Source organism: Oryza sativa, chromosome 3 (assembly GCF_034140825.1).
Source record: "Oryza sativa Japonica Group chromosome 3, ASM3414082v1".
NCBI classification, from domain to species: domain Eukaryota; kingdom Viridiplantae; phylum Streptophyta; class Magnoliopsida; order Poales; family Poaceae; genus Oryza; species Oryza sativa.
Genome location: NC_089037.1, coordinates 25965244 through 26035017, shown reverse-complemented (window position 1 = coordinate 26035017; position 69774 = coordinate 25965244). Strand labels below are relative to the sequence as shown.

General features: G+C 41.9%; 10 protein-coding genes across 10 annotated transcripts; 6 read left to right on the top strand and 4 right to left on the bottom strand.

Moving 5' to 3' along the window:
• Positions 1-18971: 18971 nt before the first annotated feature.
• Positions 18972-22964, top strand: LOC4333583 (uncharacterized). Its single transcript, XM_015776305.3, has 4 exons — positions 18972-19852; positions 20597-20749; positions 20838-21518; positions 21633-22964. The coding sequence occupies exons 1-4, from the start codon at positions 19409-19411 to the stop codon at positions 22707-22709; spliced, it is 2355 nt and encodes a 784-aa protein (XP_015631791.1). The 5' UTR covers positions 18972-19408; the 3' UTR covers positions 22710-22964.
• A 1421-nt stretch (positions 22965-24385) lies between these two features.
• On the bottom strand, positions 24386-28053 carry LOC4333582 (uncharacterized). Its single transcript, XM_015776306.3, has 9 exons — positions 27775-28053; positions 27633-27693; positions 27380-27512; positions 26848-26971; positions 26337-26393; positions 26167-26263; positions 25653-25860; positions 24782-24842; positions 24386-24686 (listed from the first exon to the last, which is right to left on the bottom strand). The coding sequence occupies exons 1-9, from the start codon at positions 28042-28044 to the stop codon at positions 24633-24635; spliced, it is 1065 nt and encodes a 354-aa protein (XP_015631792.1). The 5' UTR covers positions 28045-28053; the 3' UTR covers positions 24386-24632.
• Positions 28054-29874: 1821 nt separating this feature from the next.
• On the top strand, positions 29875-31120 carry LOC9266822 (uncharacterized). The gene has a single exon (XM_015774663.3). The coding sequence runs from the start codon at positions 29972-29974 to the stop codon at positions 30944-30946; it is 975 nt and encodes a 324-aa protein (XP_015630149.1). The 5' UTR covers positions 29875-29971; the 3' UTR covers positions 30947-31120.
• A 1494-nt stretch (positions 31121-32614) lies between these two features.
• On the bottom strand, positions 32615-33527 carry LOC136355740 (E3 ubiquitin-protein ligase EL5-like). Its single transcript, XM_066308630.1, has one exon. It carries the CDS (start codon positions 33430-33432, stop codon positions 32938-32940), a length of 495 nt encoding a protein of 164 aa, XP_066164727.1. The 5' UTR covers positions 33433-33527; the 3' UTR covers positions 32615-32937.
• A 782-nt stretch (positions 33528-34309) lies between these two features.
• On the bottom strand, positions 34310-35169 carry LOC107277624 (RING-H2 finger protein ATL46). Its single transcript, XM_015774550.3, is given in 2 exon segments — positions 34310-34591; positions 34594-35169. Coding segments are annotated over 2 exon segments (516 nt in total). The 5' UTR covers positions 35048-35169; the 3' UTR covers positions 34310-34529.
• Positions 35170-38648: 3479 nt separating this feature from the next.
• Positions 38649-39533, top strand: LOC4333581 (umecyanin). The gene is made up of 2 exons (XM_015775441.3): positions 38649-39065; positions 39183-39533. Exons 1-2 carry the CDS (start codon positions 38849-38851, stop codon positions 39392-39394), a joined length of 429 nt encoding a protein of 142 aa, XP_015630927.1. The 5' UTR covers positions 38649-38848; the 3' UTR covers positions 39395-39533.
• A 48-nt stretch (positions 39534-39581) lies between these two features.
• On the bottom strand, positions 39582-43303 carry LOC4333580 (dnaJ protein homolog). The gene is made up of 6 exons (XM_015775440.2): positions 42993-43303; positions 41279-41441; positions 41031-41172; positions 40674-40950; positions 40393-40591; positions 39582-40309 (listed from the first exon to the last, which is right to left on the bottom strand). Exons 1-6 carry the CDS (start codon positions 43140-43142, stop codon positions 39987-39989), a joined length of 1254 nt encoding a protein of 417 aa, XP_015630926.1. The 5' UTR covers positions 43143-43303; the 3' UTR covers positions 39582-39986.
• A 2993-nt stretch (positions 43304-46296) lies between these two features.
• On the top strand, positions 46297-54400 carry LOC4333579 (protein IQ-DOMAIN 5). The gene is made up of 7 exons (XM_015772921.3): positions 46297-46462; positions 47647-47788; positions 48828-49073; positions 49523-49750; positions 51862-51975; positions 52957-53449; positions 53931-54400. Exons 2-7 carry the CDS (start codon positions 47678-47680, stop codon positions 54059-54061), a joined length of 1323 nt encoding a protein of 440 aa, XP_015628407.1. The 5' UTR covers positions 46297-46462; positions 47647-47677; the 3' UTR covers positions 54062-54400.
• A 4448-nt stretch (positions 54401-58848) lies between these two features.
• On the top strand, positions 58849-59658 carry LOC136355882 (uncharacterized). Its single transcript, XM_066309073.1, has 2 exons — positions 58849-59134; positions 59227-59658. Exons 1-2 carry the CDS (start codon positions 58907-58909, stop codon positions 59554-59556), a joined length of 558 nt encoding a protein of 185 aa, XP_066165170.1. The 5' UTR covers positions 58849-58906; the 3' UTR covers positions 59557-59658.
• A 6290-nt stretch (positions 59659-65948) lies between these two features.
• LOC4333577 (glycosyltransferase BC10-like) lies at positions 65949-68785 on the top strand. Its single transcript, XM_015776575.3, has 2 exons — positions 65949-67875; positions 68430-68785. Exon 1 carries the CDS (start codon positions 66731-66733, stop codon positions 67817-67819), a length of 1089 nt encoding a protein of 362 aa, XP_015632061.1. The 5' UTR covers positions 65949-66730; the 3' UTR covers positions 67820-67875; positions 68430-68785.
• The last annotated feature ends 989 nt before the right edge of the window (positions 68786-69774 follow it).

Here is a 69774-nt window from a genome sequence, read left to right as displayed (position 1 = left end):
AACACTTATCTTGATGTCGAGTTTAAATCATATCCTTGAATCCACAAAACTAGATATAACACGTCTCTCAACTTGCAATACCGAAGTATGTGAGATCTTAGGGTACTCTGATATTGAAAGTTGAGGAACGCGATATATGAATCACGGTTCATTTAGGTTCAATGACACGATTCAAACTCGACGTCCGGATGAGTGACCTAAAACGAACTTATTCAGATTATCAACACGGTGCAAGTAATGGAAGGCCCAGATCGATCGGCTACCTTTGGCAGCGGTTCGATTTCGGCGGGGTTCTCACGAGCCCAACTTGGGAATTCCGCCTCCGCGTCGAGAGATTAATGGGCCTCAGTAAAAGCCCATTTTGTGGTAGGCCCTTTTTTCCTGGCTCATAGTTGTAGCCCATATTGGACAGCTACCAGTTGTAGCGGCCCAACTTGTGTCGATTTCCCTGGGCCAACAATTCCAGAACGCCCCGAGCAAGGAAAATTCACAGGCGCAGCCGCAGGTTCCCGGCGTGGTCTCCGTCGTGCACGAAAGCGCTGTCGCGGTTTGCCCGGAGAAGACGAGCTCACATTGCCCGGTCTGTGGCCGGGGCGATGTGGTGCAGCGCTGACTGCCCGACAAGCCGGGGTTCCGGTGCAGCCAAGTCCACACGCTGACGGTGGGTTGGCTGGAGGTGGATGGCAGGCGAAAGCTAAGCATTGCCCGGTCATCGGGCCAACAACGGCGACGTCTCTGGACGCCGTGTTCTCTCTTGCTCCCCCGTCCCATAAAAAACCAATCTAGTATTGGATATGACACATCCTAATACAATGTATATGGACATAACATCCGATTTGCTTTTTTTTTTTTTTAACGGAGAGAGTAGGTGTGTTGTCAAGAAGCTTTCTTCCCTCCCTGATGGGATCCCTAGGTTAAAATCTTAATCTAGATCCCCTGGAGATCTAGATGGACAACAACGATGCTCCCTACGTCGTGTTTCTCTCTGATGAAGGCGTTGTCTAGAAGGCCTCTTTGCCGTTTAATTTGCTTCCAAATAGTTTGGTGAAAAGCCCTTGAATGACGGCGGGTCGAAAGGTCCGTGCAAGGTAGAGGGATTTTTCTTCTCTCTCACCTTTCATCCTAGTAAAGTCTAAGAGGCTAGCTAGGTGCTCCATTGTTAGAGAATGGTGTTAGACGTTATGATTGTTACTCCTTTATTGATTTAGCGGCTATCAGTTATATGCTAGATCTTTTCTTGATTGTGTGTTGGTGATATTAGTGTATGGTGATGGTATTTTGTTTTTCGTTTTTTCTGACTATTGCCTTTCAGACAATAGTCTTATATTTTTTTTCTATATATGCTCAATTCAATGAAACACTGCACGCTGTTCGTTTAAAAAAAAATGCTCGACTTAATGATCGACAATCATGGTTTGCAGTTGATTCTTTTTTGGGGTTACTCGTATTCGTTCTGAATTTGTTGGTTGCTCCTTGTATTTTCAAAGAGGAATGCTGTTTGCAAAATTGAGCTATTGGGCCAAACGATAAGCCCAACGAACAAAATGGGCCTCATCTCAAAAGATAAAAAAAACCCCACACACACAAATACTACTTCATCCGTTTCATATTATAAGACTTTCTAGTATTACTCACATTCGTATAAATGTTAATGAATCTAGACACAACATTTATATGAATGTGGGCAATGCTAGAAAGTTTTATAATATGAAACGGAGCGAGTAGAATACACAACCTCTGCAGGTTCTCTCTCTCTGCTTTTGCCAATATATGTGCTGTTCACTGAGATTTTGCCTAGGCAACAATTCTTCCTGATTTAATTTGTGCCAATTACAACCATGGAAATTTCTCGGTCACATTTTAAGTGTTTTTTATTTGATTCACCTCTAATTAATAATCTAAATGATCATTTTTCTGCGTGGAATATTTATATATGATTATTTTATTAAAAATTTAAAACAGTGTTTGAGGTTTTTCTTTAAGAAAACGCTAATTTTCTTTTGGCATAAGCAGTACCAAAGCTAGAATACTTTTCAGCTCCGGTGGAAAAATAATAGAATCGTACACGAAAACAACAGGTTATTCTAGGTTCCCTTAGGCACGTTAAAAATCCTGTGGAACAAGGTGCCTTTCCCAACTTTTTTCGTTTGTGGTTCCCGCTTATTGTGCTTGTCCTAATCTAGGAAAAAATGGACACGCTGTAGAAAAGACCTAAACAAGTTGACTATCAGGCTCTTTTCCTGGCCTCACAAGCTGCTAATTATAGGTAGCTTGATAATGCTGCTCAGCTTTATTATTTTTTTTATTAATCTTTTTTGTTCTCGCAAGAACTAGTTTTGTAAATTTTATCCTATCCTCGCGAGGTATATACCTCCTCGTCACCTGAGTGATACTTCCCATGAAAGAAGATTGTGAGAGGTATTAGAAATTCACTTTTTTTTTATCTCTTTTTCAATTTTCTTCAGTCTTTATGTGATATAGGTATTTATTGTTGGTTGAGATATATATATTTTTTTATTTATATAGGCATATACCTTCTTATTAATATATACTATGATGTATATCGATTTATATCAGTTGTGATGCCAAGTAGAATGTTATGGGTCACTCGTAGTTTTATGGGTGGGGATTCTCTATCATAAGTCACTAACCACTGCTACACAAACAATTTTCCTATACAGGGAGCCTTTTAGATTGCGTGCGGATGGTAACTTGGTCCGCACGGGAAAATCGGCTCATTTTCCCGTGCGGTCCATTTAAGAGGACCGCACGGAAAAATCGATTTTTCCGTACGGTCCTCTTAAATGGACCGCACGGAAAAATGAGCCGATTTTTCCGTGCGGACCTATTAAAAGAGCCGTGCGCAAAAATACTCATCCAGTTTTTTCCTCCTACCACTTCAAAATTTTCCAAAGTGCCGCGCACCTCGGTCCCCTCTCCCTCTTTTATTTGGCGCTGCGCGGGACAGCGGGAAAAGAAAAAAAAATCTATCCCCTCCTCACACGCCTCTCGATCCCATCCCCTCCTCCTCCTCCTCCTCCTCTCTCTCTCTCACTCCTCTCTCCTCTCCTCGGTGGCACGGTGGAGGCGAGGCTGCGCGGCGATGTGGTGCATGCGGAGGTGAGGTAGCACATCGAGGCGGCGCGTGCGGCGGCCGTCCCCGCATGGCGAGGCGGCGCGGACCCGGCAGGCAGCGCGGCCGCTGCCGATGACGACGGCGGGTGGTGCAGTGGAGGCGCGGACTCGGCGGGCGGGAGGCAGGCCAGAGTCGGTGGGTGGCACGCAGCAACGACGGCGGCGACGGCTGCTGCCGGCGGGCGGCGCGCGGGATCCGGCGGACGTCTCCCCTCCACTCCCCTTCGTTCTCTCCCCAGATCCAGCGGATGGGAGGGGCGTCGGCGGCGGTGCGGCCGCGGATCCGGCGGCGGGCGGCGCGGAGGACGGCAGGAGGCAGGCCGGCGGTCGGTGGGCGGCGCGGAGGCGCGGAGGCGGGCAGGAGGCAGGCCTGTGGGCGACGTGGAGGCGCGGAGGCCAACGTCGTCGACTCGTGGGTTGCCAACAACCGTCGCCTCCATCTCCGGTATCATCGACACCTACGGCGTCGACGTCGACTACGAGCACTTTGGTGATGACGCCGACGCCGACGAGGAGGCGGCGGTGGCTGGCCGGTGGATTCTAGGGTTTCGGTTTTTTTTTATTTTTTTTGGGATTATTGTTTTCCCGTGCGGGTGCGTTACCCTCACACGGAAATCGTGATTTTCCAAGACCCTTGCCTCCGTGTGGGCCTCCCACCCGCACGCAAAAATAGTTCTAGCCGCACAGAAAAATGTTGGTTGTAGTAGTGAAGATTATAAGTTACAATCATTGGTACGTGGACCTCACCTTCGTATTGTCTCACATATATGTTTGCGATGTGCATGCATTGTGAAAAGACGGACTAATTTATTGTGCGTTCACACTTTGTTATACATAATTTTAATGGTCTATGACTACTATAAGGGGGTAGGGGGTCTTGAGGGTGTGGGGCGACACGGATCGTAGCTGGGTCGGTCGACCCACCCTAAGTAATGGGTAGATCCGCCTTAGTGGTACTTTTGTTATAGTCAGTGTTCATCTGGCCATTTTTTACCTACTAGTATATAGCGGTTGGGAGGTATGTACAATTGTACATCATCAAGGATAAGGGGAAAACCTCATATGTTATAGTCAAGCGACTCTCGTAATTTAACTATTTAAGGTAGTAGACTTAATACATCAATTTAACCCCCTTTTTTTATGTTCCATTTTAATCGATTCCTTCAGAGAGTTTGTCCGATCAATTAAGCACAAAGCAAAGGCAGTTTTAATCTTTACCATGTTGAACTAAATTCTAATCTCAAACCGAAACGATTCGTTTAAAACCTCATAACTACGTACTTTGATTAGGATCATGAGTTCATGATAACACAAATACACATGTGGCATTCTCAAGTCACAAGCACTCTCATCATCAACAGAATGGACGGCGTTATCTTAAAGCATGGTCTTAATTTTAGCCATATATATGATTATATATTTCAACCACTCTGATCTAACCCTTAATTACTACTTACTTTTGCCAACCACTGGCTAATCTTAGCTGCCGTTCATGAAAGCTTTACCATATGTACCCACTTGTGACCTGTGAGCTCTCCATATTGAGGAAGCAAGCACGCTCTCGTACACATGCAAAGTGGGTTGAATTATGACGAGATTGAATGGGATTTGACGAGGAGATCTCATCGCATCATTCTTTGTGGCGTCTTAATTCTTTCTTGGGTGCTTTGCTGCTTCTTTCACTCAACAAAAGCTTCAGGATCTTGTTCTCTCTATGGGGCCCAGCTGAGGTTGAATGACAACGAGTTGGGGTATAAGTTGCTGCTGCTGTCAGGAAGGCGCAAAATTTGGGATCATTTGGATATTCGTGCACGGGCAAAACAAATGCCTTCCGGATTCGCTGACATATGGGACCGGACATGATCATATATATGCAAACAAGAATTGATAATGACATCATACAACCCTCTTTTTTTTCTTTTCCGAAAATCTTGCTAGAGGAAATCATCGCTTCACGGTTTTGGTTTTAGTTATAAGACAAAGTACGGAGTGACTGCGCTCTGTAAACGTGAAAATTAACTCATGGACACCGTGCCCATTAGAATATTCACCGCTAGTTAAATAAGAGAGAAACCATGTGAAAATACTAAAATAGCCCAGGACCTACATATCAGGTCCACCATCTCTCTATCTCTCTCTACATGAATATTAACATGGGGAGGAGTGGCACGGTGGTGTCGTCCTCGTTGCTGGGCTTGCACAACCACTTGGAGGCAGCCTTGTCGGCGGTCTTCATAGCATACGCCTTCATCTTGCAGCAGCAAGACCGGGTGTTTTCTGTCGCAGCAGCCATGGCGGCAGTGGCGGCGAGGGGTTGGAGTCGCCGAAGCCCTCGATGGCTTGGGCATGGGCTACGTGGACAAGAATGTGGTCGAGGGTGACGTGGAGCCCCACCGCAATGGTCACGTTGCTCCGTGTGAACCTACACCACGCCTGGCTCTCGGCCATCACTTGTCGGAGCCGCTCCGCTAGCTTGGCCGCGCGACGCCGAGCGACTTCCAACTTCTCCTCCTCCTCCCGCCGCGTCCACTAACGTCGGGCATACTAGCGCCTGGCACTGTTGTTTTCGCGCCTGCTCTAGCTTGACGCATCTGCTCATACTACATCATCACCAATACTTCGATCTCCGCACTTTGCTCCTGCTCGATGTCGTCCATTGCGGCCGCCCGACACTGCCATGCTCCAGTGCATCCTCGTGCCCCTCGCTCCTCCTTGCTAGGACTTCAAGAGAGAAATAGAGATAGGGCAACCTGACATGTGATGTGGACCTAGGGGTGTTTTAGAACATTCACGCGGTTTCTCTCTTCTATTCAACCAAAATTGAATATTCTAATGGGCACATGTCCATGAGCTGATTTTCACGTTTACGTGTGGTTTCCCAAAAAGTCACTTCATGTAATATCCTACCACTAAAATCACGAAATCACAATGTCCTCTAGCAAAATTTGCCCAATTTTTAAGGGTCAAGTGCACCTCAACTACTATAATAGTTTGATTTATAATATTAAATTACAACACCAGACATTTGACACCCTCACGCCCTTAAACTGGAGCAAATTACACCCTCAACCCCCAAGCTAGGCGGTTTCGGTCTAACCTAGCACACTTATGTCAACAAAGATGGATAATTCGATGTTAGGATTCACATGTTGTTGACTTCCTCTCCCTCTTCTCTTGTCTCTCACCCCCCCCCCTCCTGTCTCTCCTAAGTTAATGTGTGCTACCAAGACCTACCTACCATCCATCACATTTCCCCTCAGCACCGACATCTCTTTCCTTTTCCAGGCAAGCTTAGTGGCTGCGAAAGAAGGATAAAAGGGTGGCGCGTGAGTTTGCGAAGGATGAAGGTGGCTCTGCTGACTTGTCTACCATGGATATATGGAGGACACATTGTAACCGGGCCATCTCTAGGGCCCTCCACGACCAAGATTTGTAGGTGGTGAATGAAGTCGTGAGGAGGGTTATGACGAGGAGGTTGGAGTGTCAAAATCTCTTCATTGTGAGCTAGCCTATCCCTGTTGCTGTCATGAGTGCCATCGATAATTGTCCCCCGCGAGCTTTCTGGCTGATGTCCTTATAGAAGAGGGGGAAGATGGGGGAGGAAAGGTCGAGTCACCGAACTCTCGCAGCGATGGGCTTGCCTCACTAGAGCCCGTGTAAAAGGCTATGATATACAATACATTTTAGAATGGAGGGATTAACAATGTTTAATTGCACTGTCATAAGTTTTTTTTTAAAAAAAATACTTTTAAAAAGAACTATAGTATATATAACTATAATATATAGTTGTATGCAATTTAATTATATTATAACTATAGCAAGTTTTCAAAAAAAATGGCCAATTGGGAAACAATAGACTTATTTTAACAAATTATTTGGTAATTAACCACTAGATATGCGTACTAGTCCAGTTGTTATCCCCTTACTTAAGTCTTCTTGCTAATGGAAATCATATCACACACATGACATAGTGCACCTGAACCTTTTTCATGCCCACGTCCATTCCACATATATATAAATAATGAAACTGCTAAACCTTTAAATAATTCAAAAGTCTTGCATGCGCATGCAAAAGGTCAAGTTGAACCAAACAGGTATAAATATCACTCGCTAGATAGTTAATTAGGCTACCTCTCGATACACAACATTGCCATTCAGAAAAGACCAAACAATATTTAGGTAAAATGACTTAAAAACAGAGAGATAATAAAAGTCAGTACTAATCTTACGTAGTACATGCGCCACATGAGAAAGTAATTAACTTGATGTTACAATAAAATAGTAATTGACCACGCCGACCTTGCATCACCCTGTAAAGGATAATTAATGGTAAGGGGCACAGCATATATATATATAGCACTATTGGTCGGCATATTTATATGCCACCCACCATTTAATTTTTTTTCAACCAAGTAAATTTACATTTTCTTTTACCACCACGAATAAATAACATGAGAAATCAGCACCAGTTAATTTACCAAATTAACATCCCTACAAACAGGGCTATAATAGCAATATCCTCTTTGTGACTTTTTCAAGGGTTTGGCTAGTACATAACATGTTATAAGATGTTTTGACTTTGGTCAAAGTCAAACTATTTTAAATTTAACTAAGTTTATAGACAAATATATTAATATTTATAATACTAAATTAATTTTATTAAATTAATAATTGAATATATATTCATAATAAATTTGTCTTGGGTTGAAAATGTTACTACTTTTTTCTACAAACTTAAAGTCAAGACTTTGACCAAAGTCAAAACGTCTTGTAATCTGAAACGGAGGGAGTAGTAGCAATAGTACGTAGGATGTAGCAAAGTCCTCTTTGTGATTCATTAAAAAAACATCTTTGTGACTTTTTAATTAGTAGACAACACCTCATCCTGACTTTATGCCATGAAGTATTTGTAAAGCAAATCATAACGTTTAATTTAATCTTATTACATGCTTTATTAATTCTTGATCCTCTAAATATTCATGGTTTTTTTGTTTTCATTGGTGTGCTACCTTGATCACTGCGTTTTTGTTTTGTTCTTTTAGAAACTTTTTTTAGCTTAGGGTGGGGCGCACATACGTACGGTGGCGCACTTTTGGTCTTTGCGGCAACAGGGCCGCTGTCCATCTAGTGGAGGCGGATTTCATTGGGTGAAGGCGTAAAGCCATCTCCTTCAGTAGTCATGCATCCCTCTTCCATCATCGTGGACCACGCTGCAGGTCCATCTTTTGACTTCCTTTCCTTCATCAAAGGCCTCGATCAATGGTGGAGCATGGAAGGTAGTACTCCAGTATGAAACATGATCGACAGGTCAGCATCAAGTAGGTTCTTTGCGATCCACAATATAATCTGGTACTTTTGTTAATTCGGCCATACTTGGAATGCAGGAATTTCACGTTTTTTAGAACGATTCTATCGTGCTAATTAGGCTTATGCTTAACTTTTATTTTAAAGAAAAATAGCAATAAAGGGAGAGAGAGAAAAAAGAAGAGGAGAATGACAGTGCAGGCGGTGGGCCGTTGTTAGGAAAAACAAGGTGACGTTCCTTGTCTCCGCTGATCTTCTCAAGGGATGTAAGCTACTTCCTCCGTCCCAAAATATAATAACTTTAGCCTTTAGAATTTGTCCCAAAATATAACAACTTCTCCATCAACATTTCCTTTTCAACCAATTACAACCCCCACCATTCAATTTTCCCGCCTACATCTATTTCTTAACCAATCACAATCTTTCACCATTTAATTCTAATTAATTTCTTAATAACTGTGTCTAACTCTAAAACTCCTTATATTCTGGGACGGAGGTAGTATTTATTTTCACTCTAGCAATCCAACGACTTAACTCACACCAATTATTGCCCTTCCTTTTTCTAAATTTGTGAGCAGCAAGATCATGGATATATGAAGTATATATCCTATCAAAATATTCTAATAAAAATGATTCACGCAAAAGCTTTTGGATAATTGTTTGATCACACACACTCTTTTATCCTCCTAGGTAATATCCCTTCTCCCTTTTCTACTCGCAAGATATTGAACATTACCCATCAAGATATTGAACAATATTAATTGCCCATCTACTAGCTTAGCTGCCTAGCAAAAACGGCATCAGCAGCTAGGTGACTTTTTTTTTGGTGCGTGTGTGCTTGCGTTCTTGGACATCAATAGATAGATGCTGGATATGCATGGTTGCTGATGACACACACACAAAGAGAGACCAAGAAAAATTGGTGTTCAATTCATCTAGAAGGGCTTCCTTCACAGAACCTAACAACCTATATAGCAGTGTAGGAACCAACAAGAGCTACACGCATGCACGATCAATTGTGCCTTTAGATTTGTCAAAGAATGTGTTGTACCAGTGGACAAACACATCTTAGTGGACACTAGCTTATATACTTATGCGTACCAGTGCTATAGCCCACAGATCATATCTCACTGACAAGGGAGGTCAAGATATATAGAGATGGCTATGCTGTTTTTTTTTTGTGAGAAAGGAGTTTAGTTAAAAGAGGTATGCATATTGCGTAGGGAAGCACTGAGTGCTCAAAGTAAAGCTGGAAATGGACATTACATGTATAGAGACTTAGGTGGTGTTCTTTTGTCATGAAGATGAAGATTAAGTTTTTTACGCAAAACGATGTGGTATTAACGTATGATTGATTGAGTTTTAACTATTACAAACTTGAAAAATAGATTAATATGGTATTTTAGAGCAACTTATATATAGAAAGTTTTCGCACGAAACGCACCATTTAGCAGCTTGAAAAGCGTGCCACGAAAATCTTAATCTTCATCGAACTCTTGTTAGAGAGATACTCCCATCTTCTAATTGGTTAGTTTAGTCATTGGTGTCCTTATCTCAGTTGACTAGAAGCAAAATTTCAAAAGAGAAAAGAGATTGTTTCGTTTGACATTTTACCGCGGCCCGTTACTATCGGAGTTGAATCAAGCTAATGAATTTTTGCGGTGATCAAATGTCAAGCAAATGTAATAAATAAAAAAGTATAGCTCAGCGTTTTCTTTTTCTTTTTGCCCCCTATACAGCATAAGTCTTGGTCCAACTAGCTAGTGGGTTATATAAGTTGAGCTCATCTTCTCTGTGTCATTTGATGATGGTCCTATGGCAGCAAATACTGTAAAGATATACTCCTATCAAATCTCATCTACAAGCTGAAGTAAATCATGCAAATAAAAGCAATAGACAGATCAACATCTACATGTACACTAAGATATTGATAAGCACCTTACTCGGCATCGCAATAGGGAACTTTAGTTTCTTTGGCATTTACTAATTTTATAACTAATAATTAATATATAATTTCAGAATTATAGCATGTTGCTAAATCGGAGCCATGTCATCCAAAACCATTTAAATTTGGTTAATGGGTGAAAAGTAAACATTGTGAAAATTTTGTGGATGAATAATATATATCTGGTTTTGAAGTTCAGAGATGGAATTAGACTTTTCATAAAAGTTTAGGGATGTAAAATAGATTTTTTTTCTAACATATATACTGAATTGCCACATATATTTGTTGAGGATCCAAAAATTTGGGGATTGAGCAGGGTTAAATCCATTACCCCAAAAATAATTGGTGTGCACACTCAGTGTTATGCTCGATCAATTCGTCAAATGCTACACAGAAATGGGTGAAGATAGTGAGCTAAAATTAATTGACATAGATAATCAAGCAAATATGGCAATAGATAGATAGATAGATAGATAGATAGATAGATAGAGTATATAATAGCTTAGAACATGCACTCTGCTTGTAATGATATATGTAGCATATTCGCGTGTTGAGATCCAAAATTTAGACGATCGAGCAGGTCAAATTAGACGCGTGTGCATATGTATCACGTGTGAATGAAATTGTTGGGGAGTTGGGCTTCACACTATCATAGAGAGATTGATTGGGGCTGGAGGCATGCTCTGATATAGTGTTAAGTAGCTATATCTGTTGCTAGTGCTGCATGCGACCTATGGAGTTGACTCTTGAAATGCACTAACAATTAATTGATAAATTAATTAATAAAGCATCTACAGTCCTTGTTGACATATCCACCACATAAGGAGGCCATGATGGACACACATAATGTATGGTTTATAAGTGTTTAATTTATATACGCATGATATATATTGTGGTTGACTTGATGGTAACCATTGGTGGATGTCAATGTACATGCATCATGTCATTTCATCTGCACATGGAACGCATATGCGCCGATCCATGTAGTATAGCCGGCCTAATTAAGCGTGTGAGTGGAATTGCATGTGGATTGGATGCTGGATTTGTGGTCGATCGAGCACATGATTCGCCAATATTATTGGTTTCTAGGATGCAGAAAACCCGTGTGGCTTATGTATGCAGAAAACCCAATTTGTTCCATGGAATATGTCTCATGCGTGCTGGGCTTTATGGAGAATATAACCATGCGTGTGTAAGCTGCGTATCAGAGAAGGGATAACTTGAGCCTCCTTTGTGTTTAGTTGTATGCGCATTTGAGTTGAGAGGGAGCGTCTTTTCTGGTTGCTCGTATATTCTGTGTGGTCAACAATGACTTGAGCCCATGCTATATTAGGAGGAAAACTAATATGCCTGCAAACTCAATTGAAGTCAGGGTAAAGTTCCGATCTTTCCGAGCAAACTTAACCTAAATTAAATAGGTAGTCCCATGCAATCAATTTATACTTAAAGCAAGGGAATACCTAAAAAAATTATTGCAAGTTTTTCGAGTAGAAAACTTTATATAATTCTACCATAACTATACTACACATTAGGAAAATATTAATTAGCCCATCAGGGCTAGTTGAGTTTATGGTAATATATTACTAACCAACGTCGAGCTAAACCTAACATGTGTTTCCAATGATCATATATATAACTGGGGGATTTGCAATTATGACACTGCAAACATTAACATTTGCTATAATGACACTGGACCCACATTTCATAGACACAGATGGGCTCATTTGTCATCCATTCGGAGTGTCAAAACAGCGAAACCCCAATGTTTGTAGTCCCAATATTACAATTTTCTCGTTGACCACTTGAGACTATATATTTGATCATAGAAAATTCGACGTGGTACAAGTGATGAAGCCAACGACGTTGTCGAGTCTGGGTGACCAATGCCCAATGGTGTTTTATGGTGCTCCTTTTCTATACGCTGAGAGCGGTCCGCAATGCAATTGCAATGGTGATACGTCAACGGCGGAGCCCGAGCGTCCACCCAGCCAGCCTGATGGTGGCTTCACCACTGCTACATACATATTTTGTATTTTCACTATTAAAGGAAATTTTACTAGCTAGACTAGCTAGTACAACGGTGTGTTGATACCAAGGTTTTGGTGAAATGCCATGATTTCAAGGCAGCTCGAAGTCAGATTTCGAGGGGGATTTCAAACGGCTTTCAATGAAATCAATTTTAAAACAGTAAATTTGATCAAAATTGGTAGAAATTATCTGATTTTTTTACATTTTGTTGGGGTCAGTATTGTGAACCCTCGTTGTTGATATATAGTATTGCACCATGTGTACATAAGCACACGTATATAGTGGGAAAAACATATCAGTTTCTTATTACTCCGGGTTTATACGTATACATTTTCACCTGTTTATGGTTACAGATCGCAACCCAATTATATGTTCATCAATTGTTTTTTGTAAAATATATATAATAGAAAACCTAAAACAGCTAATGCAGATGGATTCATAGCTGGACAAAATGCTGAGAGGCCAGCAAAAAGGCAAAATTAAAGCACTTTGCTTTTCCTTGTAGCAATCGTTAACATGATTTGTTCTCCGCTACCTCTATGCTTTGGTTGTTAGTATAATCATTGTCTGATAGTGTGTATCAAACTAATAATCATTCTTGTTTATGGAACTTTCTACAAATAATCTCGACGGTGTCACCATATAGATCAATTTATAATAAACATAAACAGACAAGCATAGACAATCATGTGGAATTCTTTGGCTTTTGTGTGGTCGGTCACCGTTGGAACCTGAATCACCACAGCTAGGGAGATGGATATTGTGCATCCATAGGCGACCTAACCTTCCACACTGTCTTCTTTACATGTAGGACAAAATGTCCTAACCACAAGGATTGTTTTTTTAGTGAGCATATGCTACACGTCCATCGTTTTGTTTGCCTGCTGAGTTATCAGCCACGCGGAAAATTTAAATTTTGAAACTTAATTATAGAATCAATTTTTAAGGGGTTCTTTATATCATTGTTTTTTTCTTTATATCATTGTTTATTTTTCAGCATTGACTTATAGGAATTACAAATAATGTGTTCAACCATTTGATTTAACTAGCTATGGGAGTTACTGATCAGCATCCTATGTGAGAGTTTTGTTAAAATAAAATAAATGTACATGTAGCTTCTTCAATTTTTTTTTAGTATTCTCCTACTTAGGGACATCACGACTTTATTATTTTAATTTTCATATACTACCTCCACTTTTTATAGGATGGGTTTTGTTTTTCAAAAAAAATCTTCAAGACTAAAATTTGACCCATGATTAATCATAACATATATTCCTGATAAATGTAAGAACCAATATATTGAAATATGAAACTGTTGGTATAATATGTACACACTACAATTACATGTAATTAAACTAACTATTGATTAAAATATACAAATTAAAGTTAATTTGACTTGAATGTACCAAATAAAGAAAATCTAACAGAGGGAAGTACATAGTTTTCTTTTTATCACTGGATGATTAATTACTCTTAAGAAATTGGGGAGGGGTCTCCATCTGTGTACCACTAGTATAACTTAGTACTGGTATTAATTATCTGGGGTTGCTGTTATTGAGACAAGTAGAATAAATGTGGTAAGCTTGGATGGAATCATGCTTTTATAAATTCTTAGACGAGCAAAGGCATCTATTCCAAGGAACAATAACACAAGATGTCCTCTTCATTCCAGCTGGAGGGGTGGATTCACCTATGTGTGGTTTGCAAGCTCTCATGGATCAATCATATTGCTTGCTATATATACTAAACATATATTCTACCGAAAGATTGGAGGTCTAGTTGTTTATTGAGCAATTAGGCACTGGATCAATTATATACTCTCTCCATCCCATAATATAAAGTTCCCACATATTTCAAGATTTCACATTCAAAACATTTTAACCAACGTTTAGTACAATATAAATTAAATTTTACTTGCTAAAAATTATATCATTGAATTCACATTTGAATTTACTTTCATATGATTATTATTTTGTTACTACAAACCTTATAGTATATAAGAAATTATAAGACAAACATTAGTCTTGAAGACCGTGTCAAGTTTGATCATGTCTTACATTATGGGATAGATGGAGTATGTGTGATCTACTACTATGCTGTAGCCAGTAGGCAAGTTGATTTTTGTTGAATACAACGACCAAGAAAATTGCATGCAATAGTGAATATTTTCTAGGCCAAGAGAGTAGGATTCTTCAATCATGAGAAAAGGAATTTGTGAATTTAACTGCGATGATATTTGCCATGCGGATGTATGTTGATCATAAAAGCACTTATTTCTTAAATTGGAGCACATTATAAATAAGTAAACCTTATAATTAAGGTAACAATCAGTCAACCATATTAATTGAAGATGTAACCCTGTCAAGTACATTAATTAGAATAAGTGAAAACCCGATTAAATTAGAACAACGACCCAATTAAACATGTCAATATCAGAAAATAAACATATTGACTCGATCGGTTGCTTGGTTCTCTCCTAACCACAGAGAGAAAGTTCCACCGCATTATCAAATAACATCACTACAATTGCCTAGGAATTCGTCTATGGGTCTTTATAGGGCAATAGCAGTGTGTCCCTCATATTTGTTGTTACATATCACCTAGACGAAGAACGTGTTAAGCTACATATTCCACGGTCCAAGTTAATTATAGTGGGTCCCACCAGTACCATCTATTTCCCTTTTCATCTTCCCCTCTCTCTTTCTTCTTTCCCTTTTCGGCCTTCCATCTCTCTCCTCTCTCTTTCTCTCTATCGGCAAATTCGGCGGTCGGCGGGACGGTCCATGCAGCAACAGTGCCGAGCAGTGGGGCAGCCCGAGCAGCAACGGTGCCAGCTCCGAATCAATGTCGGCCTCGACCTCATGCTCGAGCTCCTCTGCCTCTCCGTCGCCTCCCTCTCCCCTTCTGATTTCCTCCGTCGCGCATCCCTCCTCCTCGTCCGGCCGCCACGCCTCTCCTCCTCCAGCCGCCGCGGCGCAGAATGGGGTGGACAGGGCAAGGTGGCACTCGAGGTGGCTCAGCGACGGATCGACGACGGATCCGTCCTCGTCTTCGTCGCCTCTCCACCCCCCTGCCCTCTCTGCGACGAGGTCGGGGCGACGCAGTCCGGTGTCGAGCGGAGTAGGGGCTCCCCGGCGGCTGCGTGGAGTAGCGAGCTTCTCCGGCTCCACTGCCTTCCCTATCAAGCCGGAGAGCCCCCGGCAGCTCTCCTCCCTTGACCAACAAGCTCGACAGCGCGGAGCGCAGGGATGGTCGACGATGGCGACGAGGTCTCTCTCCTCCCTCTCCCTTCCCTGACGGCAAGGCAAGCTCAAGTGTGGGCTCCACCTGCAAACCTGACGAGCAACCCATGGCCCAAGTTGGCTACGCGTGGAGATTTCGCGGATGGAGGATGTGGTAACGAATATTCGTCTTTTGGTGTTGAGGCTGAACGCCACGGAGGTCTACTACTGTGAATGGTCTTAGGAGAGCTTCCAGTTACTGCATCTTCTCCTAATAAATTGGTAGAGCTACCTGAAATAAGACATATGTAGCTAGTACCTGGAACTCCATTGCAAGCTGTTCAACAAATTCAAGTAAATATATTTTCAAGATAAAATAACCATCTCAAATTCTGAACACTGATCGAACAGAGGTACTGCCATGATTGTGCCTTCAGATTAAAGAATTAACAAGGACAACTGCCAAACAGATCCGGAGTGTGAGACCAAACAACTCGAAACAATTTGGCAATCTCGAATGAATCCAAAAACATTTTCAAAATGGTACGGCGGTATGTACAGTACGAAGCTCACCACCAACACACGTACTACTCCATTTACTCCGATGTCCATTTACTCCCACGCACAAATAACGAATAGACTTAATAAATGAACACAAATATGCGGATTATTTTGGAATAATTTTAAAAAAAACTATATGTAAATTAATTTGGAATGGAGGGAGTACTACTTAGAGCAGGTACAATAGCAGGCTATAAGCTAGCTATAAACATATGTTAAAAAGATAAAAGAAGAGAGAGAAGAGCAGCAGGCTACAGATCTGTAGCCAGCTGCAGCACAGATTCCAAGACGTAATGTGTGTATGACAGGTAGGACCATGTATTAATAGTATAGTAAGCAACTATTGTATGAATTGGCTATTATATTGGCTATAGATGATTTGGAGCTAGTAGATGGCTATACTACTGTGATGGTCTTAGGCAGGGCCGGTCCTAGGGTCTTGGGGCCCCAGGGCAAAAACTTATATAGATGCCCCTATATATATACATAAACTAATATATATTTATATAGTCTTATAAACACACAACATTGAATATTCGTTGTGATAAAATTATCTATATATAATATTATGAAATTTCAAAGAGAAATAAATAGCAGTAACGAGCAGAGAAGGCGATCGGCGGACGATCGACACGAGTGTGGCTACTGGCGAGCCGCGATTTGCCGACTTGTTGCTTCTGTTTGCGAGACGCCGAGAAGTCGAGAAGTCGCCGAGAGCGCAGGAGCAGCGAGCGGTGTGATGTGATCGAGACGGCACGACGCGAGTGGCGTGATGTGATCGAGGCGAAGCGACGAGAGTCAGATGAAGATCGCTTCGGTTTCGCTGAGACAGGCCTGACGATGGACTAAAATTCATTTTCTATATTGGGCTATTCAGTTGTCTAACTTAATATAGGCACATGGCCCATGGACTAGAATTATATAGTATACTATATGTGTATATAGGGGGCCCTAGATTTTGGGGGCCTCAGGCGGCCGCACGGCCTAACCCCCCCTCCCCCTAGGGCCGACCCTGGTTTTAGGAGAGCTTCTAATAACTGTATCTTCTCCCAACAAATTGGTAGAGCTACCTGAAACAAGACATATGTAGCTAGTACCTGAAACTCTATTGCAAGCTGTTCAACAAATTCAAGTAAATATATTTTCAAGATAAAACAACCATCTCAAATTCTGAACACTGATCGAACAGTTACAGAGGTACTACCAATGATTGTGCCTTCAGATTAAAGAATTAACAAGGACAACTGCCGAACAGATCCGGAGTGTGAGACCAAACAATTCGAAACAATTTGGCAATCTCGAATGAATCCAAAAACATTTTCAAAATGGTACGGCGGTATGTACAGGACGAAGCTCACCACCAACACACGTACTACCTCCGTCCCAAAATAAATGCAGAGGTGAAAATCCGTGTCCAATATTTGACCGTCCGTCTTATTTAAAAAAATTATTAAAAATTTTAAAAAAATTAGTCACACATAAAGTACTATTCATGTTTTATCATCTAATAATAATAAAAATAGTAATCATAAAATTTATTTAAATAAAATAAACGATGAAACGTTAAAGATAAATAGTGTTAAACTACTCTTATTACTTACCAACCAGTAACGAGAAACGGTGGGATCCATCGGTAGATGCTGCTGCTAGTAGTGGTAGTCCAGTAGATGCTCTCGTGGTGATTACCAACGCAAGACGACGTAAACAAAACGCTCTTTGCCCTTTTACCAACGCTTGGTTCTTGGCGAGGCCAATCCATCACCACAAACCACAAGGACAATAATGGAGTAGCCAGAGCATCTATATCCACTTCATCAATTTTACCAATGCCATGTTTCACGCCGTAGAAAAAAAAACAATACATTTTTTTACAACCTCAAGAAAATAAGGGCTATTTCTTTTCTTGTATCAGAGATTTAAAAAAGGTACTGTTGTTTATATGTGTCAGCCTTCCAAGCTACTCGTCGTGCCACATTTCTTGTTTATTTCCAACCAAATTATATAAAAGTTGCGTTGTAGCTTACAATATATTATATTACAACTATACTGTAGCTGTATTAATAAGTTTTTTTTCTTCCTCAGAGATATCCTATCGAAAGTAGTATACCTAGTCTCAAAAACTTTTTTTTCAGTTTATCAGGCATCAAAACGGTATTTTCTATTGAAGAGAATATTCCATTTTTAGAAGAAAAGAAATAGAGAAGATTGAGAAGACATGCAAAACGAGGTTAACTATTAGTGTGTAACAAATTAAGTATTGATAATTTTAAACTTAAAAATGAATTAATATTATTTTTTTAAACAACTTTTCTAAAAAAATATTAAAAATCACAGTGTTTAACCGTTTGGAAAACGTACGCACGAAAAATGATGGTCTTTTTTTTTCTCTTTATAGGCCGTGTTTAGTTCCAAAATAATTCTTCAAACTTTCAACTTTTTCATCACATCAAAACTTTCCTATAAACATAAACTTCCAACATTTCCGTCACATCATTCTAATTTTAACCAAACTTCCAATTTTGATGTGAACTAAACACAACCATAGTTTTTAGTTTATAACTGCTCTCGTACGCAGCCTTTAAAGAACTGGAAAATGAAATGGATGGAAAAATATAATTAAAAAAAGACAGCATAGGAAAAGAAAGGAAAAAAGTCTGCAGTGGGGCCCACACCCAAATCTAACGACAAGCAAGCAAAAGAGGAGAATAAAAACAAGCGAGAAAGAAACCAAGCAAGCCAGTCACAACAACACCCCCCCCCCCCCCTCCTGCCCCAACAACGTTCCTCCCCACCCTATTTATTACCACCTCCTGCAACCTCTCTCTCCTCGTGTACCATCACCACCATCTCCACCTCCTCCTCCTCCCCCAACCAATTTCCTCTACCCTCCTCCGCTTCCGCCGAGTCAAAATCCAAGCTTGTCCCCTCAAAATCTCACCTTGTGCCTCCACCACCCCAATTCGAAGCTGTTCCTGACCGATTCTTCGGTTCTTGGAGGAGGAAAAAGGGGGTTTCTTGGGGTTTTGGTTTGGGGGTCCGATTTGGGGTTCGGAATCCCGGATTGATTCTTTCTTGCTCGGCATTTCGATTGGTTTGGTGGTTCTTGGCTTGTTTGAGCGAGCGGAGGTTTGGGATTCCACGGGTTTTTTTCTCCGAGTAATTTTGGTCAAAGTTTGGGAGACAGAGAGAGCTACTCCAGTTTTTAGTTAGTTCGATGGTGGCGAGGATGATGCGGTGGCCGCGCCCGCCGGCGGCGCGCAAGTTCCGGGTCCGGCTGGTGGTGCGGCGGGCGGAGGGGCTCCAGCAGCCATGCGCCGCGGCGGCGGAGCACGCGGCTTCGGCGGAGGCAGAGGCGCCGCCGACGAGGGTTGCGGCGGAGGTGAGGTGGAAGGGGCCCAAGGCGTCGCCCCTCAGCTCGCTGCGCCGCACCGCGGTGCGGCGCAACCGCACGCGGGAGGCGGAGGCGGAGGCGGCCGCGGTGGTTGCCTGCGCCACCGCCGCCGACGATGCCGCTGCCGCCGCGGGCGCCGGAGACGCGGCGGGCGTGGTGGTGGCTGCGTGGGAGGAGGAGTTCGAGAGCACGGTGACGCTCGCTGCCGCGTCGCACCGGGAGCACGCCGCGTTCCAGCCATGGGAGCTCGCCTTCTCCGTGTTCACTGTGAGCATTTTCTTCTTCTTCCTACTAGTAGTAGACCGTCTATGTTCTTCACATGAATTTAGAGACAAGACTATAATTATTATTTATGTGGATTTTTTTGGCATCATAGTTTTTTTTTCTTTTTGTCTTTTTCTTGTCTCACTTTCTCAGAATAGATTTGTTTGTTGAAATTCTTTTTTGTTGTTTTCTTTTTTTCCCTCTATTATTGTGCTCCAAAAATTGCACTGTTACCTATCTATGTTATCAATTTTACTTAATTTAATTTGTCTGGTCTATGGATAGGGTATTGGCTACTTTTTTTTTTTTTTTGCTTCTCCTTGCTGATATGATTTGTGTGTTTTAGATTCGTCTTACATGGGAAAAAGATTTCATTTTGGTTCTGAAGAATGAATGGATATATAATATAATAGTAGTTGATGGCTATGAATCGCGTAATAATCAAAATATTTTGTATAATGGAAAATTTTACATTTCTTACCTCTGCACTGAGATATTCTCGTTAATAAGAACCAGTTAGAACTTCTTGATAATAACCTTGTACCTATATGAGAATGCGAACAAGGTGTGAACAAATGTGGACAAGATGGTTCTTGTCAAGGCCATCGGAAACGTGTCATTTAATAGTATGCATTTTTTTTTGTTCTACACATTTTTTTCTTGAGCGATTTCTGCTGATGAGTTTGTTTTCAGTTACTTCTGCTAGCGAGTCTGACTGTGACTTTCATTTGTTCTCTCTCGATTTAGGCTGCCAACAGAGGACCAAAGATCAAGCCATCAATTCTTGGAACTGCTTCCCTTAACCTAGCAGATTATGCATCCGCCGCCGAAGAGAATATTGAGATAATTCTCCCATTGTCCGTGCCAAATGGTTCAGCTGAGTCAGCTCCCTCGCTACATGTAAGTTTGTGGTGCTAACAAGCTTTAGTTCACAATTCGTGTTCGAATTCCATCTGGTCTGACAATCAAAACCTTTTCTTTCTTGCAGCTCACCCTGGGTATGGTGGAATTAAGGGCTTTTCAGGAAACATCTGATGCTTCACAAAGGTCTGCTATGGCCGCTCCATTATCCCCATCCTCTGGTGATTCTGCTCCAGTAGGAAAAGATGAGGTTTCAGTTATCAGAGCCGGGCTGAGAAAGGTGAAAATCCTCACTGATCTGGTGTCGACACGAAGGTCCAAGAAGACATCCCAAGATGATGAAAGCAGTGAAGAAAAATGCTATGTTAACAGTGATGGTGCTGAATATCCATGTGACATCGAGTCTCTGGATGACGATTTGGATGACAGGGCACAGCAAGATGAAGTTGGGGATTCAACTGTCAGGAAGTCCTTCAGTTATGGCTCACTGCAGTCTGTCAACTATGTCGGCGGCCTAGTTTATGCTCATGCAAAGATTGATGGGGAGCATGAGGACTGGATCTATTATAGTCACCGCAAATCTGATGCCGGTTACCATGTAGAGGGAAAGCCATCATCAACTGTTGAGGAAACCATGCTGCCAACTGTAAAACGGAGTATCCTTCCTTGGAGAAAGAGGAAGTTGAGTTTGCGATCACTGAAGGCAAAAGGCGAACCTCTGTTGAAGAAAGCATATGGAGAAGAGGGAGGTGATGATATTGACTATGATCGACGGCTGCTAACCTCTTCTGATGGATCTGTTTCAGAGGTAAATTTTACAATTCATCATCTGCATCTTTAAATAATGGCTTGTTTCTAAATCATAGAACTAGTTTTGAGTGTCTGTGATACATGTTCTTAACTGTACATCTTTCAATTGCAGGGATCAAGGGGTGAAGATGGGTCCATTAATGGTATGGTTTCAGAATTTGGTGATGACAACTTCGTTGTTGGGAATTGGGAATTGAAAGAGATAGTTAGCCGTGATGGCCATCTGAAGCTCTCTTCCCATGTTTTCTTTGCATCAATAGACCAGAGAAGTGAGCGGGCTGCTGGGGAGAGTGCTTGCACAGCACTTGTGGCTGTTATTGCGGACTGGTTCCAATCAAACCAGGATATAATGCCTATACAATCACAATTTGACAGTTTAATCCGTGAAGGATCATTAGAGTGGAGAAACCTTTGTGAGAATCTGATGTACCGAGAGCGTTTTCCTGACAAGCACTTTGATCTTGAAACTGTCCTTCAGGCCAAGATCCGCCCCCTCACAGTTTCTTCTAGCAAGTCTTTTATTGGATTCTTCCAACCTGAAGGTGCCGATGACATGCACAGATTTGATTTCCTTGATGGAGCAATGTCATTTGATAGCATCTGGGCTGAGATTAGCAAAGCAGCTGAGTACTCATCAAGTGATAACCCTAATCTATATATAGTGAGCTGGAATGACCACTTTTTTCTGCTCAAGGTTGAGCGTGATGCGTATTACATAATTGACACCCTTGGAGAAAGGCTCTACGAAGGGTGCAACCAAGCCTACATTTTGAAGTTTGACAACGACACCATGATTCATAAGCTACCTGAGAAAGCACCATCTAGTCCTAACTCAAGTGGACCGCTGAAGGATTCTTCAAGGAGCTCCTCGGTTGAGCAGGACAGTGAAGATGGCACTGAAGAGAACATACTGGTTTCAAAGGGCAAGGAATCATGCAAGGAGTATATCAAGAGTTTCTTGGCAGCCATCCCAATCCGGGAACTACAGGTTGACATCAAGAAAGGCCTGATGGCGTCGACGCCATTGCACCACCGGCTTCAAATAGAGTTCCACTACACTGCATCATCCCCAAAGGAGATTACCTCAGCCCCTCAAATTCTAACCATCGAAGCCCCTTTTGAGTTCTCATGGCCTGAGCCACCACCGGCAATGGAGATCGCGCTAGCACCAGCTGTTGCTGTTGTATAGCTTCCTGATGGTGATCTGTCCTGACATCAGTCCACTGCATGCATACTTGCTGGAGATTTTGTGTCCTTTATGTTTGCGCTCGTATCCTGCCTAATATGAACTAACTACTATAGGTTTTTGTCCAGGCCTAGGAGCTTTCTGCCTGCATTTTGTATAAATAGGTGTTTGCTCCTACATATTTTTCTCAAGTGCCGGATTTGTAACCATCAAGAACCTTGTGTTACTAATCAATGAGTAATGCACATGTGTTAGCTATGTTTTGGACCTGTTTCTGTGCTATTGTTTATACGTATGGTATATATGCTTCCAACAGAGCATCAAGTTGTTAGAATTCTGATCCTTCTTGTGGAGGCACTACTTGTTTTCAGAGGTTCAGTTAACAACTGAACTTATTCCCATGGGGCTTTTGAATTATGATGGTGCTTCTGAAAAGGACTTGGCCAAAATTTTGACTGCTGCTGATACTTATAATTGTAGTCTGTTGGTGCTGCAGTGTTGTTCAAAGCTATAGCATTTTTAAGCTCATAAAGAGGTTTCCATTATGAGAACCAATGTACATTTTCAATGAATGCGACACATGAAATGCTGCCAAATGTGGGTGAAAAGCACACCATATCCATTTTCCTTTCCGTGTTTGACATGTGATCTCCTTAACTAGGGAGCAGTATTTGTGTGTACAAGAGAGATCTAGAGCTTTTCTGCAGTCTGGTGTTTGCACCTTCCAAACAGAAATTTGTTTTCAGTAACTTGCACTACAATTTGCGGTCCAAAATTGCAGTTATTGGTACATGTTATGATCCTCCATATGCTGGCAGGAGTGATTTTCTAGGCATCAAGTGTTAAGACAAGAAGTCAGTAGAATATAGCCCCTTTTTTCCCATGGAAGCTAAATTTGTACTAATGACCTGTAACTAAAACAGAAAAAAAGAAGAGAGAAGCCAATGATACAAGTCCTTAAGTGCAATAGCTGTTCATACTTGGTCAGAATATGATTTACTCTTGTATGATGTAACCACCTAGACACGCATTGTGGAGCCCAACTCTTTGTATATTCTCTTGGTCATTTTATTCAGTTTCTTTGTTTGAATGTCCTTGGTGATCTTGTTTATGACGGAATTGAGTTGGCATCATTTTTCCTTGGCGACTACGGCCATTTGTCATGTAACATGGGGCATGAGAGAGATTCCTTGGATGATCACTATCACCTAACAAATCATACAGCCCAAGAAGAAAAAAAAAACATAAAAGTTAGTGCCAAAAGATAACACGGCATACCCAAGTCAACCAAATGGCATGACCTGGAATTAGGTAACATTATGATATCGATAAAGGCATGCAGACATATACAAATCTTTTCCATGAAATGATAAATTTCAGTCGCTTTATGTGATCTGATGTTTTATTTTTCCTTTTTCAGGTAGACTTAACCAAAACCGAAAGCTGAACGAACAAGGCGCACCGAATAACTGAATCGCTATAATATATAGCCACACCTAGTTGATACTGTATGCCTTTATTGGCATAAAGATTTCTCGTTACCGTCCAGTAAGGTCAGGAAGTTGATGGGTTCAGTTCATCACCTTACGTACCTTACATTTGATTTACCCACAAGATTTACTTAATTAACGAGAAACAAGATCATGGTGGGTCGAAAAGTCAAAAGTGATAGGGAGAAATTTCTGAGGACCAAAACCAAATTTGAAATTCCATTTCACAAATGTGTTCTGGACTTCATACAAGTTTGGATTGGCTTAAGGAGATATTGGTTCAAAAGGCTGCTTGGCTTGCTTGATGTCAAGCCTGTACAAAATTGCTTCTTATTGAACAAACCCAGCCGGTTAGTGAAGTGGGGAATAGGATTCCCAGATTTCAGCAAGAGCGGGAGGCGGATGCGGCTTCTAAGCTCAGCAAAACATCATTTGGTTAAGGACATAGTTCAGATACAAGCTCAACAACTCCCACCATTGGCGCGTCATTCTGCATTGAATTGATATATCAAAAGTAGAACATGTAAGGATGGAAAAATGAATTATATGGCTAGCAATAATTCTGATATGCAAAAGCTGCCTCACCAAGTAGACAATATCAAATGCCTCGGAGTAATCTTTTAGAGATTTCTCGATGTTGTTGTTCCTGTGAAACAAGTTGTGTTAATTCATACATAAACTTGTACAGCAATAACAACTGTGCCTGGTAAACAACAAAGTTCCTAAAAGGGTTTTAGCAATTTTTCCACTTGCATTCAGTTTGACCAGCGAACTACCATCTTTGGTTAATTATGCATGTCACTAATTCGAAGAAAAACTTACAGTGGGCGAGTTGCATGTGATAAAACATTGGCTTTGCATTGATTAAGGAAAGCCAGTAGAACACAAACATGGACTTTCTGTGGTTGCTCAACTTTGGTTTCAAACCAAAAAAAAAACTTTTTTTTTCTTTAGAGAGAGTTCTTACGGACCAAACCTATACTTTGTTTATCTTGTACAGCTTAGCTTAGTTAATCTTGTACAGCAATTGAATTAGAAGAGAATGACACCTGCACATAAGTAATGAATTTGGTGCATCTAATTGCACTTATTCAACACAATAAGCCTAATAAAGATGACTGGGAATGAAAAATTCAACTTAAAGTTTGGGTATTTCCTCATGCGTTGACAAGTCTCAGGATTTGCTCAGAACTTCCAATGAGAGCTTACAATTGAAAGATATTAGGCCAAAAGCATGTTCAACAGAAACAATGCAACCTATGGATTGTTCAGAACTTCGCTCATTGCATCGGAATAACTAATCAAATTTCACTGGCACCAAGATGCCCACAGTATCAAAGTAAAAATTCAGTACTCTACAGTCTAGATCCATGGGGATAAACTAAGCTATAGATGCAGCAGAAGATAAATCTAAAAATGGTAAGCAAAAAGCAAGATGATAAGGAAGTCTACTTACAGAAATCCAACAGCAATCCTGTTTTCATAGTTTAGACCATCAGACATTCCAAGGTCGCCAATGTGATCTCCAAGGAGAAGCACATTGGTCCTCTTCTTCACCAACGAATAGTCATCAGTATATCCATTTGGATCACCCAAATTGTCATGCACTGGAGCTGCCATGTCCAAGGCATGCTCATTTTTGTTTAGAACATGAATAGTCTTTCCTACATTACACCATAGTTTGTTTCAATGCACAGGTCTTTAAGTACTTGATGTAGACAAACAATCAATAACCTAAGTCATCAATTGCAAAAGATGGTATAGAAAAAAAGGGATTGACCCATCCATATTGACATGAATATGCCAGTCAAATTATGTCTCAATCAAAAGAGCCAAATATTGTCAAGTAACAGCAATCCCATACCCCAGGCAACAAACTTCAGGGAGGTAGAGAATTCATTTAATGCATATATCCTGCATTACTTCAAATGATAATTCATTGGATGAATAAATGATGATTACAATATCACCTTTAAATGAAACAAGACGACCTTCTTCATTGAAGACCATCCTGTTGGACACAACCTTAATGTTCTTGAATGATCTGTGGAGTTTCTGCCGGAAGACCTAGAAGACAAAGCAGGTGTGTCAGTCTGCAACCAAAGCTCATCTCATCATATGAGGACTTTGTAGTACTTACCTCCTCAATTATGTCTGCAAGTCCAGCAGAAAATACTAATACTGGAATATCTCTCTCCTGAAATTACATTTGAGAAGTTTTATCAGACTACCTCTGCTTCAAATATGCTGGTGTATGAGAAGTACCCAAATAACTGCTGCAAACTGGTAAGTTCAGTCGAACTAGCTTAAAGTCAAAAGAAACAAACACTACAAAAGTAACACCCATGATGGTTGTCAGCTGTCTTCACATTTGAGAATAGATCATTGATATTGCGAGTAGGTATGAAAGAAAGGGGTAAGAGACAGAAACTTGTGCGTGTTTCAATATATTTGTATATATGAAGAAGCTTCGTTGTTGTCATCAATTAATATAATATATTAGTGTACTCGTTGTTTTTAGTGATTATTTACCAAATATAGTGAATCCAAAATACTATGTGCATGTTCCAAAGGAGTATACAACACAATTTGCATCCCCCTTTAAACTTTAGAACTTAACCCAAATCTGCAACAGCAAAAGAAAACCAAACCTCCAAGAACTCAAAGAGCTTCACCACTCCATCTCTAAAAGTGATTTTAGCATCAGCCACAGATTGCCTTATAGCTTCATATGTAAGTCCACCTTCGATAAGGAGAGCATGTGTCTTCTCCCACCTGTAGCAAGTAATGGCATCAGGACTGATTAGACTTCGTGAATAATCTGCAGGCAATGTGCCTACACTGAACATTCAATCATGGTATTTGCTGGACAACTGATGAATGGCATGGAAATATCACAAGCGCATCAAGATTGCACAAAATCTGAAAAAAAAAAAAAGAAAGGCTTCCACTCCGATTGCAATCCATGCAACACATTTAAGCTTGACATATGAAGAAGCATAAGCATCAAAATCAAATGTTGTATGCAGCACCACTCTCACTTCGTCATCACTTAAATGCTAAATTCCCAAATATGTCCAACTGGGACTTGAGAACTTGACCACAACAGAATCCACCTGATCGGTGTACCAAAGGATAATAGGGTGGAAATTTGCAGCACTACTCACTAAACTACTTCCTCACCATTCTTCCATGAGCTTGGCCTTCTCGGGGAGCGGGATGTCGGGGCAGATCTCGATGGGGTGGTAGTGCTCGAACAGCTCCTCCCTCTTGGCGTCGTACTCCTCGTTCCCCTGCCTCAGCAACCCATGGCTGCCTACCACCACATAAACACACATACACCTCTCAAACTCCCTCCAAACAAAAATGTCAAAAGCCACTGGAATTTCATCAAGCGAATCAAACTAGAGACTGTAGAAGCGAAGAGCACCCATACTCTGGCCGCGGGAGCCGTCGTACCAGTACCGCGTGAGCGTGCCGTCGAAGTCCGCGATGACCTGCGGCAACTCCAAACCCTAGTCAGTCCACAAGATATTGACAAAAATGGAGGAGGAGGAGGAGGGTTCGTCGGCGCTGGCCTGGAGCTTAGCGGGGCCGGCGGCGCGGATGGCGGCGACCTTGCGGGCGAGGCCGTCGGCGTCGGCGACGACGGAGCCGGGGTTTCTGGTGGCGGCGGTGGAGGAGGAGGAGGACATGGAGGCAGCGAGGAGAGGGAGGCGGCGGCGGAGGGGAGGAGGAGGGGAGCGCGAGGCGGGGCTCCGGCGGCGGGAGAGGAGGAGGCGGAGGAGGAGGAGACGGGAGGAGGAGGAGGAGGGCGAGAGGAGAGGTGGGCTCGTCATGGGCCGCATTTCGAAGATGGTTGGGCCGCCTTGGCGTCGCCATTTTTAGGCCCTTCGCAAGATTGTCATTTAGCCGTTAAGCGCGCACGCTCTCTGTGATTGGACTCACACTACTAACCGACCAGTATTAGTTCCTTTGCCATGCTAATTAATCCTATGTATATCTACACTGTAATGCATACGGTCTCGCATGTTTAGAATACAGTTTTGAGTTCTTTTGCAGAACGTGCAGAGAAATATTGGGTAAATTATAACCATGCCATTATAATTTTTACAAAGTTTGAGATATGTCATCGGTATCTCAATGACATGTAAGATCCACATGAGTCAATGACATGTGGGTCAGAATGGCATATCTTAAATTTTGTAAAATTATAATGGTATGGTTTCAATTTTCTCAGAAATATATGGTTGGTTTAGACTACAAAAGTAAGTACTCTCCGTTCAAAAATATATTTTTTGTTAGGATAAAATTTTAAACAACAGTTACTCCTAATTTCTATGTGCCATTAGATTCGTGTTCAGACGACCATACAAAAAATCACACTACACATTTAAAAAAAGACCACTCTTAAATTGTAATTTATGTTTCAATCCCTAATTGTTATTTGTCCCCGTCTTTATGATATTTCTTAGAGAGGGAATCTATTATATGCCACGAACTTTATCACACGTCTACGATTTGCCATTGACTTTGCCACGTTATACAATATGCCACGATTTTTGCTTAACTTCTAAATGGAGTGGCATATTGTAGAACGTGATAAAGTCAGTGGCAAATCGTAGACAGGTAACAAAGTCAGTGACATGGTATAATGGATTATACATTAGACGTTAAAAAAGAAGTATATATGTACCCATAGCCTCCACGTTGACCGACTGTAAAGCTCTCCCACTCTATTTTTACTCTCCCTCCTCCACTCTCTCTCCCTCTCCACCGATTATTTTTTGCTGATGACCCCAACGACTCTGCCACCTCAGTGCCGCTCCACTGCCTATCTCCGCCTCTCCCCGTCCTCCTCATCTACCGTCTTGCTACCCTCCTCTCCAACCACTAGCCTCTTGTCTTTCTCCTTCTTTGTGAGTAGCGGTGGCGGATTTGGCCATGAGCTAGCTGGATCTATGGTGGTGGAGAGCAATGACTATCTCGTCGAAGTCCTTGGCGGCGACAATGACCATGTCAACCCCCCCCCCCCCCCCGAGTTGTGGTTTCACTGCTCTGAAACCAAAACGCGCTGAGACAACCGATACCTCTAGAAGTGAGCAGGTCGCGCAAGGTTTGCGAGATCACGGTCCCCACTATCATGTGTACTCAGTTCCAACATGAAGGCTCGAGATCACGAGTGCTTTAGGTATGACCTAATAATCTAAAGAAGAAGAGGTTCTACTTCACTTCAAATCGTGATGCATACTTTGCAAGGTTATACATATAATGTACGAGATCTCTTTGAACTCTAAGATTTTTTTAGGATTTCTTAATCCTTTGCAAGGTTATATATATAACGTACGAGATCTCTTTTGAACTCTAAGTTTTTTTTAGGATTTATTAATCCCTGTAAAATTCAGCCAGGGAAAGTTGCAGTGAGCCATCTTGCTCGGTTCATCCTGCAGGAGTAGTAACATTTTTCTATTTTCTTTGTACTCGTGGAGTTGTGGTCCGGCGTAGGGTCGGAATTTAGGCGGTAGCCGTTGCCTTCGAAAAAACGACAAGCGACGGGGCGTGGGACATCTTCTCGTCCGTCCACGCTGACAAATCCTTCCTTCCCTCCCTCTAGTAGCCGTTGGAAGCCAACCCACAGAATACCACTAGTACTAGCAACGCCTCGCCATCTGCGCCCCACAGCTTAATTAACCCAAACCGACCACACAACCCACATGTCCTCCTCTTCTAGCAAGATCGATTCCCCATTCCCATTCCATTTGCATCAGGAGGAGGATGCGGGGGCTCAGATCAAGAATCCTCCGCACCTTGCAATCCTTCCCCAATGCCGTCAATGTGCAGCCCGGGTTGCTCCTCCCCGCACCCGACGTACAGCCCTCGCCGCCGCCGCCGCCGAAAGCGCCGTGCCGGTCCCAGGAGGAGCAGCCTGATGGCGGCGGCGGCGGCGGCGGCGACGACAAGGAGAATGTCTCGCCGGAGGTGGCCCCGCGGAAGGCGAAGAAGATGCGCGTGAGCCTGGGCGCCGCGGAGGATGAGGCCGCGGCGTACTACCGCCGGCCCGACCCGGCCACGGCCACGCTGTTCGACCCGGACCTCCTCGCCGCCTTCCGCGGCGCCGTCGACGCCTACGCCCGCGCGCTCCAGGAGGCCAAGCGACGCGACGACGACGACAACGACGGCTTCTTCTTGTTGGATGAGGAGGAGGGCTGCGGCGTGGCGGGCGGCGTCGGCTTTGGCGTCGACGAGGACCCGCTGGAAGGGTTCGAGACCCGGTGCCCGCCGGGCGGCGAGCGCGCGGTGGTGCTCTACACCACGTCGCTCCGCGGCGTGCGCAAGACGTTCGAGGACTGCGCCACCGTGCGCCGCCTGCTGGAGGGCCTCCGCGTCGCCTTCCTGGAGCGCGACGTCTCCATGCACGCGCCCTACCGGGACGAGCTCCGCGCCCTTCTGGTGGGCCTGGACGACGCCGCCGTGCCGCCGCGGCTGTTCGTGGACGGCCGGTATCTGGGCGGCGCCAACGAGGTGGTCACCCTGCACGAGCAGGCGCGCCTCCGCCCGGTGCTCCGCCGCGCGCCACGCCGCGGCGCGGGCGACGCCGCGTGCGCCGTCTGCGGCGGCGCCTGGTTCGTCGTCTGCGGCGCGTGCAGCGGCAGTCATAGGCTCTATGACGCCGCCGCCGCCGCCGGCGGCCGCGTGCCGTGTACCGGATGCAACGAGAACGGACTCGTGCCATGCCCTCTCTGCAGCTGAAGCTGAACCGGAGCTCATTCTTGCAAGCACTGCATGTAAAATCAATTTTTTTTTTGTCATGTCATCAGGATCAGGAGAAATTCTTTTGATTGTTTTATGTAATTTATCATGTGTAATCTATCTCCACCAACCAAATTAAGCAACAAATCAGAGGCTCCAGATCGAGCTTTGTCACCTCGAGGTTGAATTGATTGCTCCCTTCTTTCAAAAACAGGCTCTTGAACACATCAACCGGTTATTGCCTACTAGTAGTAGAGTACTAGTAATTTCACCACTGCATCCAGGGGAATTGCCTGGTTGTGAGTACAGAGAACCAAGGAAATGAAATGGACTTCTCAAAGTTATCTCTTTTTTTTTTATGTTGATTCAATTCATAAAGCAAAAGTGTGTCTATTTGTTAGTAAAACAGATTAAATAAATTCTTTGATGACCTCACTTTTCCATCTCCCTCCCTCTCCAACTTACCACAGACGTTGACGCTTTCTGAGAAGACTGGCATGGCCTCCTCATTCCTCAACAATCAAACCTCTACTAGTAATTCTTCACAAGTCAACTGCTTTTTGGTTCTTGTCCAAGTTTAATACGTAGTAGTGATCCTCAGAGGTTGTCTTAAATACGTTTTGTCATGGTTTCTTAGAAGATGCTTTCCTTTTATTTACTCCTGCCATTCCCAAATGAAAGTCGTTTTAGCCATTTCAACTCTTTTCTGGAGCTTCTACCACCGTCCCGTAGTTTCGTCTTTTCTTCCATTTATGCCATTGTTAAAACCATGTTCAGTTATCATCTAAGCTGAACATGCCTATGAGGATTCTTAAGCTGTGAATTTTGCTTCTTTTTTTTTTACAACTTGTGTTAAAAATCAAGGATCCAACGGGGCCATCGTTTCGCTTATTCTCGGAATAAGCGGAACGGCATATTTGCAAATAAAAAATAATTTGTGAATAAAACTTTTATATATGTTCTTAGCGATCTAAAAACAAAGGCTGAAAATAAACTTCGATAAAAAAAACTCAAAATTAGCTACAAATTTAAGGTTGAAAATTTAAATTTTGGCTGATAAACATAAGCACAAACGAAAAGATGATACCATAAAATATTTACTCTTACATCTCATAATTATACTTTTTTTGGCGTGAATTTAATGGATAATTGTAACTCTGCTTCTCTCGCTTGAGTGGGCCTTGTTACGAGACTTGGAGTGAATCTTCCTAGATTTTGCAAGAGTATTTGGAACATGTCTGCATCAGAAACTGAAATCAGGAGGTTCCTGGGTGGATTATGACATGTAACTAATTAAAATCTCAGAGAAAGAGCCAACATTGTGACACTGACACCTACATTAACATAGAAACTTTTTTTTGTGACCTTTTGCAAGGTTCAATTACACCTAATTAACCTGATGTAGAGCTTCCTCACCATATATGAAATGTTTCTTTTCCAAGAACTGAGTTAGTCAATGGCTCCTAAAAAAAATGAACTCGAAGAAACAGGCAATGCAAAGGAAAGACCTCGGCAGTCACCCTTACATAAGGTTTTCAAAGAGTCATGAGAAATTAAACTGTAACTTTCGTCGAAACGACTCCAATTGAGTTCACCCGAGACTGTGACTCCGTCCAGTGTCCACATTGCTCACAAGTAGCCAAAGTAACCGCGTGTGAGAAGAGATGGTAGACAACATATTAGTCATTGTTTATGGAGGAATAATCTGAATATTCTCTCCCAATACTCCACCCAATCCCTTTAGACAACTTCATTGTTAAGGGAGACATTTGTGATGCATTTCGCATTGGATACTGGTGTAATTCAATCGAAGAAATGGGGGAAAACTTCACACGATTGATGCAAATTAAAGCATTACAATTGGGAAGGAAATTAATCTAGCAAAGTAATTGAAAAATTTTGCACCATTTCACCCGCGAAATAAAGTTGAGCTTCTCTGTCTCTCTGGTAATCCTACGTCGATAAATGCTCTGCAAATCCTGATGAGTAAATTAACCGGCGGCGGAGGCGGTGGCGGTGGCGGAGGAAGCGGCGGGGCGGCTCGTCCGCGGCGGCATTGGGCGGCAGCCAGGCTTGGGAAGCGGCGGCAACGGCGACAGCCCGCCGCGGCACAGCGGGCACCGCCGGTGCTTGCGGAGCCAGCGGTCGATGCATCCCGCGTGGAAGAAGTGGCCGCACTGCACCACCCGCACCTCGTCGGCGCCGGCGTACTCCGACTGGCAGTACGCGCACCTGTCCTCCCCTTGCTCCTCAGCCGCCGCCGCCGCCCGCGACGACGACGACGCCTTCTTGGCCGCCGCCGCCGCCGCCTGCTCGTACGTCATGAGCGTGGCGGCCCCGAGCGCGCGCTCCACGTCGTCCACCCGCGCCGCTGCCCTCTTCCTCCACCGGCCGCCGGGGAACGCGCCGGCGGCGAGCACGACGACGACCGCCCCCACGGCCACCACCCCGACGAGCTCCACGCGAAGCGCCGCGTCGGGGTCCATCCGCGCCAAACCGCCACCGGCGTACGTACGTGAGATGGCAGCGCGCGTCTCCGTGTGGGCGGGGGGCGAGTTCGCGGCGAGGCGCAGAAGCTTCTGGGCGTCGCGCACTCGCGGCTCCCGCCTCTAAGTAGATGGAGGTGGAGAAGAGGCAGAAGCTTCTTCTTAGCCAAGTCAGGTTGCGAGAGAAACCGCGGGATCGACAGGGTTGGGGTTGGGTGTGTTGTGGGGGTGTGGGGGGGGGGGGGGGGGGTTGTGAATTTCCCCTCTGCCTAGCCTAGTAGCTTTGTTTGCCGTACGACGTGCGTGTGGGCAAGCCTGTTACGGCAACGCTTAAACAAAAAGCTTTATTTAATTAATCTTGGTTTAGTTATGCTAATTATCTGTACTGTTTCCTACGATAAGTTGTTTGTGTTTTTTTACAAGTTTGACTGAATTTATAGAAAAATATAGTAGTATTTTTAACACAGAAGAAACATACTATTAAAATATAATTAATGCTAAATTAAATGAAATTAATTTGATATTTTAGATGTTGCTAAATTTTTTAGATAACAATTACTACATTCCTTTTTCAAGTAGATAACACCGTTGGCTTTTGAAATGATGTTTTATCTTATTAAAAAACTTAGTGTAAATATGCTAAGATATAAGTTATACTGCAAGTTTATTCAATGATAAAACATGTCACAACAAAATAAATAATATTTATATAAATATGTTGAATGAGATGAAAGTATGAGATAAGAGACGGTAGACAAGAGATAATTAGTCATTGTTAAGTAATATTTATATAAATATGTTGAATAATCTGAATATTCTCTTCCAATACGCCGCCCAATTCCTGGAGACAACTTCAGTGTTAAGGAGACAGTAGGAATAATAAATATTGGGGAATTGAAAATTTCACACGATTGATGCAAAATTAAAGCATTACAATTGGAAAGAAAATGTAGAGAAGAAATCGAAAACTTTGACGCCAATAATTTCACCCGGGAAATGACGTGCCCAAGTTCAGCTCACTCTGTCTCTAGCTCGTAATCCTCTACCGGCCTCAATAATCCAAAACAAAATGAGATCTGCAAAATCCTGATAAGTAATTAGCCGACGACAACGGTGGCGGCAGCGGCGGCGGACACGGCGGGGCGGCTCGTCCGCGGCGGCAGCCAGGGTTGGGAAGCGGCGGCAACGACGACAGCACGGCGCGGCACAGCGGGCAATTCCGCTTCTCCCGGAGCCAACCGTCGACGCACCCCGCGTGGAAGAAATGGCTGCACCGCACCACCCGCCGCACCTTGTCGGCGCCGGAGTATTCCTGACAGCAGATCGCGCACGTGTCCGCTCCCTCCGCCGCTGCCCCTGCCGCCGGCGAAGACGACGACGCCGCCGCCGCCTGCTCGTACGTCGTGACCGTGGTGGCGCCCCCGAGCGCGCTCTCGACATCGTCGTCGTCGTCGCCCACCTGCGCCCTCTTCCTCCACCGGGCGGCCGGGAACGCGGCGGCGCAACCGCACGCCCCCGAGGCGGCGGCGGCGAGGAGGAAGACGACCGCCCCCACGGCCACCACCCCGACGACCACGAGGTGAACCGCCTCCTCGGTGTCCATGACGTCCATCATCCCGCCACACCGGCGTACGCGAGCAAACCTGCAGGGCGCGTTCGCGCCGCGGCCGCCGCGTCGTCTCCGTGTGGGGCGCGCGCTCCGCGTTCGCGGTCGCGGCGAGGCAGAGGCTTCTGGGCGTGGCGCACTCGCGGCGAGCGCCTTCTTAATAAGCTCGAGAAGAGTTGTGATAGGCTAGCTTCTTCTTGGCCAAGTCAGCTGCCCGCGACGCGACCACGAGCGAGAGAGAAAGCGCGGGGGCGGTTGGGGTTGGGGTTTCTCAGAATCTTTCTTGGAAAGCCTTGTTTTTTTTATGTTTTTTTTTTCTTTTTGGACACTGCCTAGCCTTGTTGCCGTGGATGGGGAAGCTAAATAAGGTCTCGTTTGAATCGCACGAATAAAAAAAAGGAAAAGGCTACACGTACGAAACTTCTTTTACGAAGCATGTACGAAGAAAAGGTACGGGCCGTGCAGCCTACCTTTTCAGGCTATACACGGTAATCCTCTTACGAGTATTAAGCACATAAACAATACAGACGTGGTTTCGCTATTTTCCAAATGATATTTTTATTTTGCTACAAATTTATGATACTGAGAAAAATTTATACATAGCATGTATGTGTCCAATCTCAAAACGAGCAAATCAAATTATTTCATTCTCATAGTACGTACCATCGACTACTACACAACTAACCATTGTCCTTTGCAACATCGAAGTGAATAGGTAGTATATCAAGCAAGTATATATATCGTATTGTGGTTTTAGCTGAGCGTATAGTGGCCACCTCCGCGATGGCTACGTCCAATCGATATTTTCTCCTGCGGTCCTGCCTAAATGGGCATAGGTTTGATTGAGATTATTCTATCCTTGCTCTCTACACCTTTGCTCAAGCTAAGCTACGAACGAGCAGCATGATACTGAATGTGTCTATTTTGGAATGGGTATTTGTTTTTTTTCCCCCTACTAGAAGAATCCAGTGTGCTTATTGATAATGGGGTGTGGCCTTTGGTAGGCTTTTAGTGGTGTGGTCACCAAAGTCACGTACGTAAGGTAGTTTTCGTACAAGCTTCGTATGAATTTCTTCGTGTGTATAGCAAGGTTTAAAAAAACGAATGAATCGGAAAAACACATGATTCCAACAGGAATGGAAATATAAAACAGAACTTGCAAAACACAGAAAAAAGACAGCAATGACCGTTTGATTAGACTATAGAAAAAACACAAAAATCGGATGAGATAGATAGATTCAAATGAAATTTTTCAAGAGCTGTGAGCTCTTATTTTCTCAAAATCTCTATAAGATTATCCATTTCATAGGAATTTCAAGAATCTGGATAGAATTGACCTTTAGTTCAAAGGCATTCATACAAAATTTTTTTCTATAGAATTGAAATCCCATAAAATTTCTAGGATTTTCCCCATATGAAGGGGCACCTAAGCCTGTTACGCCAACGCTTAAACAAACAAAAGCTTCTCTTTAATTAATCCTGGTTAGTTATGTTAATCATGATGTGTTAGTGCTTGTTTAGCTTCTTAATTAATGTTGGTCTCTATCCCGTGAGGTGAGACCGTGAGGCCCCACTGGAGGAAAAGCTTGGGGGCACATTTTTGCATTGTTTCCTCTTTTTGTGTTTTCTTTTGAGTTTGTAATCGTCTTGTTTGTAGAACGCGTCCAAGTCTACAAGTCCAGTCATTTTAATTATTGACTTGATTATTGCAAAGTTTTCTGGATGAGCAGCTGAACTTCACGCGTCGAAGGCTCTGTTTGTTCTGGGGGACAGAGGCGATTGTGTCTCGTTTCCGCGCGCACGCTTTTCAAACTACTAAACGGTGTCTTTTTTGCAAAAAAATTTAATTATGAAAGTTGCTTTAAAAAATCATATTAATCCATTTTTGAAATTTAAAATAGTTAATACTCAATTAATCATGAGTTAATGGCTCACCTCGTTTTGCGTATCTCCAAATCTCCTCAATCCCCTTCTTCTCAAACACACCCTAAGCCTGTGTTCGAGCGCAGGAGAAAGAGAGAAAGATAGTTTTGTTTTCTGCGCGCACGCTTCCCGAACTACTAAACGGTGTGTTTTTTGCAAACAATTTCTATAGAAAAGTTGCTTTAAAAAATCATATTAATCTATTTTTGAAGTTTAAAATAATTAATACTCAATTAATCATGTGCTAATGGCTCACCTCGTTTTACGTATCTTCCTAATCTCCTCAATCCCCTCTTTCTCAAACACACCCTAAGGCTCTTCTCGTCATTGTGAAATGGGGTCAAAACACAGTCAAAGTAGTGGGACACGAGTTTGAGGGTTTTCTTTCTTAAAACTGTGGCAACCAAGTTTGAAACCTAACCCAATTAATGGCTCTCTGTTTGATATTGTATTGATTGGAATGATAGTGGAACAAACGACTGAAATATAGTGAAGTGTAGGATAACAAATTATCTCTACTATTTTAAAGAGGTACTTGTCCCACTTCTTCATAAAAGCCGTTCCCTTCCATCTCATCTTCCACTTCAAAGTAAAAACATTTTCTCTCCCGTAAAAATCATTCACCCTAAAAAACAGACTTCTTAAACAAACCAACCTATATAAAAACAACCTCATCAATCCAAATCATCAGTGAGCAGCACCGCATAAGACATTCATCCGAATCATCCCGAGAAGAACCCATGTCTTGTCGTCTTACATAATGATACTAGTACAGTACTACCCATCGTTAACACTCACCTTAACGACTTCCTGTCAGATCCGAATATCTTGTAGTACATTTGCAGCATATTTTACGCCTCCTACTCCTGTGTGATTTCTTTTTTCCTTTGCTTTATTTTCTCAGCTATGTCCATTCTACGTGTAAAATGACTAATATGTATGTGTGGCCAATCAATAAGAGGAAAAAATGGTTCGCCAAAACTCCTCAATTTGGATGCACAGCACCAATTTTTCCATCAAGTGACGGCGCAAGGTTCCTAAATACCCGTTGATTTTGATTTTTTTTATAAACGTTCGACCATTTATCTTATTCATTCTTTTTGTAAATATAAAAAAAATAAAATTAAGTCTAGCTAAAAGAACATTGATAAATCAATTCAAAAATTTTTAAATAAAAAAAGTGATCTTATATTGAAAAGTTAACAGCGTCGTATATTAAAATGAGAGGAGTAACAAAATAAAGTTGCAGCTTAATTGGAATGACGACATACACACTCAAAATCGACGGTCTTGGGTTTTCACATGGATAATATTGGATTATCCTTGGCCCTCACAATCGAACAGAGCATGACGGTTCTAACTTCTAGTATGCACTGTCATCGCCAAACCAACTGCTAAATGGCGAGCGTGGTCATTAATTTCCTCGGAGAAAAAAAAAGTTACTACTCCAAACGAGTCAGTTTCGAGTAACTTGTGGTTTTTAAATCCAAGGACTTAACTTTATTCTACACTAATTTAGAGTATTAAATATAGATTACTTACAAAACTAATTACATAAATAAAAGCTAATTTGTGAGACAATTTTTTAAGCCTAATTAATCCATAATTAGAGAATGTTTACTGTAGCATCACATAGGCTAATTCAATAGATTCGTCTCGCGAATTAGTTCAAGATTATAAATAGATTTTATTAATAGTCTATATTTAATATTTATAATTAATATCAAACATCCGATGTGATAGAGACTTAGAAGTTTTAGTCCCATCTAAACAACATGGCCTTATTTCCTCCAAACGAGACAGTTTCGACGCCATAATTGTTTCCTCGGGGCCATTTTTACTGCAGTCTGCAGAGCAGTTACCGCCGTCGACGTGAAGTTGCCAGCCATGGAAGGGGCGTGCCTCCGCCTCGTCGTGAACCCGCAGCAACCGACGACGCTCCTCGCCGTCTTCCTCCTCCTCCTCGTGGCCGCCGCCGTCGCGCCGCCGCACGTCCTCGCCGCCGACCACGTCGTGGGGGGCTCCATCTGGTCCATCCCTCCCAGGCCCGGCCTGTACAGAGCCTGGGCCGACAACCGGACGTTCGTCGCCGGCGACAACCTCGGTGAGCACACCACATACGCACATCCAAAATGTCCAATCATCACCAGTATTTATTCAATTATTCTGGTGGATGGATAATACAGTACGTGTTGCTACTACATTTTGCTGGGTGGTGCAGTGTTCAGGTTCGAGACGGGGATGTACAACGTGGTGCAGGTGGGGAGGCGGGAGTTCGACGACTGCACCGCCGACGACCCCTACCGGGACTGGACCGACGGCCCCGCCGTCGTCACGCTCGGCTCCGCCGCCGTCCGCTACTTCATATGCACCGTCGGCAACTACTGCTCCCTCGGCGTCAAGGTGTACGTCGCCTCCCAGAATGCGCCCTAGATGAACCATTCCGCTTTGCTTCTTCTGCAGTTTCTCATTGATCCATATCACAGTTTCTGATCCATCATATCATCATCATTGGTGTTCGTAACCATTAACCATTTCGCTATCCATTCAGTATCAAACTATTTCCAAGAAAGCAATGTGTACTCTGTGAGATAACAGAAACCATGAAAACAACAAAGGATGAACAGCAAAGGAAGAAATGCATATTTAGATGCACAACTCTACGAGTCTCACGGTGCAAGCATAGCCATCTGACCACAAAAAATGTTGAGCCACTGCACACGGTGCAGTGTCAGTTGTAGCATTCACAACATACCGAGTTTCTTTTTAGGAGGTAAAACTCTACGAGTCTCACAGCATAGTAAAACGTAGCCAGCTATTACTAGATACGAGTAGCATTTTTTAAGTCGCAAACAAAAGGGATACAGTCCCGGCTTAAGGGGTGTAAAATCAGCTTCACTATCTTCATGTTCGCCGCAACGGGAAACAGAGCACAATCATCTTTGGGTCCAAAAATTTACGGCAAACCTTTGCGACGACGTTGATTTGTGAACCAATGACGAGTTTCCTAGATGACATACTCTGCTTACTGTTGCGCGCACTGAACTCTCTGGGCACCTCCAGGCATCTCATCGTCCTCATCATACGCCTCCTGAGCAGCTTGGGCTTTCCTGCGCATCTCTTCCTCAATGTTGTTGACATCGTGCATCGTGGTCTCCTCGCATTCATCTATCTCCATTTCTGTCAGCTGGGATGCAGGCTTCGGTGGAAGCACAGCCTCGAGAGCCTTGCATTGTTCAGGCGCCAGGGAATCAGGGAACTCCACCGTGAAATGAATGTAGAGCTTCCCCTTCATGAAAGGCCTCTGGTACATTGGCATTCCCTCATCGTTTATTGCCTTGAATTGGTCTGCTCAAATATATGAGACAAGGATTACCGACAAGTACAGTTGCATAAATACTACATTGCTCTTAACATCTACAAGGTCTTACCAGGCTTAACAACTTCACCGGGGTTTGACTTAATGAGCAGCTGTCTGTTGTCCAGATGTGTCAGGACAAATTGGAAACCACAAAGTGCTTCAGTCAGAGATAAGGTGTGCTCATAAAAGAGATCATCGCCCTTCCTTTTGAACTTGGAGTGGTCCTTCTGCTGGAGGACGAATACAATGTCTCCCGTAACGGTATCAGGCTGCAAGTAAAACATTCTTCAATATAGTTCTGGTCATTGAGTCAATCTATAGAAACTACCCTAATAGATGAAACAATCATACCGCCTCATCAGCTTCACCAGGGAAAGTGATCTTCTGATTGTGTTGCATCCCCTTCTCAACGTGAACCTCCAGAACCTTCTTCTCCTGAATAACCTTCTCGCCCTTGCAGCCTGGGCAGCGATCCTTCTCATTAATGCTCTCTCCAGTCCCCTTACACTCATTGCAAGGCTGCTGCATCTGCTGTATCATGGAAGGCCCCAGCTGGCGGATGGTGATTTTCATGCCAGACCCCTGGCAACCTGGGCACCTCATGGAAGCACCAGACTTGGAACCCTTGCTGAAATGAACAGGGAGTAATGTTCAAGAGCAGGATTGTGAAAATGCATAGTTTACTATGCTAGGGCAAACCAGACTTACCCCTTGCACTTGGCGCAGAGGACATTGCGGGAAAGAGAGAGCTTCTTTGAAGTACCATTGTAAAGATCTTCTAGAGAAACCTTAAGCGGATGGATCACATCCTCTCCCCTCCTTTGCCTTCTGCCCCTGCTGCTGCCACCACCTGTGCTCAAAACATAAACAAACGAAATTTCATTACATCAACAAAACAAGAGATTAACAGAGTTCAACACAATCACACAGGAAAATGTATTGTCTTCAAAAAATACCACCAAAAGAAGGTCCAAAGAATGATGAAAAGATGTCAAATGGATCAACATGGGATCCGCCTCCACCCATTCCTTCCTTGAGGGCATCTTCACCATATTGGTCATAGATTTCACGTTTCTCCGGGTCACTCAATACCTCATAAGCTTGTGCAAGCTCCTTGAACTGAGATAAAATTAAAACAAAGATATGCCTAAAATTAGCCTCTTTCATTCTACAGATTATGAATACATGGATGACTGAAAAAGCAGTAAACAAAAGGAAATATAGTTGTGATCACTATATGGATATATGCTATATTCGCCATTCCATGTCGCATTCAATAAGACAATAAGCATTTGTTGACTCCAATATGCAGTAACAAAATTTATACTCCCTCCGTTTCACAATGTAAGTCTTTCTAGCATTGCCCACATTCATATAGATGTTAATGAATCTAAACACATACACATGTCTAGGTTCATTAACATCTAAATGAATGCGGGCAATGCTAGAAACTCTTACATTGTGAAACGGAGGAAGTATCGAACTCAGAAGTATTATGATAAGGAGCATAAGAATTAAAAACAATATTTCATCATGTAAGATACAGTGCTAAACATAAAGGGGCAGAGCAAAATCTAATAGGATTTAAACAGACAAAATACTCCCAACATATAGAAACATTTAATTGAAAGTCACATTACCGGACTACCCAAACAAGCGCTTTTCCTAAACAATTAATTAGCAAGTGGATTTGAATCACAGCTAGAATGAGTAGTCCTATGATCACCAAAGGATACTTTGCCTGAAGAACAATGCCCTAATGCTACCAGTTTTAAACATTCCAGTACAGCCGTTACTCAAGATGTTATCCGATGCGAGAATTAAAGATGCAATCAATGGAGCATTTCACAGCTAAAGATGCTTCGCTGAGGCAGAATGAGAACAACGAAATATCTTACAGGGTCAGTATAACAATACAACCCAGCAATGAGCTAGATTCAATGGGGCATTTCACAGCTATAGATGCTTCGCTGAGGTATGGCAGAATGAGAACAATGAAATATCTTACGGTGTCAGTATAAGATTACAACCCAGCAATGAGCTAGATGGTTCTCTGAAAATGAATACTATCTGAACACAAACAGACTTTGTAAGTCCATTTCAGCTAGCTAATGATCTTGATAGATAACCACAACGCAAATTAAAAATGATCCAGCAAACCTCAAGCGCAGCGGAAAATTCTTGGGAAGTAACTAGCGCATAAAACTTGGGAAAACGAACATCTGAATTCTGAAAGCACTTAAAGATCGCACGGATCGCTGTTTCAGTGGTCTCCTCTATTGGTTCTATTGTAGCAGAAGAATCTGCACAGTCTACTTGATGTTACGAATCCAGTCTATTGTTCCCCCCACAAACCCCCAAGATCATGGCCATGATCGCATCACAAATTCACAATTCACACTAACCCACCCCCTCAGCAACAAGTAAAACCGAGCAAATCTTTGATCGCCCGCCCGCTCGCCGCCCAAATTCCCCCCACATGAACCGCAGACTGCAAATCCTACCAGGCCTAAAGTAACAAAACGAGATGATGTTCCGCCCGCCCCCCGATCCATCATCCGCGACGGGACGGGATCGAACCAGATCGCGTCGGATCGAGAAAGGGAGCAAGCGGCCCTGAGATCCGGTAGAACGGAGGAGGAGGGTGGGGGATCGGGATCGGGCTCGGACCTTCTCGGGGTCGCCGCCCTTGTCGGGGTGGTTCTTGATGGCGGCCTTGCGGTACGCCTTCTTGAGGTCGTCCTGGGAGGCGGTCTTGGGGACCCCCAGGATCTCGTAGTACTTGGTGTTGTCGCTCTTCTTCGGCGCGCGCCCGAACATCTTGGCCCCGCCTCCGCCTCCGCCGACGAAACCACTAGCCGCTCCCGTGCCGCCGCCTCCGCGCCGCCGCCGCCGCCGGGGAGGAGGGGATGGGGGATGCGGAGGAGGAGGACGGGTCAAAGTTGGTGGCCGGAGCTAGCGGAGTGGGAGGAGAGAAAGAGGGTTTGGTTAGGTCGATGCGCCAGTGCTAATGTAGGGAGCAGAGAGTACGTAACCTGTATAGCGAACGCGTATTTCGTGTTCGACTGGGCTCGAGATGGGCTGTTTGTTGCTGGGCCCGGGCATTGAGGCACGTGCCGTTCCGTGCGCCGTTGCCAGATTCCTTTATCATTGAGTTTTTTTACCGTTGAGATGGTGCGTATGGATTTTCACTTTTTCTTTAAGTCAGAATTATCTCTATCCCTACGATCTCTATCTCTACTACTTAAAAAATTCGAAACATTTCTATTCGTCGTTCGTCTTATAAAAGTTCCCCTTTCGTTGATCTTTTTCTGACACGGAGTATTTTTCTTTCATTTTTTGTATGGAAATTGGGTAGCGGGTACAACACGGCGGGTTTGTTGTTCGCTAGAACACATAGGCTCTTGGCCTAGTGGTGCTCCTTGCATACCATCTGTGGGCTTGCATGGTCTGGTCATGCTTGTTGCATGCCATCTGTAGGCCTGCTAGCCCAAGTCCCATGGCAACGACGAGTCTTAGGCCATGTTTAGATAGTACTAAAACTTTTAAGTCCCTATCACATCGGATGTTTGAAAATTAATTATAAATATTAAACGTAGACTATTAATAAAACCCATCCATAATCTTGGACTAATTTGCGAGACGAATCTAATGAGCCTAATTAATCCATGATTAGCCTGTGTGATGCTACAGTAAACATTCTCTAATTATAGATTAATTAGGCTTAAAAAATTTGTCTCGTGAATTAGCTTTTATTTATGTAATTAGTTTTGTAAGTAGTCTATATTTAATACTCTAAATTAGTGTCTAAAGACAGGGACTAAAGTTAAGTCCCTGGATCTAAACACCACCTTAACCGATCAGAAACACATGGACCCATATGACACACGATAAGTACCATGCATGTTAACTCTCTCCTGCCGGTGTCATGTGCTCATGCTTCGACTCAGTTCCAACAGCAACCTGCACAAGTGCCATGTAGAACAATTATGGACGTCAATGTAGTTCATGTAGTGATTTGCATCGTACAAATGCAGATAAACTTTTAATAATTTAATGTGTCTCGCACAAAGTCATAAAATAGGCAATTTCTTGCATCGCATAGTAAAAAATGTATAGGTTTTCATGAAAACAGTAACCCAATCGGTACCTTTTTTTTTTTTTGAAACCGAACCCAATTGGTACTTTTGTCCTCTTATGATTTTAAAAGTTGGTATTTTTACATCTTTTGTTTCAATTGTTCTTAATATCTTCTTTGTGACTTTTGGCGGTCATACATATCATCTTACGGTCATATATATTTAATGGTATATTATGTTGTTAAGTGTAACTTAAATCAATGGACAGTGGTGTAAAGTAAAAGTATATGCTAAATGGCTAAATATGGTGTAAAGTGTAATTTACTCTTAACGAAATGGTCAACGGTAGACGGGTTTGCCTTTTCCTCTTTTTCTAGAAGGATTTTTTTTTAAGTTGGATTACACAAGTAGTGGAGCGCTACATGTGCGAGGAAGGAAAAGTGGAATGGACAAAACTCCACTTTTAAAAGTATATGTCAAGAGCTATGTTATGTATTTTTTAATCTTAGGGCTTCACTTTATTGCTAAAATATTCTTCCTAAATTTTGGTAGAAGTTTGAGAGTAGAAGGTTTAGGAATTAGGTTTAAATCTAGGATTTTTTTTTGGGATGGAAGGGGTATTTGATATAGCTTCAATTCCATCTTTTCTAGAGCTGAAGTCCAACCAAACCGTCATAGCTCGCTTAAAAGACAAGTGGAACATGTTAGAATTCTCTCGCAAAATAAACTGAAAACGTGAGGTGGGGTTCATGTCAAAATTAAAAGTTGGGAGCTATGCCAAATACTTTATCCACCAAAAGATTTTTTTTACAAAAGAAAATTTTAATCTATTATTGGATGTGAATTAGGGCATGTTTAGTTCGTGAAAAGAAATTTTTGGATGTCACATCGGACATTTGACCGGATGTCGGAAGGGTTTTTGATACGAATGAAAAAACTAAATTCATAACTCGCTTGGAAACCGCGAGACGAATCTTTTGAGCCTAATTAATCTATCATTAGCACATGTGGGTTACTGTAGCACTATGGCTAATCATAGACTAATTAGACTCAAAAGATTCATCTCGCGATTTCCCCTCTAACCGTGCGATTAGTTTTTTTAATCTATATTTAATGATCTATGCATATGTCCAAAGATTTGATGTGATGTTTTGGAAAAGAAATTTTGAGAACTAAATCAGGCCTTACTATATACATCTACTCCTAAATTATTATTATTATTATTTTCAACCGAGAGTAGTACAATGGGAATGACGCTGGTAACGTGGTTATAAAATAGTCTACCGAATGCTTGCGGAGGCGGAGGACCCCGGACCCCGGTGTTTACACTGTAGACGCTCCGGACAGATAGTCTAAGAGCAGGTACAATAGCATGCTATAAGCCAACTATAAACATATTTTAAAGATATAAAGAAAGAGAGAGAAGAGCAGCGGACTACAGATCTGTAGCTAGCCGCAGCACGAACTTTAAGACGTAATGTATGTATGACAAGTGGGACCAAGTATTAATAGTATAGCAAGTAACTATTGTATGAATTGGTTATTACATTTGCTATAGATAATTTGGAGTTAGTAGTGGGCTATCCTATTAAACTTGCTCTAACGTGCGAGCAGAAGCTGTCTTTTACATGTACATCAGTACTTGTACAGTTTACAATACTCCCTCCCGTTATCGGAGTATATTTATTTTTTATTTACTATGCAAAAGGTTATGTTTGGACAATGGACACGTGTGCGGGTCATGCTTCCATAAATGACTTTTTACCTACTCCGCCACACCTTTTACTACCGATGGAACTGAGTTTTACTGGTGGGTCCGTCCGAGTTTCATTTTTTACTACTACCTTTTCTTTGCCATAAAAAAATAAAAGGGGAAAATGGCGAGCCACCCTGCCGCGTGGGGCGTCTACTATTCTTTCTCTCCTCTCGCTGTTCCCGACGGAGGAAGGGTGGCAGTGGCACGCACGCACGCCGGCCTCGCCTCAGCCTCGCCTCCTCGCGCGCGCGCGGCCGGACGGGAGGCACACGGTGCGCGGCCGGCCGGCCTCATTCGCTCACCTCGTAAGCCTTCCTCCTCCCTCCTCCGTGCGGTTCCATGATGCGGCGAGGCGAGGCGCGGATTGGGGTTGGATTGGTTTCTTTTTTTTTTCTCTTCCAATTATTGACTTCGATGCTGCGTGCTCGCCGTGCTGTGCTGTTTCTTCCGGATTTCTTTGATGCGCGCTGCAGTGCTTAATCGAGAGGGTTTTTTTTTTGTTTTTCTTCGAAAGGGTTTCAACCGAAATACCGAATCCCCCTCTGCCCCCAAAGCTGGTTTCGTTTGAGGTGTAGCCGCATCTTCCTCTTTTCTTTCCTTTTTTATTTTTGGGTGAGGGTTTGGAGTGAATCTTCTATCTTGCTTTTGCTTCCTGTGTCGAATGCTTGGAGTTCTTTTGCTGGAAAATTCTTCATGAATATCTAGCACCATTTGCAGCTTCAAAGCAGTACGGGCTCTGTTCATCGGTGTAATGCGTTCGTATTTTGCTTCCTTCAAATCTTCATCCTGTCTTGCATTTTATATCGCCCGCATTTTCTGAAGTTCTCTGAGCTAATGTGGAGTCGGATATGGATTTAGGGTGATCTGATTTGATGACGGTTTTTATGGTTTTTTTCTTTTCAATCTGATGCGCACAATAGTTTGTGCACGGACAATAATTAAGCTAACGGTTAGCAATTATAGCATTTGGTATCAACATTTTCATTACGAGTTTCATGCCAGTCTAGATGGTACTGTGTACTTGTAAGTTCTCAGTGACAACGAGAAACAGCAGAAGGATGACTACTTCCAGTAAACCACTTAATCATTTAGATTCAGTCCGATCAAAAAAAATCATTTAGATTCAGTGATTTTCTGTCTGCTTCGATGAGATTTAGTAAACCACTTAGATTCTGTATTGCATCGCCGTTAATCATTTTATTTGTTAATCATTTTATTTCATAATTTCTTGTAGCTATGCTTTTTTTCTTTTCATGGTTCATGTGATTATGTGAAGGCTCTTGAATATTTTGGTTTCTTGTTTCAACAAGTTGTGTGTGTTAGCTCTTCCTCTACTATTGCTATCCGTTGCTTGAAGTTCTGGCAATTGTGATGTTGACTATCAGCAAGTTCCTTTACTATACACACTATTTGTTCCTTTTCATAAGTCTTAAGCAGAAGGTACGATTGCTCATTTGTATGGTAAGCATTTCAATATTCTGAAATGCAGGTCATTGAACTATATAAAAAGGTTGTTTGTCATGGGTATTTCATCGAAGTGGTTTAAATCACTGGTTGGTATAAGAAAGCAAGAAAAGGCCCGGAATGCAGAAAAACAAGAAAAGGCACAAAATGCAGAGAGCTGCGAAACAGTAAGTTATGGTATTCACCAAGATTTTGTATCGTGTAATTATGTAGCAAGTACTTGTTCTGATCGACTAAGTCTGGAGTAATGATTGTTTTGTCTGTCTTCAACTTTTTTCCTTTTTTTTGTTTCTAGTGTTTAGAGCCAGCTTGATAGGTGGATATTCTACTGTTTTTTGTCTTCCTCTGTCAGAACATGACAAATCTTGAAGAGTGAGCAAAATTGCAAAAGAGTAGATGGTTTACCAGAGTTGGTTCGGCGGATGCCACACAAGTGCTGTTGTTGACATGTCGTTGTCACATGCTTGTTGCACAACTACTCTTCTGAGTGCCCAACACAGATTATGTGGCAATACCTGGATATTAAATGTTCTGTATTGGTGTAGTAAATGTTTGGGCTCCTTACAATATGCCATTACCATCATTGTTCTAGTGCTTGTAACCCTCCTCACCTATGAAAGAAAACCAAATGGGTATATTGGAGTACTGTTGTGGTTGCTTTGGTTTTTAGTGTCCTACTGGTCTGGTAATTACAGATAGAGGAATGACTGATTGTTTTGTGTAACCAACAAATGATTGCACTGCTGTTTATTCCTTGGGTGTCTGTCTTTTTTTCTTGACTTCTTTTCCTTTATTCTACTTCGCAATGCATTACTATGCAAATGCATCAGCCACTGCCCACTGGAGTGTTAGCTATTTATTTAAATGTAGCATGTCTAACTTGCTTGGATTAAAGACCGTTATTGTAGTTGTAATAGGAGTATTCATGCTGTTCATTTTGTTTACTTCCATTCAATTAAATAAAATTTTAAATTATTAATATGATATATATTGTAGTTTAGTATCGTAGTATGTGTTTCATGCTGCCCTTGCCCAAAGTATCACTTTATAAGCTTGATTTCAAACTACCAGAGTGCATTAGTATGTTTTAAGTTTTGAGAACATATTCCTTCTTGACTCTTTTTGCCACTGCTGTACAAGTTGGCATGAACTGCTGTTTTTACTGGGCTGTCTTACCATCATGACAATGTATTAAAATTATTGTAGAGCACCCCTGCTGCTCAGTTGCTTCACAAACGGAAACATTCTTTGGATACTGAACGTGCAATCTTAGTAGAAGAACTTGCAGTGCAAAGTGAACCATTGACTGATGACACCAACACGCAGACAGTTTCAGATTCCATTTCTTCAGACAGTACATTGCTTGGAGTACATATTTCTCAAACCGAAGAGCATAAAACTAAAGAGGATGTGGCTGCAACACTCATTCAGTCTGCGTTTCGAGCATTCCTGGTATGCTCCCTTTGAATATCACTATGCTAGATAACTGATAGCATGCTGTCTCTGGTCTCTGCTCTGCATGTATAGTAAACACACTAATGAGTGTGACTGTCTTCATGTTTTGAGGACTTATCCAAATAAACAATGCAGAAATTGTCAGAATGTGATAAGAGCAAATGTATTATATTTGAACAAGATAATCCAAGAAAAAGGAGAAAGTATTTTAGTACTTAGAGGTTCTAGTTAATTTTTCAAATATCTAGAAATAGTCACATGAAACTGAATCTTCATTTGCTAAATTAAACTTAGGAAACTATCCAGATGTAGTCGTTTGTGTATAACATAGCATAGACTATGAAAGCAAAAGGCTTTAGTAAAAACATAGCTCATGATTTTCAGGCTTCCTTCATAGTCTTCTGTGTTTGAGAATTTGAACTTTTTGTTGCATTTATGATTACCAGGCTAGACGGGCTTTACGGGCATTGAAAGGAATAGTTATACTGCAGGCCCTTGTAAGGGGTCATATCATAAGAAAGCAGACATCAGAAACACTTCAGTGTATGCAAGCTCTAGTAAGAGCTCAAGCTCGTGTCAGAGCAAGACAAGTTCGTGTTTCTTTAGAGAACCAAGTTGCACGGAAGAAGGTCCCTGAACAAGATGATCATGAGAATCATGTTCGAGAAATTGAGGTAGGTCACAAATCCTATAAAAGTCATTATGACAAGATACTGAGACCTATATGCTTGGATGTCTTTTCCTCTCCTGACTCTACATATCTTGACACATAATCTTTCTTCCATCGTATAGATTATCACCTTGTTATAAATTTATCGAGTGATATGATACTGACATGTAAATTTTGCTCAACACTGTGGATAAAAAAATATTTCTGCTCCCTCCCTACTTATTTGAAGATGGCACTTTTTTTAATAGCTATGTTGCAATGGAAATTTAAAAAGAAAACCCCACTGTACACTTTAAAGCCCTAAAAATTAAAATAAAATCATTCCTATCGTAAAATCTTCATGTAATATTTATCATCATTTTGCACCTCATTTTAAGATAAAATTTCCTCACTATTTTACTTGGGGTTAGGAAAGTGACACAAGTCCACCTACCTCACTATTTTAGGGACCTACATGGCAGTGGTGGTGGGTGGTGGCAGATTTACCACTCACCACTACCATTGTGGTCTTTCTAAAGGAGTACAGAAAGAGAGCAGATCATATATTAATCCGACTTTCAAGAAAACCAAGGAAATCACATTGTCTTCACAGGACAGGAAAACAAGCAAAAGTAAACCAAACATTTGGTACTTGACAACTTCAAAAGATCCCCTGGCAACAACTCCAAACCACGACTGCCTACTGACTAAACACCATGATAGAAGCTTCACATCACATCAGGGAGATCATTTGTCTTCACTTCTCTCACTCACATCATCAATCTTGTAACCCACTCGTCCAATGCCTCCTTTCCTTCCTCTTTTTGCAAAAGTACGCTAGTGCTGCACAAAAGACAGATTCATAAGCAACATGCAAAGCCAATTTTACTAACACGATCTCAATTACCCAGTCGATCCTAGTAAGCCATAATGATCAGCAGATACTTGCCAGCAGCCAAACTCTGGCAAAACCCCCTGGCCTCAAAGACAGAGCACCACTTATGTCATAGATGATCACATTATGACGCAACACATCTCTGACAACACACCACACAAACCTTGCTAAGGGTCACAAGAACAGGGTGTGATTGATAGTTTCTCTCTTTGAACATAACTAGCACAACTCACTCCCCTCCACTTTCTTCTTGGGGTGTCTTTTCTTGTTCTTTTCTTCTTTTCTTTCTTTTCTTTCTTCTTTTTCTTTTCTTTTCTATTAACTGAACAACACATTGAGTTCTATCACTAACAGCTAGGAAAAGAAAATGTTTGAGTTTCAAAGATATTCTACTTTTCCACACTTCCATCATCTCTTGATCAATCTCCCCTCCAAAAGTTAGCAATCCGTACATAGATTTTGAAGAATAACCTTTTTCTGCTCATGAGGCCAAATAAATCTGTCAGGATCCCCATCTAAACTAATCTCTCCTATCAGCTCTATCAATTTGCTTAAGTTGTGTTGACCCTCTGAAGATTGGGAAACACGTTTTGTGTTTGAAGATGGCACTTTTTGTGTGGAAACAATATATGTTAAGAAACGTGACTATACTATTATGCAAGTTACAAACAATTCCTTGCACCATAGGATTGGCTTAAGTTTCATGCCTATACCATTCTGGGTAAAGCCAGACCTCAACCTGGCTAGATCATGGTGCAGTCCGTAGGGGAGATGGGATGGTGATGAGCACTGGCGAAGGAGGTTGTAGCAACAATGGCATCAGTGCCATTGTACTGCACTACTGCTAGTATCAGATGGATTTGGACAGAGTGGGGAGGCAGAGGGTGGGTTGGGATTAAGAAAACAAAATCATGCATTACTGCTAGTATCAGATGGATGTAAATGGAGTGAGGAAGCAGAGGATGGGTTAGGTTAAGAAAAAAAAAGCTTGGGGTTGACTTGGCCTTGAGTCGACACCTATATAATATTCAGCTTTTGTGTGGTTTATCCCTAACGCTTTGAATGAATAGTGGGTTATATTCATCCATTAACTGTTCTTTGTAGCATTGGAATAAGTCACTGCCTGTTGTACCAATAACTTACGTGTGGAAAAATAGAACCAAGTAATATGAGTGGGATAAATATGTTTCTTGGCAGACAGTGTTTTATAATGTTGTTTACTTCTGCAACAATAAATGCAGGAACGCTGGTGTGGCAGTATTGGTTCTGTTGAAGAACTGCAAGCTAAAGTATTGAAAAGGCAGGAAGCTGCTGCTAAGCGTGAGAGAGCAATGGCATATGCTTTGACTCATCAGGTAATTTTGGATGGTATACCTATATACTTCTGTACAAATACTGGTTGAGAGTTGGTAAGTGAGGTAAACTTTGATTAGTAGATTAGTAGTCTAGCACTCAATGCTTTGTTAAATATGTGTGTTATTATAGTCAATTAGTTAGGAAGTCAATGTGATAATCAAGAAAGATAGTTGTGGATAATGGATTTTATCTACTTAATAATTGGTGGGTAACTGATATTTAAGTTACTTAATGACAGTATGTTACATGTTTACTCTGGTTGCAATTTATTCAATATATCTATCTAAACATAGATTTAAAAAGTGATGGTCTGAGTGAAATAACTGTTGTGATAAATAACAGTAGTATCAAATACTGATTTCATATGTATTTATGTTTACCTGAAATATATCATTTTTTGCTAGATGCTGCTTATCTATATAATTAACCAGTAACATGAATGACGCCTCATACTTTTTGTGGGCTAGAAGTCCCTGCAGTAATCAGTGAAATAAAAAATGATAGAAATCATCTCATCGAATGAGAAATGGAGAAGGACTGCTACAGATATAGATAGTACAACTATTACAGTTATATAACAAGTATTACTATATTTTCAGTCATAGCATTTCAGTTGTCTAGTGAATACAATTGTATCTCCAAATTTAGCTGTTCGGTTCAAAGTGCAATTTTTCTAGTCATATGATCATATCATAGTAAACTGCAGAAATACACTTATCTAGGTGTTGCTCGTGTCATTCTTTTCACTGTGAATCTATATGTTTATCGGATAAATCACAGTAGATCAGACTTTTTAGATGCCCTCTGTAATTTTTAGTTTCAACTAATGATCATGGAAAATTATCTGTTGCAGTTGAGAACTTAAGATTTGAGAATGCTCTTATGAATATAACAACACTGCATGTCCCCACAATTCTGTAGTCCTTTTCAATATACGTTTAGCTCTGGAGTCATTAAGTTATGCCTTTTGTTTTGGTCAGCGACAAGCAGGTTCCAGGCAACAGAAACCTACAACTCCGCAAGGACTTGAACTTGATGACAGCCACTGGGGATCAAACTGGTTAGAGAGGTGGATGGCTGTACGTCCATGGGAGAACAGGTTGCTTGACAGTAACACCAAAGAAACTATGCCACTGTGTGATGATAAGCAGGATATGGAAACAAAGTCTCAGATCACACCAAAGGGGAAAGTTCAAGTTTCAAGTGCCCTTTCTAATGGTTCTAACAAGAAGAAAGGCATAAACCATAAAAAATCATATTCTGATGTAACTTGTGCTTCATTTGGACGGTCGCCAAATATACCTTCAACATCTTTGGGATCATGCAAACAAAAGTCAAAGCTTTCAGATGAAGCTTTGGAAGAAGTCAGCTCCCAGCCAACAGATCTTGCGTCTTTGTCCACATGCCAACCAAAAGCCAAGCTTGTGCAAGCGAATACTCCAGTCAAGAAGTGGTTATCTCTGCCAACTAATGGTAAACACAATATCGATAACTTATACATATTTTTTTTTCTCGGTTTTGTAGTAGTCTTGTTATTGGCAATAATTCAGAAATCTGTTGGACATTATTTGGAACCCTTCTCTCCTAAGGAAACCATATACTGTAGACTACCAAGTAGTGTTTGCTGCGAGAGTTTTTTTTTTAGTTTAAATATTTTTATACCACTAATTTAGGTGTTCAAATGGTGCAATTTTTTTCCATATTCCATTGGCAAGTAAGCGTCATATTACAAAAACATTTTTTCTGCAAGAAGGTTGTACAGCTCTTTAGTTGATCAGCTGCTTGGGCCCTTGCCGCCTTAGGTTTCCATTCTCATTCTGATTGTTGTATGACTTCCATGTTTGCTATGCATCATTCTAGAAACTTGCTTCTCATCTCCTTTTGCTTTCATGTATTTACTCGAAACCAACAATGTTGTAATTCAGCAAGCCATTTATTATGTGTGCATTAACAGTTGGTGGGGGAGCAGCAAAGGGCGCGACCAACAGCAACTCGATTTGCAGATCCACCAGTGCCAAGTCTGATCCAAAACCACGGGCAAATGCTTCTAACCAATCCAGGAAGCAAGTTGAGTTGCAGGCCTGATTGCACATTCCCCTTTCCCTCTGACTTCGGTAAGTCATTTCTTATTTGCTGTCCTCCAGCTGTGCATGCTACTTCTATGTACATAATTTTTTTCCAAGAAAAGAATACTGTATCTTAGATCTTGGTTGGTGGTGTGTTTCGTATTTTTCTTGTGCACGGTTGTGGGTATGTCGTGCCATATTTTTCTTTTGCATTTCCATCAGTTTTTTTACCCTCTTGTATGTTGTTGTGAGTTTTGAAAGAAGGAACTATGTTATGTCTGAAAAGTGTGGTCCTGTGCAGCATTGCAGCTGTCTTTCTTTCCTTATAAATTCAAATCTGCCCCTTCTTTATTGTTAACCCTTTGCCACCATGATTTGTTCATTGTCTCATTGATAATGTGTCATCAGATGCACGCCCGCATATAAAATCAGTGTATTTTAAGTAACCATACTTTGGTGTAAACAGCATGTGAGATATTTTAGCAGCCATTCTTTTCCTCTAAAATACCTTTGATCCCTAATTGCCTCATGGAAAGGCCATTCACATTTATTCTGTTTGACGTGGGCCGTGTACGAATTAGTACTACTACTATAGTACTATTGGCATATAAACAGAATGTATATGGTTGAGCTCTGCTGCCCTCCAATCTCCATGATTGAGATCTCCTTTTTTTTTTTTTATCAAGTGTGGTGTGTGGAAGTTTCTTGTGAAGTGTGATCTGCACCTCTGCAAAGCATCAGGCTCTGTTGCTGCTACATCTTTGGGGTGCAATCATGCAGGTCAAAGATGAATTTGCAGATCTCTTTTATGATTGAACACTAATAAAGGTGAGGGTTGCCTTTGGGTGTAAAAAGAACTAGCCTTTCCCTGACCCTCTCTATTCTGTTGTTATCATGTGCTGTGTCATGTGTATTGTCTGCTTGCCTCCTCTCCATGCTGTTGTGAGGATGTTAACAGTGGAGTGCTGGGTGCATGAAGTTCAGATGTTCAGTTTGTTTTTTACCTCGGTAAAATTCTTCAGTGTTAGTGGAGAAGAAATGCTGGATTCACATATCCTATTCATATAGGGGTGAACAAAAAATTCCGAACTCGTGGCTCGGATTGGCTCGTGGCAAGCTCGGCTTGAAATCGTAGTCTTAATGAGTCGAGCCGAGCAATTTAGCTTGTAAGTTTAACGAGCTAGCTCACGAGTTGCTCGTTAGTACAAAATATCCATATCTTCGTATACTTAGCGCTTCTTAACTAGTGCTTAATCTTTAATTACATCAAATTATTTATATTTAGTGAGTTTTTTTATTAGTTTCTGTTTATTTTTATGTTAATACTTATAAAATGCAACAAGTATATTTGTAATTATTAATATGATATAAATGTCATATAGCTCGTTGACGAGCTAGCTCACAAGCTGAGCCGAGCTAGTCTTTTAGCTCATTAACAATAGCTCGTTAAGATAACGAGCTCGTTATCCATCCATACATGTATAGCTTCATTTGCTCTGTTTTTCTGGTCTAAAATGTGTCAGTTTGGAACAATGAATTTATTTACCATAATGTGCTGCTTTGTTGTGAGTTGTGACCACTAGATTTTTTAGATGGCAAAGAGCCAAAGAGGTAAGAATTGCAGGAGGAAGGAATCCAATGTGTGTTTAACAGTTTATCATCTTCGCTGGTGCCGAGGGCCAACCAATGGGATCTTGGAAATATGGGGCTTTGCATCGCCATGACGCTGTGGCTATGCCTTTGGTTGGGGTTGGGACCTCATCTGGATCAGATCTACTCCTATCCTGCCATGGCATGGTGCTGCATGTTTTGACGTTCTTTTAAAATGGCCTCTCTCTCTCTCTCTCTCTCTCTCTCTCTCTCTCTCTCTCTCTCTCTCTCTCTCTGTTCTTTTTTAACCGGCCTCTCGTCTACTACAAGGCCATGTTTGGCAAATGGGATAGGAAAATGATTTCCCACCCATCAAAAGATATCTTTAAATCCTAACCATTCATTCTCCCCCTTTTATTTAATCATAACCCTTCATTCATTTCCCAATCCCAATCCCACCTCTCATTTCCCATTATCCAAACACACCCCAAGTGTGGATCTTTTCGTTGGTAGGTGTGATATAGGAGTACAGGTATAGTATGCGTGCACAGGTAGAGACATTTGTCCTCGCGGTACAAGAAGATGGAACAACAGGTCTCACATTTTAAAGAGAAAGGACGAGTGGGCTCATTATGCAACTCTGTGCTAACTATGGATGAAGATTCACCAATAGACTGGAATAATGTTCTCCTTGTCTTATTTGGCTTTCTTCTTTTGTTTGGTGTGGTTGCTTTAATTTAGACTACACTCTTCTAGAGTCCTAGACTATAATAATTGGCTGTAGCTATTTTGAGCAAAGGCCGGGATGCTTTCGTTCTATTCTGAAAAAAAAGTGGGCTCATTATTTTTTATTTTTGAGTAAATTGTACTTTACACTAGTAAAACACATCCGTTTTACTTTACACCAGATTGAACATATACTTTCAGTTTATATCAGTTAGCTTCAAATGAGTTTCACTTAGCATCAGGATACATCATCAAACATATAAAAATTTCATCAAATTTTACAAAATATGAAAGAAACTTTGTGAAAAGTGGTCTGAATTCAAAAAGATTCATAAGGTTCACTCGTGATTTATAAGATTTTTTTTTCAGTTATATGATAAAGTCCACTACAGAGTGAAATATTTTGATCTATCCTAGCGCAAAGTGAAAATATGTGCTAAACTTGGTGCAAAGTGAAACAATATACTCATTTTTTTTGGGGGGGGGGGGGGTAAATTTCACGAAACCTTAGATATTATGATTTGTTTCAAGTAACCCTAGATTTTAGGGTAGAATGTTTCAAGAAACCCATGTTTACATCAAAGATTCATAATTCCATTATTTTATATTATATTATAAGTATATGTTCACGTCATTAGCCTCAAAATACATATCCCTCCCATGTAATTTATAAACACAGTACAAAGTCTCTAATAATGAGGTTTATTGGAACATTTTGCCTCAAAACCTAGGGTTCTTCGAAACAAACCTTAATACCTAGGGTTTTGTGTTATGAGTGCCCCAAAATCTAGTGTTTTGTAAAATTTATTCCTTTTTTATTTGAATTGAGGCCAATTATCAGTTTCACTTAAACATTTCAATTTTAGGAGGGCTAAGAGCATCACCAACAGAATGTGAATAATCCACTTCTTTTTTTAATTATTCGGTTTCCTAAACTGAAAATAGGTAGTGAAAAAACCCATCTCTCCAAGAGAGAGCCTTAATTTAATTCAAAAAAACTAAAAGGTAGGCCCATACTGAACTAACAACCGAAAACAATAGTGAGCTTCTGCCCCAATAGTGCTCGCTCCTTGATGTGGCCCCTCTACAAGATCCACTGCCGGGAGATCGATGGATAGAGAAGGCGCGCGAGCTAATTTTGGGAGCGAGCCCTCGATATACGCGGGGATGAGAGTGACTAAATTTTGGAGATGATTAGGGATACTGTTGGATTGTTTTTTTTCAACTAAAATCTTAAAAAATCATGATTGGGAATGGAATAGGGGTACTGTTAGTGATGCTCTAAGTTTTACCCTAAGGGCTACCATGAATTCACAGTTCTCCTTGGAAAAGTGAAAAAATGAATTCGCAACTCAGCTCCAATCATATATTAGAGGGAAAGAAATGAGAAGATGGTTTAGTACAATTTCGTAACAGAAGCAAATTTCAGGCGACCGTCACTTGGAATCTAGACACTCCCTTGCCTAAAAGAGTGTAGAAAAGCATGTGAAGACGTCGCTTCTATTGTATTGCAAGCAAATTTTCCCTTTGTTTTTTGAGATGGTATTGTAGCCGTAGGCAAGCTTGTCATCATTAGATATCTTGCCTAGAAAAAAAATAGCTAAGCATGAATTTCCACATATCTTTTATGGAAAAAAAAAGAACATATGGCCCCTAATCGTTGACGCAAGTATATACCTTATACGTCACGTGATTTTACTAGCTATGTCATGTGAGCACATTCTTAGGCCAATCCACTTGGCACCTGTACAGAGAGAACAAAGCCCGCGAGACTGAATCAACAAAAGGACAATATACATTTGCTTATGAATTATTATGTTAAGAGTAAATTGCACGCATGATGCAACAACTTGGCAGGTGGGTGCAATTTGATGCAATAACTTGAAAAATGAGCGTTCTAGTACAACAACTTGGCAGGAATGTGCAATTTAGTATAAGAACTTTATAAGTGATCGTATAAATATAACAACTTGCAAGGTAGGTACGATTTTGATACAATAAATGAAGAAGTTATGTGACAACTTAATTATTTAAAGCATTTTTTATATAAATTCAAAATTTCAAATACTTATTTTGACAATATACTAGCGTGGATTTATATAAATATATTTATATTTTTATCCTAATAATTAATAACTGAAAGTCAATTAAACTGGATGTAGACATTATTTCGGTTGATATTTCAGAAAGTGAAGAAAACAAAAAGAGTAAAGTGCACCAGCGGTCCTCAAACTTGTAAGGGTGTATCATCTAGGTCCCCAAACTCTCAAATCGCATTTACAGGTCCCTAAACTTGCTTAGCCGTACATTGCCTGTCCAAACCCCATTTGACTCGGTCTGCTCGCTGACATGGCTTGCCAACGTGGAGGGGAGGAGACAGCCAGGGTGGTGCATTATGCATTAAGCCCCTTATTTTTTCGCCAGCCCTCAGACGATAAATCCCCCACTGTTTCGCTTTTTTTTCCCCATCGAGCTGAGCCGTGAAACCCTAGGGAGGCTCGATTCGTCGCCTCCATCTTCAGTTCGTCGCCCTCTTCTTCAAGCTCGGATGCGGGGCATCCAATTGGTTCCATTTGGCGTATCTAGAGTGAAGCCCTTCAATTTGATTGGCGCCATGGAAGGGGGCTCGAGTTCATCGTCGACGAATCGGCGGAAGGGAAATGGGCGTCTCCCTCTGATTAAGTGCCCTTGTTGCGATTGTGAGACAATCATTAGGCGTGCGGCTAATACGCCTGAGAATAAAGGGCGCATATTTTACACTTGCCCTTGCCATCAGGTTAGTTCTTCTCTTCTATAATCTGTGTTGTGGTGGAAAATTTTCAATTCGCATCGGTTTGCTGAGGTTAATTTTGTACATTTTTTGCGCAGCGAGATGGAATTGGATGTCGCTTTTGGTACTGGGAGGAACAATATGAGGAGTACTTGATTAATACTGGGCATCTTGCATCTCGTGCTGTGCATATTCAGAGTCCATGTTCTGCTGTGCGTGTTCAGACAAATGCAATGGTTCAACAGGGTGCACAACCATATATTGAAAATGATGCAGAGCAAATTGCTAAGCAGATTAAATTGCTTGTTAGGAGGATGAACTTGTTGATAGACATTGGTAGGGATATTGTTGCCTTATTGAGATGTGTAGTAGCTGCCTGTGTGGTTGTTGCGGTGACAAATATGTATGCTTTCTTTAGGAGTGGTTGAAATGTGTAATGTGTGAAATGCACTAAAAATGCATGGTGTGTGATGAATAAAATAGCCAGTTTCTTCAATCTGCATCTTTGTGAATGTTGGGTCTATACAAATTTTGAAGGAATGCTTGTTCAATTCATAGAATATTTGAGGCACAATATTGCAAAGGCAAAATGAGGCACACATTCAGTAAAGAGGCAGAACATCCATTTCAGATACTTTCAGCACTTAAGTATCACAAAATGCAACTATAATTCTGGCAATCAGCAAGTAGCCATGCACTTGCACTACAGCATGCAGCTGATATAGCATATTTTTAATCCATTATATACATCACAGTGTGTTGACAACCAAAACACCATTTTTTGTCAGATTGTCACTAAACAAAATATATTCCCAGCTAACTAATAGGCATTAATTTGTTCCAATCCCAGGTGCAGGCTTCTTTTTTGATGCGGCACTTGCAGACTTCTTGTTTCCAGTTGTGGTCTTTCTTTTCTTCAGTGCCACTGACTTCCCTAATTTGGTGTTGGTTGTAAGAGGAGCTGGCCTTGCTGATGGAATGTTAGACATGATAAAGGCAGGATCTGGCAATGGGCCTTGTTGTTGAGATAGCACAGAACTTTGATTTGGCTGCAAAATTCAGAACATATATACATGATAAATAGTTTGCAATGACAAGTAGTTTGCAATGTGAGATTGAAATGATTGAAAACAACATTACCTGATCAGCCATCTGACTAAAAACAGTGCTTCCTAGCTGTGATAGTAGTTGAGATGAAGTATGAGAAGCAGCAATATGTTCATCTATGACATCCTATATATACCATAGGTCATGTAGTTCATAAGACATGCAAAAAAAACATGTGCAACAGAGGAGTTATGTTCAGTGATATTTTACCTGGTTGATAACATTTGGTTCTTGTTCAATGATATTTTGTTGAATCTCCATTGCAAGTGATTCTTTTGCTGTGGCAACCATCCTCTTTGCCTCCTCAGAACTGATGCCCTGCTTCTTTAGTTTACAACCCCCTGAGTTGTGATTTTCTTCTCCACAATACTTGTAGTGCATCATCACTCCATGTTTTGTCAGCTTTGGACCATTTTTGCCAATTACTTCATATGGTGCCTTTCTCCTAGACTTTTTGGGCCTGCCAGCCTTCTTCTCATACACAGGTGGCTTAATCTCAGGACCATTGACATTTTCCCATTTGCTCTTGTCATTGCAGGGCCAAATGTTGAAACCATAGGCTTTACTGAATGCATCTGTAGTGTAGCAATTAGGGAGAATACTTTCAGCATTTATCCTCTCATGCCTAAGACAGGATATGGCATGATTACATGGAATCCCTGTCAAGTCCCACCTCCTGCAATCACAATACATAGCATTGATATCCACTATGTACTGATATTCCCTTTCATGCACTTGAAATATTCCCTGCCCAGCTGGTAATGCATAACATGTATTAGCTGCATCTGCATTTTTCAGCACCTTCTTCCTAATTTTGGGGCAGATTAAGCCTTGGAACTGATCAGCCAACTCTTTTTGTTTATTGAAATGCCTAGTCATGAGTTGTCCTTTTATCTTCTCTAGCATAGTCAAAATAGGTAATTCTCTAGCTTCTAGAATGTATTTGTTAAAAACCTCGCAATTATTATTTAGTAATATATCACACTTAGGGAATTCTGAGAAGAAAGCTCTGACCCATGTGTTTGGAGGCAACTTTTCAAGCCATTCATAAGCACTCTTGTTCAAATTTCTCATCACATCCATATTTTTGTTCCATTCTTGGACAGAAGATGACCTAGCACATGCCCACAATTGATTCTTCAGTACTTCTCCCTTAAACTGAAGCTGAAAGTTTGAGTACAGATGCCTAACACAGAACCTATGTTCAGACTCTGGGAAGACCTGTTGGACAGCTGGTATTAACCCCTTCTGCTTATCAGTCATTATAGTCCAAGGATATGTGTTTTCGATGCCTAGATCATTTTTCAGTGTCTCCAAGAACCATTTCCATGTAGCCAGAGATTCAACCTCCACTACAGCAAAGGCAATTGGATATATACAGTCATTTGGATCCATACCAACTGCAGTTAGCAATTGTCCACCATACTTTGTCTTAATGTGGCAACCATCCAAACAAATCAATGGTCTGCAACCATTCAGAAACCCTCTCTTGCAAGCATCCATTGACATGTAGCATTGGCTGAAAAGGCTACCATCAAGCTTCAGGAAGAAAGAACTCCCAGGATTGCTTCTCCTCAATTCTTTGCCATAATCCCACAAAAGCTTGTACTGCTCAACCTCATCTCCATGTATGGTCTTCATTGCAATCCTTCTAGCTCTAGCTAATTTGCTCCTAGATAGTGTCAAGTTCCACTGCAGCTGCACTGTCTTTGCAAAACTAGTTAGGCTCATTTTCTCATCAGCCCTAAATGCTTCTATATACTTTCCAGCCAACCATTTGGATGTGCACCTTTTGAGAATCCACTCTTTTTGACAGGTATGTCTCTCATCACAAGTCTTCACCACAAAAGCTTTAGCTCTACTGTCTTCTGAAGCATAAAGATTCCATGGGCAACCTTCTGCACAATGAGCTCTTATCCTCCTCCTATCATTTCTAGGCATCTTGATCTCAACCCTATTCCTTACACTGTACTCAGTAATTGCTTGTCTCAACTTCTCAACAGATGGGAAAACAAGACCAACCTTGAAATTAGGATTGTTCAAGTCCTCTTCTGCAAATGACTTGAACTTGAGCCTGACACCCTCATCATCAGAATCTGCTGCATTAAGCTCTTCCTCATCAGTATCTTCACTTTCATCTCCTCTAGGCACAATTGCAAGATTTCCCTTCAACCTGCTTCCTCTGGCTTTCTTTCCCTTCAATATTTTCTTTCCTTTGGCCACCCCCTCATCTATCACATTTTCATCAACATAATCAACAAACAAGTCATCATCACCATCATCTAATTCATAGTCACTATCATAGAATTCCTCATCACTGTCATCACTCTCTGTCCCACTGTCTTCTTCATCACAATCATCTTCTTGTTGCTCCCTGTTGTTATGCTCTTTTAGATTGCTCTGTTGCTGCCTGCTTCCCTGTTGTTGCCTGCTACTCTGCTCCTTAAGATTACCCTCTTGCTGTTTGCTGCTCTCACCTATTATCTTCTCTACACAATTCACCTTATTGGGGCTGATTACCTTTGGTAAAGGTGTACCTGGATTGTCTATGATATCATCCCAGTCAATCCCTGCAACTTTGTCATCATGGTCAATATATACAACTAAGGTCCTGAACTTTTCAACCATTGATGCCATCACATTTGTATCAGTATCACTAACCACCACTCTTAACCCATCTGAAATGTCCTTACCAGGTAACAGCCAATAAATCTTCAAGGTGGGAGTCCTAAGGTATCCAAGATCCTCAACGAACTGGTCCAGCCATAGTGGAGACCAAGTGTCTATCTCGACATTATCAAACCAACTCACTTTGCCATTCAAATAAGAACGGAGATTACCATGCCCAACGAAAAAACCCCCACGGTGAACCTTCACTGTGAACTCATCTGACCCATCACCTAGTAAGGAAGAAACAAATCCTTCAATCCACGATACAGCATGTAAACTTGTGCAAACAAAAAACCCTAGCTTTGCCGTACGGCAAAACATGCATCGAACCGAGCCAGCAAATTCCAAATTTTCTACCAACAGCAAGGTACATTACTGCCTATTATCGATCTAAACCTGCTAGCATACAAGGATTAGGGCTTGATTTTACTCACCGTACACAGGCGCGTCTCCACCTAGTCGACGCAATCTTGCCACCATTCTCTGCCGTCGCGTCCGTCGATGGGTGCAGACAGAATCACTCCCCCACCCTCTCTACCAATCCTATGATCGATTGGCGTTGGTTGTCGGCGATCACCGGCGATCACCACCTCCTCTCGCTTGCGTCGCCCACTTCGCCCTTCCCACACCGAGGATAACGAGGAGTCGGGGATTTCGTCCTTCCCGCGCCGAGGAAAAAAAAGAGTGGGGGATTTATCGTCTGAGGGCTGGCGAAAAAATAAGGGGCTTAATGCATAATGCACCACCCCGGCTGTCTCCTCCCCTCCACGTTGGCAAGCCACGTCAGCGAGCAGACCGAGTCAAATGGGGTTTGGACAGGCAATGTACGGCTAAGCAAGTTTAGGGACCTGTAAATGCGATTTGAGAGTTTGGGGACCTAGATGACACACCCTTACAAGTTTGAGGACCGCTGGTGCACTTTACTCAAACAAAAAATTCTTAAAGGTAATTGGATGTAAATTGTATGTGCAATATAATTCTTAAAGATTAAATTTAATATTATAAGTGGTAATATCTGTAGGATGTATTGGCATATTGGCATCGTTAAAAAACTCAACTAGCATATGCTTAGCCAAGAGGATGCACCAAATACTAAATTGTCAAGTTCTTGTACTGGAACACCCACTTGTCAAGTTGTTGCATTCGAACGTTTAATTTTTAATTTTTTGCACTATATCGCACCCACCTGCCAAGTTGTTGTACCGTAGGTGCAATTTACTCTTATGTTAAATACAACGGGAATACTCCTAAATAATTTACATCAAGGCTGCACTCAACAAGGTTTTTGCCTGGGCAAGGCCATTAATTATTTAGTACTCACTTCGTCCATTTTAAGCACAACTATAAATTTTAAACTATAAATTTTAAGTTTATGCATCCAACTTTAATCGTACGTCTTATTTAATTTATTTTAAAAAGTAAAAAAATATAAGTCAAGTATAAAGTAGTACTATTCATGTTTTATCATCTAATAACAATAAAAATAATAATCATAAAAATATTTTAAATAAGACAAATGATCAAAATTAGATACGGAAAGTTATGGTTACGGTTAAAATGGGACGGAGAGAGTAGCTACGTATCTGTCGAAGTCATACATGTGTTGTACGCCGTAGAATACACCACATGTGTATACGGTGTTTGGTAAGTACTCCCTCCTTCCCTAAATGTTTGACACCGTTGACTTTTTTAAACATGTTTGACTGTTCGTTTTATTTAAAAACTTTTGTGATATGTGTAAAACTATATGTATACATAAAAATATATTTAACAATAAATCAAATGTTAGAAAAAGAATTAACAATTACTTAAATTTTTTTGAATAAGACGAACGGTCAAACATTTTAAAAAAAGTCAATGGCGTCAAATATTTTGGGATGGAAGTAGTACTAGTAGTGGCTAGCTGCCACTACCGCTAGCTCACATGGCTGTCTTTTTCTCTAATTTGGCGACGATTATAAATAACCAAGTCATTCCCTCGTATTTTCTTTCCTTTTGCTCTTGTTAGTCAACAAATGTTGTCACTATCATAAATAAATGGTATTGCTATCATGAATAGATGGTATCATGCTTTTTCCAATCTGTCATAAATAAAGGATAACAATATCATCTGTTTTTTTCGTACTCCCTATCTGTAAATTTGCGAGAGAAGATTTAATTAAAGTTTCACCTTTGTTGTAAAACGGAAAATTTTTTAAATCCCTTTCCATATGGATCAGTACAGCTATGACAAATATTCAGGGAAAAAAAAGTTCACGTTAGACAGGTGTCCTCGGTAAAATTAAGTTGACATACTCGCAAACCTCTTAGACCTTAATTTGAAATGGAGCAGTTTTACAATATTTAAACTAAAATATAAAAAGCTCGGCGAAATTTCTGCGTTTCAAAAAGCGTCCCATTTCTTTAAATTTCAAGAATTGAACCCTAAAAACAACTATTTAAGATATATTCAGGGCTGGTTTGGTTTGAGGCATAAATTAGGCTTACCAATATTTAACAATTTTAATAGCGTTTAGTGTCTATTTGGTTTGAAGCCAAATTTTAGCATGCCTAAGAAAATAGGCCATTTCAATAGTGAACTTAGGCTATTTTGGCTTCAATCCAAACACAACTTTACCTTACCAAAATTAGTCATGACAAAACTTGCCAAAATTTGACACTGATAAAATTTGGTAAGGCCTATTTAGGCCACAAACCAAACCACCCCTCAACCATTTTTGACCTTTAGCTGCGAGGTTTAACAATTTACCATCTGAATATACATATCCCAGACATATTAAAAATCTCAAATTGAACATTTCATCCATGGAAACGGAAGGAGCCTTCTAGAACCAAGGGCGCATCGAGATTCGTGCTCAAACGGAAAGGACGCGATCCAACCTCCATGGCCCAAAAATAGACGGGCGAGATGAACAGCAACCAATTCACACCCCCCTTAATTGCCCGCCACGTCACCGATTAATTGCGCCCTTAATTGGGTTTAATTAAGATCCAGCGAGCAAACGCCAGCCATATATAATACTATATATTAAAAAAAAAAGACACAAACACACACACACACACACGCAGACCACGCACGCGTCCTAACCTCCTCTCCTCACTCCCCTCCTCCTCCTCGTCCGCGACCCACCACCCAAAGATCTCGCCCTCCTCTCGAAAATCTCCCACTCTCCTGGCCCTCCGGGGATTCGCGCGCGCGCTGCTTCGCTCGATTTGGTTTCTGGCTGGATTGGATCCGGGGAGGAGGAGGTGGGGTTCGGTTTCGTGCCGCCATTTTCCCCAATTTGGGTGCTGCGCGCGTCCGTTTTCTTGGCTGTTCTTGGGTGGGTGAGGTGGGGCGGTCGGATCTTGCCGGGATGGGCGAGCTTTGGGCGGGATTTGATCGGCTCGGAGCGTAGGGCGCGGCGGGCATTGGCCATTTTTCCTCTTTTGCCCGATTTTTGATTTTTGTTTTTTTTGGGTTCTTGGGAGAGGCTCGCGCGGCTGCGTCCCTGGAAGAAATCTTGTGCCCATTTCGTCGTGCTTTGTGGTGTCCCTCCAAGATCGCTAGATCCAATTCTCTGGGAGCATTTTCGTTTCTTCCCCTCGATTCGAGAGACTGTCACTATCAATCGCTGTCATCTCATCTCCCAACCTTTTTTTTCTTACCCTCGCGGAAATCTAATCCTTTTTTTTTTCAATTTCGATTTAGTTGCTGTTCGTCCTCCTCCACCAAGAATCACCCACCCGCGAGATCCAATCCAATCCTCTCGCTTGCATTTTCTGCTGCTGCGTGCGCGTGCTGAGATTTCATTCGGATTTGTTGGGGGTTCGCTGAGATCGGAGATGACGTCGCCGGCGACGACGTACGCCTCGCCGTTCGTGCTGTCGGTGCTCCTCCTCGTCTCCATCCCGGTCATCTTCCTCCTCGCGCCGCGCCTCCTCCCGCCCAAGACGCTTCCGGCCATCCCGGACGCCGACGAGTCCGACGACCTCGCGCTCTTCCGCCGCGCCATACTCTCCTCCTCCTCCCCCTCCTCCGCCACGCCCACGCCCTCCTCCGCCGCGTCCTACTTCTTCCGCCGCCGCCCCGCCCCCAAGGTCGCCTTCCTCTTCCTCACCAACTCCGACCTCGTCTTCTCCCCGCTCTGGGAGAAGTTCTTCCGCGGCCACCACCACCTCTTCAACCTCTACGTCCACGCCGACCCTTTCTCCGCCCTCACGATGCCGCCGACGCCCTCGTTCCGCGGCCGATTCGTCCCGGCCAAGGCCACGCAGCGCGCCTCCCCCACCCTCATCTCCGCCGCCCGCCGCCTCATCGCCACCGCCCTGCTCGACGACCCATCCAACCAGTTCTTCGCTCTCCTCTCGCAATCCTGCATCCCGCTCCACCCGTTCCCCACGCTGTACAACACGCTCCTCTCCGACAATGCCGGGCCTCATGGCCGCCACCGCAGCTTCATCGAGATAATGGACGATGCCTACATGATTCATGATAGGTACTATGCCCGAGGCGACGATGTGATGCTCCCGGAGGTGCCGTACGACCAGTTCCGGTTCGGGTCGCAGTTCTTTGTGTTGACGAGGAAGCATGCCATCATGGTCGTCAGGGACATGAAGCTATGGAGGAAGTTTAAGCTTCCTTGCCTGATCAAGCGCAGAGACTCGTGCTATCCAGAGGAGCACTACTTCCCGACATTGCTGGATATGCAAGACCCCGAAGGCTGCACCGGGTATACTCTGACAAGGGTGAACTGGACGGATCAAGTCGAGGGCCACCCTCACACATACCGGCCTGGGGAGGTGTCTGCAAGCCTGATCAAGGAGCTGAGGAAATCAAATGGGACATACTCGTACATGTTCGCCCGCAAGTTTGCTCCCGAGTGCCTTGAGCCACTGATGGAGATTGCAGACTCTGTCATCCTACGTGACTAATCCAGCAACAACACCACATTTCAGGGTGTCGGAATTTGTACACTGAGGTGAATGAGGTATGGATATGTACTGTTGCTAAGGTGGTGTCAAAAAGATCTAATCTTCTTTTAGGTGTTGTGTTGGAGACAATGTCACTGAATGGAGTGTACATAGTATGAAATGCGGGAATTTTAGGTTGTTCTGTAATTTGTATGCTTAACACTTACGCAATAAAGTGGCATGCTACATCAAGAGTGTTGTTGTGTCATCAAATGGAATGCTTACTACATTGGATTGTTCGTGTATCTGCAACTGTAAGTTTCTGTTTGTTAGATTGTTTAGAAGTATTTGCTAATTGGTAGAGGCCGGTGGGTCTTTTGCTGTTGCTGAACATATGTTCTTGTGCCATTTTCTCAACCAGGTCAGATGTACATTACACAAATTACTATACAAGTCATTACTGTCATTTTCTTGGTTCTGGTGACATTCATACCACTCATGTAATTTGGTTTGAAACATTTTGAAAATATTTTAATATTAAGAAAACCTGTTTCTATCCAAAACATGCTTTTCTTCTGCTACAAAAACAAACAAATTTTAATTTTGATGCTCATTCTGATTTTTGTTGCAGGGTTGTGATGTGATGAACAAGCACAGAGTGTCCATCTATGCCCTTGAACTACTACGTGAGGAACAACATATCCCCTCTGTTTTGTTATTCAGAGATTTTCCAGCAATTGAATGCGCTGCTGGGAGGTGAGGATGGTATGACTACAAATTGTCCCTACGTGAGTATCCTGTATGAATGTGACAATCTGTTGGAAAGTAATAGTAGGGTGTTAGTTAGCATGATCGTCCTATGTATTACATGGTGGCACTGTAAATACATGCAGTGATGGTTTATTATTTTTGTTCCATACATGCCACGGCTATTGTTATTACACTTCTTATGTTCTGCTTGCCATGATAATGACAGTTTGTTTCTTAGTCGGTCTTGCACTTTGAAGTGATAATAATAATAATAATAATAATAGTAATAATAAAAGGGCCTATTGATTTCTGTAGGATGTTTTTTTATGAATTATTTTGTGAAGAAAAAAAAAGTAGATCTGCATTAACAGGGTTCAAAGATCATAATATGCCCATTTTTTGGGTTCAAAGATGTAGGCTTAAACCCTAATATACCCACTGTTGGGTTGGGACTTGGGAGAATATGGTTTCCTAAATCTATTGGCCGAACTTCCATATACCCTACCCGCTGCCCCCTCTGCTAATAGGCATTGTGATATTTCTGTCCTGAATCTATGCTGCTCCTAAACTGTACATAGCGATTGGTATGGCTTTTGGGGTAGATCATAAGGTTAAAATATGGGCGTTAATTGTAACTAGGAAGGTGGCCCGCGCGTATGCGCACGCGCGGGCACTTATATTATTGAAAGATAAGATTATTGTATGTTCAGAAATTTTGTCTCATAGATTTAGGGCAAACTAAAGTTTGGATAATGTTATTTTATAATAATTTAAGGGGTCTATTTTTTTTAAGGTATCTTAGAAAACCATTCACAAACTTTTGAGTAGGAGATGGATTAAGTACTTACGATTTTTGAATCATGTTTTTTTTCTCGAGTAAATTATAAACTATTGATAGTTAATTATCATAAGTCCATGTATATACATACCGTGTAGTATGGCCGCAAATTAAAAATGCGAGTGCAAGATACTCAAAATTCTTTTGATTAAATCGTCTCATGAAGGCGTATGATATAGTAATAAAGGGAGGGAAGCATATGCATGGGAAAAAAAAGAAGAAAGAGAAAAATGAAAAAATGGAGGGGAGGCGTACGTAGCCGCGCACGTAGGTGCGTACCTTTGTCGAGGTCTAGTATTTAGTTTGTTTTAAGATCAGTTTAATCTAACGGTTTATAATAGATACTTTGATATTTTTCATGAGAATTTCTAATATTTGCCCTAATTTA

Coding starts and splice junctions, on each gene's coding strand:
- LOC4333579 (XM_015772921.3), top strand. CDS start 47,678: ATGGGTATTTCATCGAAGTGGTTTAAATCACTGGTTGGTATAAGAAAG. Junction 47,789..48,827: donor ATGCAGAGAGCTGCGAAACA/GTAAGTTATGGT, acceptor AAATTATTGTAG/AGCACCCCTGCTGCTCAGTT. Junction 53,450..53,930: donor GTTATCTCTGCCAACTAATG/GTAAACACAATA, acceptor GTGCATTAACAG/TTGGTGGGGGAGCAGCAAAG.
- LOC4333580 (XM_015775440.2), bottom strand. CDS start 43,142: ATGTTCGGGCGCGCGCCGAAGAAGAGCGACAACACCAAGTACTACGAG. Junction 40,951..41,030: donor CTCTGCGCCAAGTGCAAGGG/GTAAGTCTGGTT, acceptor TGTTCATTTCAG/CAAGGGTTCCAAGTCTGGTG. Junction 40,310..40,392: donor CGGTGAAGTTGTTAAGCCTG/GTAAGACCTTGT, acceptor ATATTTGAGCAG/ACCAATTCAAGGCAATAAAC.
- LOC4333581 (XM_015775441.3), top strand. CDS start 38,849: ATGGAAGGGGCGTGCCTCCGCCTCGTCGTGAACCCGCAGCAACCGACG. Junction 39,066..39,182: donor CGTCGCCGGCGACAACCTCG/GTGAGCACACCA, acceptor TGGGTGGTGCAG/TGTTCAGGTTCGAGACGGGG.
- LOC136355740 (XM_066308630.1), bottom strand. CDS start 33,432: ATGGACCCCGACGCGGCGCTTCGCGTGGAGCTCGTCGGGGTGGTGGCC.
- LOC4333583 (XM_015776305.3), top strand. CDS start 19,409: ATGGTGGCGAGGATGATGCGGTGGCCGCGCCCGCCGGCGGCGCGCAAG. Junction 19,853..20,596: donor TCGCCTTCTCCGTGTTCACT/GTGAGCATTTTC, acceptor CTCTCGATTTAG/GCTGCCAACAGAGGACCAAA. Junction 20,750..20,837: donor AGTCAGCTCCCTCGCTACAT/GTAAGTTTGTGG, acceptor TCTTTCTTGCAG/CTCACCCTGGGTATGGTGGA.
- LOC136355882 (XM_066309073.1), top strand. CDS start 58,907: ATGCGGGGCATCCAATTGGTTCCATTTGGCGTATCTAGAGTGAAGCCC. Junction 59,135..59,226: donor ACACTTGCCCTTGCCATCAG/GTTAGTTCTTCT, acceptor TTTTTTGCGCAG/CGAGATGGAATTGGATGTCG.
- LOC4333582 (XM_015776306.3), bottom strand. CDS start 28,044: ATGCGGCCCATGACGAGCCCACCTCTCCTCTCGCCCTCCTCCTCCTCC. Junction 26,394..26,847: donor AGCTCTTTGAGTTCTTGGAG/GTTTGGTTTTCT, acceptor ATGTAATTTCAG/GAGAGAGATATTCCAGTATT. Junction 25,861..26,166: donor TCGTCTTGTTTCATTTAAAG/GTGATATTGTAA, acceptor GGTGTAATGTAG/GAAAGACTATTCATGTTCTA.
- LOC4333577 (XM_015776575.3), top strand. CDS start 66,731: ATGACGTCGCCGGCGACGACGTACGCCTCGCCGTTCGTGCTGTCGGTG.
- LOC9266822 (XM_015774663.3), top strand. CDS start 29,972: ATGCGGGGGCTCAGATCAAGAATCCTCCGCACCTTGCAATCCTTCCCC.